Source organism: Lacerta agilis, chromosome 14 (assembly GCF_009819535.1).
Source record: "Lacerta agilis isolate rLacAgi1 chromosome 14, rLacAgi1.pri, whole genome shotgun sequence".
Classification (NCBI taxonomy): Eukaryota; Metazoa; Chordata; class Lepidosauria; order Squamata; family Lacertidae; genus Lacerta; species Lacerta agilis.
The window spans coordinates 3,520,479-3,576,567 of NC_046325.1; the positions used below are offsets into that span (position 1 = coordinate 3,520,479).

At 51.0% G+C, this 56,089-nt stretch overlaps 3 protein-coding genes across 4 annotated transcripts; all 3 read right to left on the reverse strand.

Moving 5' to 3' along the window:
- Positions 1-298: 298 nt before the first annotated feature.
- Positions 299-7,782, reverse strand: LOC117058859 (monocarboxylate transporter 13-like). The gene is made up of 4 exons (XM_033170259.1): positions 7,489-7,782; positions 5,653-5,796; positions 2,800-3,573; positions 299-501 (listed from the first exon to the last, which is right to left on the reverse strand). Exons 1-4 carry the CDS (start codon positions 7,691-7,693, stop codon positions 299-301), a joined length of 1,326 nt encoding a protein of 441 aa, XP_033026150.1. The 5' UTR covers positions 7,694-7,782.
- A 17,173-nt stretch (positions 7,783-24,955) lies between these two features.
- Positions 24,956-30,969, reverse strand: LOC117058837 (monocarboxylate transporter 13-like). The gene is made up of 4 exons (XM_033170216.1): positions 30,750-30,969; positions 28,109-28,252; positions 26,420-27,193; positions 24,956-25,188 (listed from the first exon to the last, which is right to left on the reverse strand). Exons 1-4 carry the CDS (start codon positions 30,943-30,945, stop codon positions 24,983-24,985), a joined length of 1,320 nt encoding a protein of 439 aa, XP_033026107.1. The 5' UTR covers positions 30,946-30,969; the 3' UTR covers positions 24,956-24,982.
- Positions 30,970-39,673: 8,704 nt separating this feature from the next.
- Positions 39,674-46,708, reverse strand: LOC117058836 (monocarboxylate transporter 13-like). 2 transcript variants are annotated; one of them, XM_033170213.1, is made up of 5 exons: positions 46,614-46,708; positions 44,593-44,808; positions 43,932-44,075; positions 40,994-41,770; positions 39,674-40,046 (listed from the first exon to the last, which is right to left on the reverse strand). In XM_033170213.1, exons 2-5 carry the CDS (start codon positions 44,801-44,803, stop codon positions 39,778-39,780), a joined length of 1,401 nt encoding a protein of 466 aa, XP_033026104.1. In that variant the 5' UTR covers positions 44,804-44,808; positions 46,614-46,708; the 3' UTR covers positions 39,674-39,777. The 2 variants fall into 2 exon arrangements, with proteins under 2 accessions (XP_033026104.1, XP_033026106.1); XM_033170215.1 differs by having other exon boundaries at positions 44,593-44,811.
- Between the last annotated feature and the right edge of the window lie 9,381 nt (positions 46,709-56,089).

The window sequence follows — 56,089 nt, forward strand, 5'->3', positions numbered from 1 at the left end:
AAGGGCGCCTTGGTTTTGGAACACGCTTTGGTTTTGGAACGGACTTCCAGAACGGATTAAGTTTGAGAACCAAGGGAACACTGTATCTAATTTGGACCAGACTGATGTATATTTTGCTCCTGTCCCTTCCTATCGGGGGGGGGCCTTGCAAGACAGAGCATAAAAAGCAGCCTGCTCCCCCCCCACCCTCCCGCCTTCCTGCCCCAAACATCAGGAATATGACATGTCCCAGGCCAGCAAAGGCTATTGGAGAGACTGGTCCCTTTTCCAAAACAAAACAGTCTGGGGTTGATCTCCGTCAGGCTAGACAAACTCCATTTTGCTGGCTTGGATTCCAGGGATCTTCCGGTTTCCCCCCTTCCTGGTTCTGCGTAGGGGGGCTGGGGGTATGGAGGCAGAAATAGCCGGGCAAGAGCAAAAGTCCCAGGCTTCCAGCGACGAGGAAGGAGCCCCCTGTCAGGAAGGAGGCCGTGTAGCTTCCGCTCAAGTCCCGGATCCAACCTGGAACAGAGGGAAGGTCCAAGTCGTGAGTGGAATTATTCATCTTGGGGATGTACATAGCCTGATCGATAGCCTGATCCTCCTCCTCCTCCTCTTCCTCCTCCATGAATTCATCCAAACCTCTATTAAAGCCATATCGTTTGGTGGGCATCACTGCCTCCTGTGGCAGTGAGTTCCGCTGTTTAACTCTGCGCAGCACAAAGAAGTCCTTTCTTTGATCTGTCCTGAATTTCGTGGCTAGTGCGTTAAACGGAGGGGATAAGCTGGGGGATAAGCCCTCCAGTCTCGGGCAAAAAATGGAGGCAATGGAGAGAGAGAGAGAGAGAGAGAGAGAGAGAGAGATCTAAGTTGTTAATTTAAATGACTAAAGCTGAGTTGACAGGAAGCTAAAGAACAAAAAAGCAGCTTCCTCTGTGCTTTTTACAAATCTCTACGGCACCCCTCATCTCAATTTGCTTACGTCACTCGCCTATTGGGGTGACAGCACCCGATGGACAGGTGGGTGTGGTCTCGGGGGGAACGTCGAGATCAGTTCTGAGGATCCGACCAAAGGCTTCGCAATCAGAAAAAAGTTGGAGGAAATGTTTCAGATATGAATGAAGTGGAAGTATACCTGTACAAAAATAAACATTCTTTTCCATCTTACTGTAAGTTTCGTTTCGAAAAAATAAAATTTCATTTTACAGTTTATTGTGGTTTATGTTTTGAATTAGATATATTGGGGGGGGGGAGGCACCGAAATCTTGTAAATATTTAGCAACTCTAAAGGTCTTGATCCAGCCTTGGGGATGGGAGATGGCCTGGTGAAAATAGGGATGTCCTTATTATTGTTATTATTTATTAACAATAAATAACAATATTGTTATTATATTACCGGTAATAACGTTAACAACAATATACCAGCCACTCTTGGTAGCTTCCAACATATATTCAAACATAATACAACTTTAAAAATTAAAAAACGTCCCTTTTCAGGGCTGCCTTCAGATGTCTTCTGAATATTGTAGAGTTACCTATCTCCTTGGCTCTGGGGTTGTGTAATTCCATACCCTCCTATGAAAATAGGGACGTCTTACCATACCCTCCAACAGTGCTTTTTTCTGGGGGGGGGGTGGACGCAGGGGCACGCATACCCCTAAACATTTTGTGAATCTAAGTTTGGCCTCATTGAGGGACAGTATTTCAATATACAGTGGTGCCTCGACTTACGAATTTTATCCGTTCCGAATGCACATTCGTAGGTCGAAAAATTCGTAAGTCGAAAAAAGCGATTTCCCCATAGGAATGCATTGGAAACGAAAAATTCGTAAGTCGAGTAAACCCCATCTAAAACGGCCAACGGATGTCCATTCGTAAGTCGAAAAATTCATATGTCGAGTAATTCATAAGTCAAGGTACTTTTGCGTGTATAAGACTAGGGTTGTTTTTTTTTACTAAAAAATAATGTTAAAAGGGGGGTAGTCTTATACACGGGGGCGTGTTATGCACGGAAAAATACAATATGTAGGAAAATGAGAGTACCCCTAACATTTTTTTTAAAGAAAAATAGCACTGCCTCCAACATTTCTCCGATGAAAACAGGGACGTGACGTCCTAAGGAAAAGCGAGACTTTCCAGGATCAAATCAGAAACCGGGACGGCTTCTGTAAATCTGGGACCGTCCCTGGAAAATCGGGGTGCTTGGAGACTGACCGGACAACCGCCAGGCCTGGACCCAGGGGCAGAGCGGGGGGGCGGGTCGCCCTGGGTACTGCCCGGGGGGGTGACACTCGTGGCGGGGCCCCACCCCCACGATCGGAAAGCCTGGCCAGCCGCCCGCACCTGCTTTCCCTTTTTAAAAAATATAAACGGCTTTTTTCAGCGCACAGCTGCCACAACGCCCCTCCTCGCTGGCCTGCCCCTCGGCTCCGTGCCGCAGCACCCAAACACTAAAAAAGCCCTTCTTTAAAAAAAAAAAAACAGGAAAGGAAAGCAGCCGCCAGCCGAGTAAGCAAGCGGCTGCTTTCTTTTCCTGTTTTTTATTTTTAAGGGCTTTTTAGCGCTCGGCTGCCTCGGTGCGGAGCCAAGGGGCAGACCAGCGAGGAGGGGCGTCACGCTTGTTGCTGGCCTGGCGTGACGCCCCTCCTCGCTGGCCCGCCCCTCACCTCTGCAGCTCCGGCAGCGCCAGCCGAATACACTACGCATGCCTGGAAATTCCTGGCATGCACAGTGCATCCGACGCGTCGTGGTGCCTCCGCGCTGCCGCCCCAGACAATGAAGAGACTTCCTCCGCCGCTGCCTGGACTGTGTCTTCCTTACCTGAGAGGGGGGGCCCCGAAAGCGCCCCGACACTTTCCATCAGGTTGATGAGCCCAATGGCTCCCATGATCCGGCTGGGACCCACGATTTCCACCAGGGTGGAGACCCTGAGCGGGAGAACAGCGCCCGCCAGAAACCCGTAGCAGGCGCTGATGGCAAGCACGGCCCCATAGCTGCGCCCCAGGGGCACAGCCAGGACGGAAACACCTGTCAGGAAGGTCCAAAGGGTGAGGTGGTGGCAGAGGCGGAGGGGGCCGCAGGTGACCAGCCAGGTGCAGGCGACTCGGCCCCCGATGTCGGCCACGCCCACGGCGGAGGCGAGGAAGGCTGCTTGGTACTCGTCGAAGCCCATCTCCCGGGCGTGGGGCACGAGGTGGACCAGGGGGACGAAGAACCCGGCCGCGTTCAGCACCCCGCAGCAGGTGTACGTCACGAAACCTCGGTGGCGGAGCAGAGAGAGTCCGAAGAGGGACGAGAGCCTCCGGCGCCACGTCTCCTCCTGCCCCGGGGGCGCTGCCAGGGCGTCGTTCTCGGGCAAGGTGAGGGGGCGAAGCAGGGCTCCGCACGGCAGCAGGTGGAAGACCATCCCTGACACCACCAGGAGAGCCCCGCGCCAGCCGTAGAGGTCCACCAGGAATTGGAAGAAGGGCGAGAGGGCCAGGGAGGCCACGCCGGCGCCCGAGAGGGCCAGGGAGGTGGCCAGGGGGCGGCGGCGCTCGAAGTACCGCGACAGCAAGGCCAGGGAAGGCCAGAGGGCAAAGGTTCCTCCGATTCCTGAGTGGGGAAGACAGGAAGGGGCGTCAGTGCAGCGAAGGGTGGCAGTCACAGTCGTACCTGTAACTACAGCCAGTGTGGTGTAGTGGTTAAGAGCGGTGGACTCGTAATCTGGTGAACCGGGTTCGCTTCCCCGCTCTTCCACATGCAGCTGCTGGGTGACCTTGGGCTAGTCCCACTTCTCTGAAGTCTCTCAGCCCCACTCGCCCCACAGAGTGTTTGTTGTGGGGGAGGAAGGGAAAAGGAGAATGTTAGCCGCTTTGAGACTCCTTCGGGTAGTGATAAAGCGGGATATCAAATCCAAACTCTTCTTCTACCTTGGAAGCCGAACGTCTTTCAACTTGAACGTTTCGCCTCCCGAAGGATCGGAAACCGGAAGCGACCGTCCCGGTTTCTGACCGTTTTTCGGAAGCCGAACGTCTGGCACGGCTTCCAATTGGCTGCGGGAAGCTCCGGCAACCAATCGGAAGCCGTGCCTTGGTTCTCGAACCGTTTTGGGAGTCGAACGGCCTCCCGGAACGGATTAAATTCGAGAACCAAGGTCCGACTGTACCTCCTTGCCCTTCTGCCAGGTTTCTGGGAATCCTATCCCTCCCACGGCAGCAGCCAAGAAGCAGATAAAACAAAGGAGTTCTCACCCTGGTATTTTATTCAATATTCAAAGAGAGAGAGAGGCGTATCATGCCGCCTCTCTGATAATGGCGTTGCTCCCACTAAAGTCCCACCCCCTCCGCCTCTCCTGTTGTACGTCATCCTTACGCCAGCTCATCTGAGATTTCTGCCTCTGAGTTTTCTGTTCCCCTACTCTCAATGCCCGCTGGGACCTGGGAGGCGGGGTCCTGGCAAGCTTTCCAAAGACACCGAGTCTGTCCGCTGTCTCTCCCCTGGTGCTTCTCCTTCCTCCTCCTCCTCCTGCTCCCCTCCCAATATTTCCCAGCTTCTCCCCTCCGCAGCCTCTGAACCTTCTGCAAACCACTGTTCTTAATCTATACTGTCCTCCTGTTCTCGGGAAGGTTCAGGAGAAGAGGGGGCAGCCCCCACCATTCCTCCTCAGTCCAGCTCATGACACCTTCTGAGACTGAAGTGGTCAAGAGAGCGGGTTGGGCTAGATGACCCCTGGGGGTCCCTTCCAACTCGACGGTTTTAGAATCGTACAGCTGGAAGGGACGTCAAGCGTCATCTAGTCCAACCTCCTTGCCACACAAATGTTTTATTGAGTTCTTTCACGAGCAGGGCATGCAGTTTTTAAAATAGTTTCATTTATTACATTTAGACGTGCGAAGGTTATGGGAAACGAGAATTAAAATAAAAGAATAGCATATGCTCAGATAAACGTTTCCGGATAGATTAACAAAGCTGTGTTAATGTGTGTGTGTGTGTGTGTGTGTGTGTGTGTGTGTGTGTCTGTATACGTACAGTCATAACTTGGTTCTTGAACGCCTTGTACATTTTGGCTCCTGAACGCCGCAAACCCAGAAGTGAGTGTTCCGGTTTCCGATCTTTTTTTTTGGGAAGCCAAACATCTGACATGGCTTCCACGGCTTCCGATTGAGTGCAGGAAACTCCTGCAGCCAATCGGAAGCCATGCTTTGGTTTTCGAACGGTTTCGGGAGTCGAACGGACCCCTGGAATGGATTAAGTTCGAGAACCAAAGTACGACAGTATAGCATAATGATTACAGACGTGAAATTATGTATAAATAGCTCTGTAAGCTGGGATAGCTCTGTTGGCGGAGCACCAGACTCTGAATCTCAGGGTTGTGGGTTCGAGTCCCACATTGGCAAAAGATTCCTGCATTGCTGTGGGTTGGACTAGATCCTCGGGGGTCCCTCCCAACTCTGGGATAACATGCATGCGTGTTATCCATTTGTAAAAGACATTTTATATCAATGGCAATATTGATTTATAGGGATTTGGAAGTAGCAAGGGAGAACCTAAGGGATGTAGTTCTTTCTCTCTGTGTGTGTATAATGTGGCAAGCAAATCCAATTAATGAACCTTTCCGGCATGTGTCTTTACTGCGGAGGAAGAGCCCTTCCCAGTAAGAGAGACTCTGGCTTGACTTCGGACATTCCTTACCTGTGAACACGCCAATAAATATATAGAGCTGTGCCAGGCTGGTGGCGAAGGAGGCGAGGAAATAGCCGAGGCCCGAAAGGAGCCCCCCTGCGATGGCGACGGGACGCTCTCCGTACTGAGTGGCCAGTGCGCCTGCCAGAGGGCCTGTAAATATAGAAGATAAACAGAGGGGCTGATCTGGATCCTCACGCCTGAGGCTGAGGCTACCCAAAAGATCTCATTCTCCCCTACGGATCTGCCCAGGATCTGAGATCTCTGGAGGAGGCCCTTCTCTCAGTCCTGCCACCCTCCCAGGCCTGCTCGGTGGGGACACGGGACAGGACCTTTTCGGTGTTGGCTCCTCCCAGGCAACTTTGGAACTCGCTGCTTAGAGAAGCCAGACCGGCTCCCCACTTCCTGTCCTTCTGCCAAACAGGTAAAGATGCTTTTATAGCTACCGGCCTTTGGGAACGGACTGCCATCCTTTTGTTGTTGTTGTTGTTGTTGCTATCTGTACACACCTGTCTTTATATTGCTTGGGCTCTGCTAATGACTTTGAGACTTTGCAGCCTTCTGCAATTAATCCCTTTTGCTTTAATCTGAGTAAACTGCTTTAAGTCCCAGTCTGGGTTAAAGGTGCGGATAGGAATGAAAATAACAATTAAAAAATATTTCCCTATTCAAGGGTGCCCACTTGAATAAAATATTATCGGGGCCTGCCTCGCACAATTGTTCACAAGACACGACTCAGGAACACTCATTTGAAAGGCAATGCCCATCAACTGGGGGGGGGGGTTGCAAACCCCCTCAAATACAGTGGTACCTCGGTTTTCGAATGTAATCTGTTCCGGAAGAACGTTCGAGTTCCGAAACGTTCGAAAACCGAGGCGCAAAGGGCGGCCTGCCAATTCAATAGAGAGAACTGAGAAAAATAACATATACGCTCAGCGTTTGACTTCCAAGGCACGTTCGGAGATTGAAGCAGTTACTTCCGGTTTTGCGGCATTCGAGTTCCGAAACGTTCGTCAACGGAGACGTTTGAAAACCGAGGTACCGCTGTATTTTACTGGGGGGGCGGCGAAGGGATCACGGCTTCTAGAAGTTGGGTCCTGGGCTGCCCAGACGACAAGACCCGCCCCCCTCAGCCTTGCCATTGTGGTAAGAAGAAGAAGAAGAAGAAGAAGAAGAAGAAGAATAGTTTGTATTTGATATCCCGCTTTATCACTACCCGAAGGAGTCTCAAAGCGGCTAACATTCTCCTTTCCCTTCCTCCCTGCCAACAAACACTCTGTGAGGTGAGTGGGGCTGAGAGACTTCAGAGAAGTGTGACTAGCCCAAGGTCACCCAGCAGCTGCATGTGGAGGAGCGGGGAAGCGAACCCGGTTCCCCAGATTACGAGTCCACCGCTCTTAACCACTACACCACACTGGCTCTCCAAGCAGAGCAAGATTGCTTTGGCAGCACCTTGGCTGCAGGAGTTGACGGAAGGAGGCATACAAGGCTTCATCCAATGGCTATAGGGACAACACTCCAGATTTGTGTAGGGTGTCCTAAAGATACCCCACAAGGCAGCGGAGGCTGAGGACCAGAGTTTTCCTTCTCCTAGATAGGCTCCCTTCCCAGTTGGATGAGCCCCACCTGCCCCTCGGTTTTTATATTGTGATTTTATGTTGCGAAGCACCCTGAGACCTGCGGGTATACAAATTTAATAAATGACAACCATCGTTACCACCATTTCCCCTCTACAGCACGTGCAGAAACCGCCTTCTCGACATGACTAAGCTTACAATCGCGTCCGGAAACCAGTCGCTCGCTCGGTCGCCGGATCCCGGAAACGGGTCGGAATCGGGTACTCACTGGTGAATTTCGACGTGGCCACGGTGATGGACGAGATCCAGGACGTGGCACTCGACGGCTCCTGGAAGTAGGCCATGAACTCCACAAAGAAGATGCCGAAAGGCCGCGTGACCCCAAAGACCAGGGCGGACTGCATGAAGCACGCCAGGGCGATCGCCCAGCCCCAGCCCCCATCTGGGGGCTCGGAATATACCCGGGGGCTCATGCCGTTTCAGTACAGGAGCCGCATGAATTCACCTCCAGCACAGAGCAGCGTCCCTATGCGGCTGTTTTGCTCTTTGTGGACTCTGCCCCAGAAGTGGCTGCATTCTGAGTAATGGAGCATTATATAGGCGACTTCTCCCCCCCCCCCGCCCTCTGAAGTGTCGACTTTCCTATAGGATCAGCAGAAAGCTTTCTTCTTCTTTTTAAAAAGAGAACTAAACCACCAGGTCCCCTCTCCTCCTCTTCCAAACCACGTCAGCGTCGAGAAAGTGCTCTCTTTGCCACCGCTGAACCCCCTTAAGATCGCCTGCTCTCGATGTGACCCGCGTTCGAAAGGTTGCCCGTCGTAAACCCCGGGGCCAAAGTCTGCGCAGAGGTGTGTCACTGCGCACCTGCGGTCCGGATACCAGTTGCTGGAAAGCGCAGGAGGAGAACAGATCATGGAATTGGAGAGTTGGAAGAGAGCATAGCTGTCAACTTTTTCCTTTTTTTAAAGGAAATTCCCTTATTCCAAATAGGATTCCTCGTAAGAAAGGGGGAAAGTTGACAGCTAGGCCTAAGGTGTCATCTGTCCCAACCCGCAGCCGTGCGAAGAATTTGCAATTCACCACAAGAACAGCCTGCTGGATCAGGCCGGTGGGTCAATGGAGTGAGTATCCCGATGGTCCCATGGAGAACACACGCAAACAGCGTCCGGGCGCGAGAGTCCTGCTGTCTCCGTCCTGCGGCTTCCAGCAAACTTTTCGTCAGAAGCACTGCTGCCTCCCAGCCATTGCGTCCAGTAGCAATTCAACCCAAGAAAATAAGTGAAAGGGGTGGAGGGGGGGCATAGAGGAGTGCAGTTGGACTGTGGCAGAGGCGTAGGAAGGTCAGGTGGTACCCGGTGCGAAAAAATTTCTTGTGCCCCCCCCATTGATCCCCCCCCCCCGCAAAAATGGTTTTACGTCATTTCGTATTTTCTTACAAAGGAATAATAACAAGTAATAATAATAAAAATAAAAACTTTTATTTATATCCCGCCCTCCCCGGCCGAAGTCGGGCTCAGGGTGGCTAACATCAGATACATAACATTGGTATAAAAATCAAACAATAATCAAATTACCTCCCAAAAACATCTCAAAATCAAATTAAAGTCTAATGAGATGGCTTTCCACAGGGTTAGGGTTGGGAACAGTAAGTGCTCCACTGAACTGAAATTTCAGCCTTCACGACATAGGGAAACAGCCAAGTGAGCAGCTATTTTGGTGGAGGAGGGTCAAGATATTAACCGATATGCATGAAATTTCATATATGGCTATATAATGCCTAGTACAGTAAGATAAGACCTTCGGAGCAGGCATTTAAAAAAAAGTTTTTTTATGAACCGCCCTAGTAGGGCAGTAATTGTTCCTTGATAATTTGTCACCCCCTCCATTATGGAACTTGGGGAGGACCGCCCCCTTCGGCTCCCCTTGCCTGGACTGTGGGCAAACAAGCAAATTCTGGCTGCAATTAACAGAAGTGTAAAAAGGGTTATTTTACTGGCAGTTGCCTAGACTCACTAAGTCCCTGATTTTCCCTGCCCCCTATTGCTTTTGCAGAAACAGAATCAAGTTGCACACAAAGCAAATGAACATTTATCCGAAGCTCTCTGCTTCAACCCATTTTATTAAAAATCGTGTGTTTTGGTTTTTCAAAAATGATGTTCTCAGAGGAAGAAATAAAACCACAGCAGCGAATGAGTAATTTGAAGAATAAGAGTGAATTGCATAAAACGTATTTGCCTTTCCACTGTTGTTTAAAAACAAATAGTGCCTTTTTTGCACTTATTCCTTGCCCAGCTGCACCTTCGATTCCAGAAAAAGGATGCTGTGATGACTTTGTCCCCGAGCAGCGACTGGTTTGCAATCAGACTTTGGGAGCGTTTGACAACGTCTACTAGCTAGTAGCCGCTAAAAGACAGGTGGCAAATTAAACAGGCTATCGGATCAGGATTTGACCCGCTCAAAGGAGCGAGCAAGGCTAGGTTTGCAACCGCATTTGGAAATCAAGCTCTCGGATCCCGGAAACGGATCGGAATCGGTGTACTCACTGGTGAACATCATCGTGGCCAAGGAGACAGACGAGATCCAGGACGTGGCGCCGGACGGCTCCTGGAAATAGGCCATGAACTCCACAAAGAAGATGCCCAAAAGGCGTGTGACCCCAAAAACCAGGACAGATTGCATGAAACACGCCAGTGCGATCACCCAGCCCCAGCCCCCATCTGGGGGCTCGGAATATACCTGGGGGCTCATGTCGTTTCAGTACAGGAGACCCGTGAAGTCAAAGCCACCAGCGCAGAGCAGTGCCCCAGTTTTGCTCCTTGTGGGCTCTGCCCCAGAAGCGGCTGCATTCTGATCAGCAGAGGATAAATACAAGTGTCAGACTTTTCCTGCAGAAATGGCTCTACAGTATTTTCCTATGGGATTAGCAGAAATATTTTAAGATGCAATCAAATCACCTGACCCCCACCCCACCCCACCCGCCCCCTTGCCGCCTCTTTCAAGGCATGCCAACGTTGCAGAAGTTCCCTCTTTGTCACAGGCGACCACCCGAAGATTGCCTGCGTTTGATGGCCTGTCGTAAAATCCGGGGCCGAAGTCTGAGCGGAGGTGTGTCCCTGTCAGCCTGCTCCTGAATGCCAGAATTGGCAGGAAGGCAACGCAAAGGGAATCGCGGGGCAGAATCATACGATTGCAGAGATGGGAGGGACCCTCAAGGGCCGTCTAGTCCAACCCCCGGCAATGCAAGAAGAGCCCTGCCGGATTATCTAGCCCAGCACCCTGTTCTCGCAGTGGCTGGCCAGTTGCCTGCAGGGAAACCCGCAAGCAGGATTCGAACGCAGGAGCACTCCACCTGCCTGCCATAGAGACAGGGGCGGAGCGAGGGGGGATGTAGGGGGCGGTCCACCCCGGGTTCCAGGGGAGGGGGGTGACACTTGGGCCCGCCTTGCCCTGCCCTGCCAGCGGGCCCCGGACGGGGCGTGGGCCGGAGCGGGCTCGCCCCGCAGCCTGCTCGCAAACCTGCTCGGTGGCCCTGGGCCTTAGGCTCCACTGACTGAGCTGTGTATATTGAAAGACTTGGGACAGATAAAAGCAAGTCTGCCTTCGCACAGCACAGAGTTAAACTGCGGAACTCCCTCCCACTGGAGGGAATTATGAGCACCAACCTCAATGGCGTGAAAAGAGGATTAGACCAATTTATGGAGGAAGAGGGGGCAATCGGTTGCTACTAGCCAGAATGGCTGTGCTCTGCTTCCATGGTAGAAGACAGCAATGCTTCTGAATGCTGGAAATCACAAGAGGGGAGAGGCTGATAGCAGCTCCCAGTTAAATGACTGCCTGGGCTGCAATCAATGATAGGGTTGCATAATGTTTTACCTGAGGGTGGTACCAGCACCTATTGGCTAGCGCCTGTGACGTATAACAGGTGACTCCCCCTCTTCCCCCACCAATGCCTTGGAGCAGTTTTTGAAGGATGCTCAAACGTTTTTAATTTCTCTGAAATTCGGTTCAAGAGTCAGTACACATATGTAGATTTAGGCCCCGGAAAGAAACATACACGCTACTTCTCCCCCTCCAATTCAATAACACATAGTTTTCCTTAGAAATTTTTGTGCTGGATCTTCATTGCTCAAATCCATAAGGTCACCCCGGTTATCTTCCTTTGAAGTGAAACTGATTAGACCTCAGAGGTCCAGTCAATTTCAACGAGTAAATTTCAAAGGTCTAGACAGGTCTGCCCACCTCTGTTCCAGAACACCTTATTTGCCTTAGAAAATAAGAAATCTTTACTGCTCAAAGCAATAGGATTGTTTTCCTTAGAAGTGAAACTGACTAGACCTCAGCAGTCCAGGCAATTTGTCGGACGGAGTAAATTTCAACGGCTTAGGCCAGGGGTAAGCAACTGATAGGGAAATTTACCAGCCATCACCTTCCCCCACCGCTATGCCTTCCCGGTAGCGAGTGCGGGACTCGTAAAAATCGCTAAAAGCCCGACGATGAGCGGGCATTCTTTCTCCCCCCTTTTCCGGCCATTCCCCTCCACTTTCCAAGTCACACAAGCACCACATAAAACCCTCGCGATGAAGGGTTCCCCAAAATCCCAATCTGCGTTCCGAAAAGCCCCTGGAAAAGCGCTTCTGTCAAACAGCGCTCCGCTGGTCTCCATTTTCTCAATGAACGGGAAACCCACCAATCAGGAGCATGCATCCAGCTCAGCCTGCAAAATGGAACGTTCAGGTCAGCTACTATGATTCAATCATCACCTTCACGCTTGACTGAACACTAAGTGGGTTTTGACAGGCTCCCTGCTGGGAGAACAATGGAATCGAAACCAAAATGTAACCAGTTGAGGAAACTATTAATTATAACTTGCAACAATGTATCAAATGGACAATTTAGACGCTGGGTGGCCCAATTTTGACAGCTCGAAATATTTATTATTGTAAAAATCCACAACTCCTGAACGCAGTGTCCGATTTGCCTGGTTCGGGTGTCTATTTGCTCCTTGTAAAATAACCTTTCCAACCCCTCGGTCCCCGCCATCCTCCGATCATCAGAAGTATATTATTTCGAGACTGCATAATTTTTGGACTCTCCACTCAGTGGCTTTCATAATCCCCTAAGCAGAGAGTCACGTCCGCAGGAGGAGATGCCCCCTCCCGATAATCCAGTCAAGCACCCATCCATCAGCTACCATGGCAGCAGACATCCTCCTAGGAGCTTTCTATTGTCCTGACGCAGAAGAAACCTTCAATGTGTATTGCACCCACCCTGGATCCATTCACCGGTTCCTGCCATCCTTCCTGATATGCAAAACTTGTTTTTCCCCTATGTAAATTTTACTGTAACCTCCTCTCTCCCCTCCCATCTCTGACGTTTCTGTGATGTATTTCGCTATGTATTCTGGGCTATCGCGGGAACTTTTAAAAGTCCAGGACACCCTTTGTTCGGGGTTCGGATCCTCCTGAACCTTGTTGCGCAATAAACTCCTTTGCTTTTGCTCCAATCTCCGGCTGGTCTCCATTGCCTCCGCAGCGAACCACGGGCTTCCTCCGTAGGACCGGGAGCTGAGCCTTCTCGACCCGGTAATTTCCGTAACAGTCTTGGTGCCGAAACCCGGGATCTGCGTTCTCCCGTGGTGGCCGGGGACCCCATCGAGTCTTCAGCCGGCATCGGGACCCTCTTCTCCCGTGGAGACCCCATCGGACCTCCGGCCATCCTCCGGGCGGTAATTGCAGGTCCCAAGGGGAGCCAACCGGGGAGCAAAGGCAAAGCTCAGCCGGCTTCGTCTTCAACGATCCAGCGGATCGCAGTGGAAGACGCGTAAGTATAAATCCAGTGCACTGGTGCATGTGGGAAGGGGGGAGGAAAACCTGGCAACCGCAACTCTGCTTTCTTACCTATCACTTCTTGACTGTTTCTTGGTCTGTCCAGTGGACCACTGCTCGACTCGAAAAGGGGAGTTCTGAGCTCTATCTCTTTTCCTACAATACCCAGTCAGCCGCCCCGTTAGCTGGTCTAACGAACGCAAGGGACTGGGCTCTTTTTCTACTTTGCCAGCTGCCAAGGGGCAAAGGACTTCTCTGCACTATCCCAGACCTCAGCCGCCCCGGTCGGGCCATGTAAAACACGCTGGTCGTGCGTGAGCCCGCTTCCGAACGCAAGGGAGGTTTTTCCGGACCGTTTAAACTCTATCCAAAGGGCTGCCCGATCTGGCACTGCAGTGGCAGGCGTCCAGTAGGGCTCCCTTCCTTAGCTGTTGATGATAGGTAGGAGGTTGCCAGGCGTGGGGTTATTTTGCACGGGTGGAAATGGGAAATGAGAAATAGGAATAGTGAGAAGAAATAGTGAAAAGAAGAATACGGAAGAGAAAGGAAGAGGAAGGGAGCTCCAGAAAAAGAGAGGAAAGGAAAGAGGTAGTTTAGTGTAGATCCCCCTGGTCAGCCGCCCCGCTAGCCGATCTAGTGAACGCAAGGGACCAGGCTAGATTATTGCAACGTTGTGTATTATTTGCTGTTAGAAAACCCCTCTGTCCCACTCCCCTTTGTGAAATTCCCGTTTTACTGAGATATCTCTCCCCTCCCTCTTTCCAAAACCCCAGGTTCCTCTTAAAAAACCAAGGAACAATGGGCGCCAAGGCTTCGAAGCCCGGTCGTACTTCCGCTGGGAAGAAGGCTTCTTGTAAGCCTTCTTTTGCCCAGCCGGAACCCGACTCCCCCCTCGAGTTTGTACTAGATCACTGGAAAGAGATTCCGGGCTCAGAGTTATTATCCAGGCAGAAGTTGCAAGAACTCTGCGAAAACACCTGGCCATCTTTTACTGATAAAATGACATCTGAACTCCGCTGGCCACCGGAGGGATCCTTCAACCAGGATCGTTTGAATGCTCTAAAGAAGCACTTACTAGAGGAAAGACCCCGCCAATTGGACTACCTAAAAGCTTTTGAGGTCGTATATCAAATCCTCACTACTCTGAAGGATTCCCCGGCTCTCCAGATGCCTATGATAAAACCTCCTAAGAAAGCCTCTAGGAAACCCAAGGGAGGTCCTGCACCGCCCCCTTATGAGGATCCATCGGACGATGATTCTATGGATCAGGCCATGGCGCTATACTATAATAGACCCAGACAAGCACCCACAGCTCCCCCTGCACAGAATGATGTCCCTGGGCAAAATAATCTCCCGGGACCTGAAAATGATGCAGACCCGAACAATCAGGCAGGAGCTCAAGGCGGGCAGCTAATAGTCCAACCCATGGACCAGGAAGAGATAGCCACAGTATCCAACGACCAAATGGAACCTGACCCGGTCTTAACGCCAGTCAGTGACCACGCTGCTTATACTCTGTCGCCCCACTCCAATCTTCTTGAGAACGTGGAGGGCATGACCACCCGCTCTATGGTGCAGACTGCTAAGGACCTTGCCATCCGCATCCAGGGTGCCTTTTCGCCATCTGCTTCCCGGCAGCCAGTAAAGGGAAAGGCTAAAGGGAGTGGGGGAATCAATCACCAGGCGACCTCCTACCAGATGCCCCTGCGTGCCTTCCCCATCCCTCCTGCAACTCCGGATGGGGCCCCGCGGATGATTTACACTCACCAGCCCTTCCGGACTGCAGACTTAGTAAACTGGGCAAACGTGATGCCCTCTTTGAGGGATGACCCTGACAAGTGCCACCGGCAAATCGCTACAATCTTCTCCTCCCATCACCCTTCTTGGACGGATGTCCACGTACTCTTAAATGCCCTATTCAATGAGGCTGAGAAGGCTGACATTCTCAGTAAGGCTGAAGAAGCCCTAAACCAGGAAAACTATCAAGAAGGAAGACCTCAAGGGGTGGAGGCCCTGACACCTAGGGATCTCCGTATTGAACCCAACCCTGCTTGGGACTTCAATACCCCTAATGGCGTCTGGTGCCTGAACCTGTTTAAAAAGGCCATCTTAGACGGTATTAAAGCTTCAGGGCAGCGCTCCATAAACTGGACTAAAGTTCAGACTGTGATCCAGGGTCCCAATGAACACCCGTCGGACTATTATTCGAGGTTGGTGGCGGCTATTAAAACCTGGGGCGGAATAGACCCCGAGAATCCGCACCATGATATAATAGTAAAAGGCTTTTTTAAAGACCAAGCGACGCCAGATATACGGAAAGCCTTAAATCTCCTGGTTGGCTACGACGGAAAAACTTTTAGCGAAATATTGTCCATCGCCAAGTCCGTCTTTAATAACCGGGACGAAAAGAAAAAGAAAGACACCAAGGCTGAGGATGAGGCAGTGCTTGCTCTCAGCATGGAACCCCCTTACTTCCCAACCCCAGGATTCCCGGCAAGAGGGCGAGTAAGAGGAAGAGGAAGAGGAGGGGGACCAACCGCAAATCCAGCAATGCCACGACCTTGGGGCCCCTCTACTGGCCTTTGCTATCTATGCTCCCAGCCAGGGCACATAAAACGAAATTGCCCATATTTGTACCCGGGGAGCCCTTGGGTTGAAGCCACCACTCGCCCAGCCCCTGAAGGAAATCCGCCCTATGCAGCCTTTCCTCAGCACCCACCTAGGCACCAAGGGTACATCAACCAACAGATGGTGCAACCCCCTCCACCAGGAAACTGGCCTCCGCAAAGTGCCCAGGGCCCAACCATCCAGCCAACTACTGGATCACAACCATCAGCACCCTTCAGTGCTCCTCTGCCAGTCCAACCAACACCCCAACCTGCCCAAACCCTTGCTTCCGAAGCTAGAAGGAACCCAGCTAACCCATATTGACAATCAACAGGGGATCTCACCCAAGCCCAAGCCATCTGTCCCGTGTTAGCTCTATCTCCTGAAGATCCCGTCTGTACTATTGAGATAGACGGACACCCCTACACCTGTCTCTTGGACACCGGGGCTACTTATTCAACTTTAACCAGTAGCCACCTAAGACCCGGAGAAGAGACGAGGAAAGTAATGGGTTTGGATGGGATACCCCGCACCTGCCCTCTGTCACAACCAGCAAAGGTTACTTTGGGACCCTTATTGGCCGAACATACTTTCCTCCTTACCTCTAGCCCAGTTAACCTGTTGGGGCGAGACCTCCTGTGCAAACTAAATGCCACCATCACCTGTTCCCCTGATGGCATCTACTTACATATGCCAGATGAGTCAGTGGCATCTTTCCAGGGGATCTTGCAAGAGGCTAGAGAGGAGCGCCAATTCCCCGACCTTCCTTTGGAATTGGAGCAGGAAATGCCACCCTGGTTGTGGGGGACCGAGTCTACCTCCGTGGGGCTTTTAAAATCAGCAACCCCAGTGCGAATCTCCTTCAAGGCTGACCAACCATACCCGTGCGCAAAACAATACCCCATACCCCCAGAAGCCATTGAAGGACTGACACCTATGATACAGGACTTTTTGGAACAAGGAATATTGGTTCCCTGTGCCTCCCCTTGCAATTCTCCGATACTCCCCATTAAAAAATCGGGAGGTGAAGGAGCCCCTGTGCGCTACCGCTTTGTACAGGACCTTCGGTTAATAAACCAATTTGTAATACCCCGGCATCCGGTGGTGGGAAATCCAAACTCCCTCCTAAATGCAGTTCCACCAGATACCACATGGTACAGTGTAGCTGACTTGTGTTCTGCATTCTTCAGCATACCTGTTGCCCCGGAGAGCCAATTCCTTTTCGCATTTACTTGGGGACCTGGCCAATTAACCTGGACCAGATTACCCCAAGGATATGTGGAATCACCGGCCATCTTTTCAGCAACCTTGCACCGTGACCTCCAGGATGTCAATCTCCCTGCAGGCTCCTCCTACTTGTTATATGTAGATGATATACTCATTTGTTCTAATAGTGAGGAGGCGTGTAGGAGAGACACTAAATACCTCCTTATACAGCTAGCCTTTAAAGGGCATAAGGTGTCCCCCAAGAAACTTCAATTCTGCAAACAGGAAGTCAAGTACCTTGGGCACATCCTTGGGATTGGAACCAGAAGCCTGGCTACCGATCGCGTGGAAGCTGTCGCCAAGATACCCTTACCCCAGACTAAGAGACAGTTGAGGGGGTTTCTAGGAATGTGTGGGTTCTGCAGAGATTTCATCGTAGGATACAGCCAAATTACCAAGCCCCTCTCTGCAATGACACGCCAAGACCACCCAGATAAACTGCAATGGTCAGAGGAAGCCTTTGCCCAATTTGAACGGCTGAAAAGAGAGCTCCGCTCCGCCCCTGCTCTAGGGCTACCAGACTATCGGTTGCCCTTTAATCTATTCGTCCATGAGCAAGAGGGAGTAGCTTCTGGGGTCCTAACCCAATCGTTCCGGGACCGACAGAGACCTATAGCGTATTACAGTCTCCAATTGGACACCACTGCAAAGGGATCCATTAGCTGTCTAAGGGCAATTGCTGCTGCTGCCATTCTCCTCCAGAAGGCGCAAGATACTGTACTAGGACATGAAATCATTGTACACGTCCCACATGCAGTAGCCACCCTGCTGACCCTCAAAGGAACACATCATTTCTCAAATCCCCGCCAAAACCGGTACGAAGCTCTCCTTTTAGCCCCGTCGAATGTAACCATAAAAAGGGTTAACTCTTTAAACCCAGCTACCCTTCTCCCACTACCCGAGGACGGCACCCCACATCACGATTGTACCCAAATAGTCCGGCAGGCAGAGAAACCCCGTGAGGACTTGGACCATCTACCCCTGCAAAACCCAGACCTCATCCTATATACCGATGGGAGCTCAAAGATCGTAGAAGGGGAACGGAAGACAGGGTACTCTGTGGTGTCTGATTTCGAAGTGGTGGAGGCAGAGCCAGTAAACCCCCAGTATAGTGCTCAAGCTGCCGAGTTAATTGCACTCATCAGGGCTTGCGAGCTAGCAGAGGGACAGCGAGTGACAATCTACACCGACAGCAAGTACTGCTTTGGTCTAGTCCATACCACCGGACAAATTTGGCTTCAGCGAGGCTTTCTCACCGCCTCAGGCTCCCAAATCTCCCATGCTGCCTTAGTGGAGAGACTCCTAAATGCTATCCACTTACCAAAAGCTATAGCCGTGGTCCATTGCAAGGCACACACTAAAGGAAGGGATCCCGTCTCAAAAGGAAACAGACGGGCTGATCAGGCCGCCCAGACAGCTGCCCTTCAGCCCATAAGCGGAAGCACCCAGTTCCAATGTATTCAACTGCCTGCCGAAATTGATTTCAGCCTAATGTACGATGGTGCAGGGGAACAGGAACGGGACATGTGGGCATCCATCGGGGCAAAGCTAACCAATGGGGTATGGTCCCTGCCTGATGGAAGAATCGTTATTCCTAAGGCTTGGACCCCTAAATTTGTCAGGATCCTACATCAACAAACCCATTGGGGAAAGACCAGGCTCATAGACTACGTCCAAAGGTGCTGGTATGCCCCAGGAACTGCCATGGCCGCTACTGCAGCAACCAAAAATTGCCTCACATGTCAGTCCTTCAACCCCAAGAGGGAACCAAAACGTCCACCAGGGGCTAGACCATGGGCTTTTGTCCCTTTTGAGAGTCTGCAGCTCGATTTTATCGAACTACCCCCATGCCAGGGGTACAAGTATGCCCTCATCGTAGTAGATCAATTTTCCTCTTGGGTAGAAGGGTATCCGGCTAAAAGAGCCACCGCTACAGTCGTGGCAAGGGCCCTTTTGCAGGAGATCATCCCGAGGTTTGGGGTCCCACGCAGGCTGGACAGCGACAGGGGGACCCACTTCACTGCAGAAGTAGTCCAACAGATTGCCAAGGCTTTGGGAATCAAGTGGGAGCTACATACTCCTTACCATCCAGCGTCATCAGGACAGGTGGAGCGCATGAACCAGGAGGTAAAGGTACAGCTTGGAAAGGTATGCAACAGTACTGGACTCAAATGGGTGAATGCGCTGCCCTTGGTGCTCCACAACATAAGGAGTGCCCCTACAGGACCCCTAAAGCTCTCTCCTTTCGAACTATTGTTTGGTAGGCCCCCTCCTGTGTACAACACTCAGTTTCCCCTCTCCGAACTTGACCTAGGAGAAGCTGAACTTACCACTTATGTGATTCAATTCCAACAACAATTACACCGCCTCCACCAGTATGCGGCTATAGAGGGCCAAAACTTACCAGCTGATATGGCAGTACACTCTTTCCAACCTGGGGATTGGATCCTCACCAAGGTATACCCAAAAGTGCCCCTGAAGCCCACCTGGGAGGGCCCCTTTCAAGTGCTCCTCATCTCACCCACGGCTGTTAAAATTGGGGAGAAGAACTCCTGGCTACATCATACTCGATGCAAGCTAACCCAACCCCCCCCGGACAATTTTGAGAGTGGGGGGGAGGACTATACATTTGATAAACCCCCTTCTGCTCCAGACTCCTACATCGACGACCAAGATCCCGAAGAACTACAGACCGGACCTGATTCGGAGCCACAGGATCGGGCTCTACAGACCGGACCTGATTCGGAGCCACAGGATCGGGCTCTACAGACCGGACCTGATTCGGAGCCACAGGATCGGGCTCTACAGACCGGACCTGATTCGGAGCCACAGGATCGGGCTCTACAGACCGGACCTGCTTCGGAGCCACTGGATCGGGCTCTACAGCCTGGACCGGACCCCGACGCCACCGAGTGGACATCAGAGCTCGTACCAGACGGCATCCGACTGCGCTTGAAACGCAATTGATAGCTCAACGCACCCCAGTTCCTGTTCACCGCACCCCAGCATCGCACCCCAGTTCCTGTTCGTCGTACCCCAGTTCCTGTTCGTCGTACCCCAGTTCCCGTTCGTTGTACCCCAGATCCTGTCTACCGCGCCCCAGTCCCTGTGTCACCGTTCCCAGGTCTTCAGGCATCGTTCCTGCTTGTGTTTTCGGACTTGCCGCTATTGACAGCTTTTGACAGCTGTTTGACAGCCCTCCGGGTTTTCGGACTTGCCGCTATTGACAGCTTTTGACAGCTGTTTGACAGCCCTCCGGGTTTTCGGACTTGCCGCTATTGACAGCTTTTGACAGCTGTTTGACAGCCCTCCGGGTTTTCGGACTTGCCGCTATTGCCAGCTTTTGACAGCTGTTTGACAGCCCTCCGGGTTTTCGGACTTGCCGCTATTGACAGCTTTTGACAGCTGTTTGACAGCCCTCCGGGTTTTCGGACTTGCCGCTATTGACAGCTTTTGACAACTGTTTGACAGCTCTCCGTGTTTTCAGGACTTGCCTCTATTGACAGCTATTGACAGCTTTTGACAGCTATTTGACAGTTCCCTGTGTTTGTTTCCAAACTTGCTGCCTTTTTGACAGCTCGCCTTCGAAAGCTTACTTTGACAGCTTCTCCTTAAAGATGAACTCCATCACGGTACTCTTCCTTTTCCCTTTCCTGGGCAGTCCCCTCGCTTGGACCTCTGAACACTGCCCTGGAATAATGACTGACCACCAATACCTGGACTTTCACCTTTTGGAACAGGGCGGCAAGCAAAATCCGGACCGGATTGGGGATTTTGATTTCTGTCTCCCTGAAAGCAGGACCCTGTTACGCCACTCACTGGTCCCCAAGATGAATGGGACACAGCAGTGGGAACTGTTTGTACGCTCCAAGGACTATAGGAGGCTGGGCTCAGCCTCCGTCATTCTAGATCAAGGGAGGTATCGCCTTACCTGTGCCAATGGCTCATACCTCCTCTTTAGCCATGGAGAGGTATCCAAGAGCCCTAATTGGACTGAAGTGCAGCAAGGTGGGGGCTCCCACACTTTTACTGACACTTCCTCTCCCCCCACGCAAAACCTCATTTTTGGGTTTCAATGTACCCGCCTGGTGCCACCGCCTTCCAGACCCCTGATCCAAGGTATCTGCCTGAGACGTTTCTGTTGCTTATGGGACCTGGGTCCCACCGAAGACTGGAGGGGCTCTGACTACCTGGAGGGCTGGTATCATCCCATCCTACCCTCAGACCCACCAGTTTGGGATCACACCGGACCCCTGCGATGTGGAGGAATTGCCAAGACAACCTCCCTTTTAAACACCACTGATCCCCTTCACCCGGTTGGAACTGCTCCACGTCGCCTGGCTGCCGACCCTTCTATCCCTGAGCCAGACTTCCTCTCATCATGGGATCAAAACTCCTTCATCCAACTCCTTGGCAAGGTGGCCAAGGAGACAGAATACCCGAACTGCTGGATTTGTGCCCATGCCCCAAGCCACCTCCGGCAAGGACTTCCCCTGGTTCCTTTTGCAGTCACCCTGGAACAGCTCCGCCTAGGAAACGTGGCTTCGTGGAACCTCACTGCCTTAAACCTCACCCACCAGTATCTGTATCTCACTGGTCCTACCCACGGACCCCTCTGCCGTGTTTTCTCTGGAGGTGGTGCCTCAGTGGGGACTAGTTCCTGCGACACCTCTCTGGAAATCCACGAGAATGGACAAGTGACTGTTAGTACCCAATCAAAATCACATTTGGCTACTGACCTTCCATCAGCCTGGGCGCTGGCAGTAGGTGCCAATCCAGTGGACCAGACCTCGCGCCCCAACATCGCCTTCCTCCACAGCTTTGCCTCTGGCAGACTCGGGACTGACCTAGCCGGACTGTGGTGGATCTGTGCCCACCGTGCCTACCGATGGGTAAGCCCCCACATGTCTGGCTCCTGCTACCTAGGGTACATAGTCCCAGGGGTACGCGTCACCCAAGATCTACCTACTGGGAGACTGCGAAATAAGCGGGAGGAGCAGGCCCTCTCCGACCTGTCTGATGTGGCTGCAAATGGGGAGACCTGGGGAAGAGCCCTATTCCCAGCATACGGCGCCGGTTCAAACCACGTTGATATCCTGAGGCTCACCGATGTCCTCCTCAAATTCATGCGGGAGGCCGAGCAAATCACGGATTCACTGACCACCGAACTCTCACAGGTGAGACAACTTGGAATTCAAAACCGAATTGCTACGGACTTTTTATTATCAGCGGAGGGCGGGACTTGTGCTCTGATTGGCTCCGAGTGTTGCACATATGTGACAGATCAAACCCTGAACATTACAGGACATTTGAACAACATCCACCGCCTGACCTCCACTTTGCACGACATTCAACATGAAGGAATGTCAGACTTTGATCTTTGGAGCTGGTTGCCCAACCTGGGGTGGGCAAAACAACTTTTAAAGGGTATTTTTCTGGTCATCATAGTGATAGTGTTGTGCATGTTAGTGCTTTGTTGTATCTCTCGTTGCTGGACCCCATGCTGTTCTTTGACCCGCTGTCCTTTAAACCCACCTTCCTCCTCCATGTTTCCCCTCCGGGCTTACTATCATGGCCAGCCCACCTTCCCTGAATACGTCCAATTAAGACACCTGGGGGAAGGTGAGTACCAAGTTACGGAGGTGTAGGTGTGGAGAAAAGGATTTGTGGTTCTGCGAACCAGATTACAAATCTTATCTCCAAGTGCGGGACTGATAGGGAAATTTACCAGCCATCACCTTCCCCCACCGCTATGCCTTCCCGGTAGCGAGTGCGGGACTCGTAAAAATCGCTAAAAGCCCGACGATGAGCGGGCATTCTTTCTCCCCCCTTTTCCGGCCATTCCCCTCCACTTTCCAAGTCACACAAGCACCACATAAAACCCTCGCGATGAAGGGTTCCCCAAAATCCCAATCTGCGTTCCGAAAAGCCCCTGGAAAAGCGCTTCTGTCAAACAGCGCTCCGCTGGTCTCCATTTTCTCAATGAACGGGAAACCCACCAATCAGGAGCATGCATCCAGCTCAGCCTGCAAAATGGAACGTTCAGGTCAGCTACTATGATTCAATCATCACCTTCACGCTTGACTGAACACTAAGTGGGTTTTGACAGGCTCCCTGCTGGGAGAACAATGGAATCGAAACCAAAATGTAACCAGTTGAGGAAACTATTAATTATAACTTGCAACAATGTATCAAATGGACAATTTAGACGCTGGGTGGCCCAATTTTGACAGCTCGAAATATTTATTATTGTAAAAATCCACAACTCCTGAACGCAGTGTCCGATTTGCCTGGTTCGGGTGTCTATTTGCTCCTTGTAAAATAACCTTTCCAACCCCTCGGTCCCCGCCATCCTCCGATCATCAGAAGTATATTATTTCGAGACTGCATAATTTTTGGACTCTCCACTCAGTGGCTTTCATAATCCCCTAAGCAGAGAGTCACGTCCGCAGGAGGAGATGCCCCCTCCCGATAATCCAGTCAAGCACCCATCCATCAGCTACCATGGCAGCAGACATCCTCCTAGGAGCTTTCTATTGTCCTGACGCAGAAGAAACCTTCAATGTGTATTGCACCCACCCTGGATCCATTCACCGGTTCCTGCCATCCTTCCTGATATGCAAAACTTGTTTTTCCCCTATGTAAATTTTACTGTAACCTCCTCTCTCCCCTCCCATCTCTGACGTTTCTGTGATGTATTTCGCTATGTATTCTGGGCTATCGCGGGAACTTTTAAAAGTCCAGGACACCCTTTGTTCGGGGTTCGGATCCTCCTGAACCTTGTTGCGCAATAAACTCCTTTGCTTTTGCTCCAATCTCCGGCTGGTCTCCATTGCCTCCGCAGCGAACCACGGGCTTCCTCCGTAGGACCGGGAGCTGAGCCTTCTCGACCCGGTAATTTCCGTAACACAACCTAAGGCCCGGGGGCAGGATGCGGTCCAATCGCCTTCTAAATCTGGCCCACGGATGGTCCGGGAATCAGCGTGTTTTCACATGAGTAGAATGTGTCCTTTTATTTAAAATGCATCTCTGGGTTATTTGTGGGGCATAGGAATTCATAGAATCATAGAATCCTAGAGTTGGAAGATACCACAAGGGCCATCCAGTCCAACCCCCTGCCAAGCAGGAAACACCATCAAAGCATTCCTGATAGATGGCTGTCAAGCCTCCGCTTCAAGACCTCCAAAGAAGGAGACTCCACCACACTCCTTGGCAGCAAATCCCACTGTCCAACAGCTCTCACTGTCAGGAAGTTCTTCCTAATGTTTAGGTGGAATCTTCTTTCTTGTAGCTTGAATCCATTGCCCCGTGTCCACTTCTCTGGAGCAGCAGAAAACAACCTTTCTCCCTCCTCTATATGACATCCTTTGATATATTTGAACATGGCTATCATATCCCCCCTTAACCTTCTCTTCTCCAGGCTAAACATACCCAGCTCCCTAAGCCGTTCCTCATAAGGCATCGTTTCCAGGCCTTGGACCATTTTGGTTGCCGTCTTCTGGACACGTTCCAGCTTGTCAGTATCCTTCTTGAACTGTGGTGCCCACAACTGGACACAGTATTCCAGGTGAGGTCTGACCAGAGCGGAATATAGTGGTACTATTACCTCCCTTGATTCGTTTATTTTATTTTATTTTTTCAAAATACAGTCCAGCCCCCGACAAGGTCTGAGGGACAGTGGACCGGCCCCCTGCTGAAAAAGTTTGCTGACCCCTTTCCAAGGCAGTTTCTCTGCGCCATCGATTTTTATGAGATTAGAGGCAATGGCTGCAGTTTGGCATGCGATGTTCAGGGCCCTGTCCTCCTCAAATCTCACCAAGGCAAGCCCCCTTTCCCCACATTTCCATTTACAGCATATACCTGTGGGGATCTTTGCAACCACTTATCCAGAAGGGGCGGAAAGCTATGCCAGATTTTGAGCAAATTTCTCACTTCCTGCCTTTTGCCACTCCCAAGCCAAAGCGGCAGTCTTGCACCCAAGATGGTAGGCTTTTTCCTTGTCTTGAGGTGCTGCTGAAGACTCCCTGCGGGGAGAGGGTCTTGATCGGCTAACCTGTCACCGCCTCACGCTCTGTCTGGTTGGGGCAGACCCCTTAATTCAAAGGCCTGGTGGTCGGGAGGTCCTGCTGGGGTCTCCGCCTTGGTCCGCGATGGCCGGGAGCGGGAGAAGTAGTCCGGCAAGGTGAGAAGGGTCACGCTCCCCGCCAGGAGGAACGCTCCAGCCGTGAGGAAGGAGGCCGTGTAATTCCCCGTGATATCTCTCAGCCAGCCTGGAAGGTAAAAGGGTTGTCTTAGCTTTTAAGCTTATTGCCATCCAGCCTCCGGTAAAAGATCACAGGAAGAGCCCCGCTGCTGCTGGCTCAGGCCAAATGGCCCGTGTAGTGGGAAAACCCAGCAAGCAGAATTCGAACACAAGACCCGCTCTCCTGTCCTGGGGTTTCCGGCAAGTGGCATTTGGAAGCATCGCTGCCTCTGACTGTGCTTGGAGCCACCGATAGCCCTCTCCACCACAAATCTCACCTCTTTTAATGTCACCTAGATTGGTGCCTCCTTGCCGACAAAGGTCCGTATAGTTAAAGCTATGGTTTCCCCAGTAGTGATGTGTGGAAGTGAGAGCTGGACCATAAAACTGGCCAGGTAAAGCAACCAGTGACCATTATCAGGTATCCTGGCAGGCAGGATTTCTGCTGTAGATGCCTCCTTCTCTGATGCATGTATGATGTTTTGGGGGTGGTCTTACAGGGTGGGCAATTTCAAAAGTCTATATAAGGGATTGCACACCCAGCCCCATCTTATCCATAGGGGCTACCCCCGCGAGCCCGCCGGCATACCGTGCACCTCCTCCCCAACCTGTCCCCACCCCCACGGGCGGGCGGACAGGCGCTCGCGTGCCACCGGAGCAGCCGCTGCCGCCCATGCCGCTCCCGGGCGGGCTGTGACCCGGCCGCCCTCGCCTCCCAACCCGCACGGGGAGCCCCAGCTGGAGCGCTGGAAGGGCCCGCAGATCCAGCGCCACGCCCGAGGGGCGGCCAGCGCAGGAGGGAGGTGGCCCCAGAGGCGGAGAGGCGGCACACAGGGGCGCCGTAGGGATCGCCGCACCACAGCGGCCGATCTACCTAAGACGGCCCTGTGCACACCATTCTTCTGGGTTTTCCTCCCTCCTGCGTGTGGGGAGTGGGGGACCCTGTTGCAACAGTTCCTTGAATAAAGATCAGGCTTACTAGCCGCTTTGCTTCTCAATATTCTCTGGTTGGACTCTGTTATTTTCTCCTGCCGATAGGGAACCCACTAAAGGACTCTCTACGAGCTCTTGGAGACAAAAGGAGCAGATTTTTTAAACAACGCAGTTGACCCACTCCACCCCCTGAATTGTTCCGATTGCCCTTCTCCGAACCTTCTCCAGCTCTTTTCAGTAACCTTTTTGAGGCGAGGCGACCAGAACCGTCCACAAAAGAGCCCTCGGAAGCCTGTGAACAAGGGGAATAAACAGGAGCCCTTTACCTGAGAGAGGGGTCCCCACCAGAGCCCCCACGCTCTCCAACATGTGCATGAGGCCGATCCCCCCCAGCACCGAGTCGGCACCCACGATCTCCGCCAGGCTGGTGAACTGGAGAGGGACGAGGGCGCCGGCGAAGAACCCGTAGCAGAGGCCGAGGGACACCAGGGCGGCAAAGCCATGGCCCAGGGGCACCAGAGCGAGCGAGACCCCCGTCAGCACTGTCCAGAGGGTTAGGTGGTGGACGAGGCGGCAGAAGACGGCGGTATCTGCCAGCCAGCCAGCCCAAATCCGGCCAAACATGTCTGCCACGGCGGCGGCGGCCATGATAAAGGCCGCTTGGTATTCGTCGCAGCCCTCTTCCCTCGCGTGGGCCACCAGGTGGGCATAGGGGACGAAGTAGCCGGCGTCGACTAGGACGAAGGCCGAGACGTAGCGCAGAAAGGGTCCGCGGCGGAGTAGCTCCAGGGCGAAGAGGGAAGCCAATGTCCTCCGCCATTTTGAATCCTGGGGCTGGTGGTCCGGGTCGCCATCTCCCACCCCGGTCAAGGGCCTCAGAAGCGCGGCGGACACCACCAGGTTGAGGGACATCGCCGAGACCACAAACAGCGCCCCTCGCCACCCGTACGAGTCCGCCAGGTGCTGGAAGAGCGGGGAGAAGACCAGCGAGGAGACGCCGGCGCCAGAGACCGCTAGGCCCATGGCCAGAGCCCGACGCTTCTCGAAGTAATCGGAGACGGCGGCCATGGAAGGGGTGAACACCAAGGCCCAGCCAAGCCCTGAGGTTGAAGGGGGGGGGAGAGAAAAGCAGGCGTTGAGATCAGGTGGTGGATCGCAGAATTGCAGGGTTGGAAAGGGGACCCCCGTGGGTCTTCTAGTCTGACCCCATCGGCCAGAGTGTGTCTTCGCATGCAGAGGAAGTCCCTAACTCACCGAGTGTTTGAGACCCATCGGCTCCCCATACCTGGTTTAAACAGCCTTGGCCCAGTATCCCTGAAGGGGCATCTCCACCCCCAGCGTTCAGCCCGGACACTGAGGTCCAGCTCCGAGGGCCTTCTGGCGGTTCCCTCCCTGTGAGAAGTGAGGTTACAGGGAACCAGGCAGAGGGCCTTCTCGGTGGTGGTGCCTGTCCTTTGGAACTCCCTCCCACCAGATGTCAAGGAAATAAACAACTCTCTGACTTTTAGAAGACATCTGAAGGCAGCCCTGTTTAGGGACGTTTTTAATGTTTGATGTTTGATTGTGCTTTGAATATTTTGTTGGAAGCTGCCCAGAGCGGCTGGGGAATCCAACCAGATGGGCGGGGTATAAATGACAAATTATTATTATTATTATTATTATTATTATTATTATTATTATTAGCCAGCCAGTCGAAGCCGTTCCCAGGACTGTGGCTGTTGTCACACGGTGACAGCTTCTAGGAGCCACAGGGAGAGCTGAGTGCGGGTGGCGACGAAAGGTGGCCAAACTATCCCAGAAGGAACAGAACATCCCCCCCCCAGAGGTCCTACCCCTCCCCTAACACCCCTTATACCTACTGTACAAAGGTGAGCATTTACATCCATTGCCCTGCCCACTTTTCACCCTGGCCCTGCCCATGCGGCCCTCGAAAGGCTGCCCATTTGAGAATGCGGCCCTCAAGCAGGAAAAGGGTCCTGCACCCTGCACCCCAGCCGGCTTAGAAGAAGGCGCACCTGAGATGAGGCCGATGCTCAGGTAAAGGTGAGAGATCTTGACGGAGAACGAAGCCAGCAGCAAACCTAGGCTAGCGAGGAGGCCTCCGGCCATCACCACTGGGCGTGCCCCGTACCGGGCGCTGAGGGCGCTCCCCATCGGGCCTGTAGGGGGCAGCACACGCATAAGTGGGAAGGTCCTCTTAAAGTCGGCAGGAGCTGAGCTTGCTAGATCAATGCAAAGGAGCTGAGCTGCTGGATCAATGCAAACATTCAGCTCCCTCGGCTGCAGGTTATGCAATCCCATGTGATTAATGTCTGCTAATTAACGTGAGGTGTGCTTTGCAGGAGCTGAGCTGCCGCAGTTCCTAAAAAGCGATCGGTGCCCCAGATACATTAATTAACATACTTTATTTGACAGTAAGAACTGTTGGACAGTGGAACAGATTCCCACAAGAGGTGGGGGGCTCTCCCTCCCAAGGGTCATCTAGTCCAACCCCCTGCGATGCAGGAATCTCAACTAGATCATACATGACAGATGGCCGTCCAACCTCTGCTTAAAAACCTCCAAGGAAAGAGAGTCCACCACCTCCTGAGGGCGTCCGTTCCACTGTCAAGCAGCTCTTACCCTCCAAAAGCTCTTCCTAATGTTTAATCGGAATCTCCTTGCAATTTGAAGCCATGGGTTCGAGTCCTACCCTCCGGAGAAGGAGAAAACAAGCTTTCCCCCTCTTCCATGTGATACACCTTCAGAGACTTGAAGATGGTATCATATCTCCTCTCTTCTCCTCTTTTCCAGGCTAAACATACCCAGCTCCTTCAACCATTCCTCATAAGGCGTGGTTTCCTGGCTCCTGTCCACCTTGGTCACCTTCCTCTGCATACATTCCAGCTTGTCGATATCCTTCATAAATTGTGGCACCCAGAACTGGACACCATCTTCCAGGTGTGGTCAGACCAAGGCTGTATAGAGCAGGACTCTGAGTTTCCTTGTTCTGGATACTAGACTTCTGTTGATGTAGCCTAGAATAGCGCTAGCTGTTTTTTTTTTTGCTGCTGCTGCATCACACGACGGACTCATGTTCAGATTGCGGTGGCGCTGTGGTCTAAACCACGGAGCCTAGGGCTTGCCGATCAGAAGGTTGGTGGTTCGAATCCCCGCGATGGGGCGAGCTCCTGTTGCTTGGTCCCGGCTCCTGCCCACCTAGCAGTTCGAAAGCACGTCAAAAGTGTAAGTAAATAAATAGGTACCGCTCCAGCGGGAAGGTAAACGGCATTTCCGGACACTGCTCTGGTTCGCCAGAAGCGGCTTAGTCATGCTGGCCACATGACCAGGAAGCTGTACGCCGGCTCCCTCGGCCTATAGAGCAAGATGAGCGCCGCAGCCCTAGAGTTGTCCGCGACTGGACCTAATGGTCAGGGGTCCCTTTACCTTTAAGAGCCTTCAATCTTTTTTCACAAGCAGTTTGGTGCTCTGGCACTGAGCCATGACCACTTCCCGATGCACACTGGAGTCCATCAACAGGTTCCCCATCCCTGGTACGCAAAGAGCCGTTTCCTCCCCGCACAGCATAGGCAGGTAAAGGTAAAGGTAAAGGGACACCTGACCGTTAGGTCCAGTCACGGACGACTCTGGGGTTGTGGTGCTCATCTTGCTTTACTGGCCAAGGGAGCCGGCATACAGTTTCCGGGTCATGTGGCCAGCATGACTAAGCCGCTTCTGGCGAACCAGAGCAGCGCACAGAAATGCCGTTTATCTTCCCGCTGGAGCGGTACCTATTTATTGTGGGATGTAAACACAGAGCAGCCAAACCCAACACTGCTAGAGTGGACATGAAGGTAACTCAGTCCTCCAGGCTTAACTTCCTGTTTACCTGGACTGAGTTACAGGAACCAGACGTAGGTGTGGTCTTACCTGGGAACAAGAACCCAAAGAAGACTCCCCATCATTTTGCCTCGGCGTTTGAACTAGCAGGATGCTCTCTCTCAGCTTGCAGCTGAGAGAAGCAGAGGTGAAGCCTGTTCCCCTATGGAAGCAGCTTCACCACATGTAAATAGATTTATCTAAGCTTATCTGCCTCTTTGAGCCTCTACTATGACTCACAGATGACTGTAAGTAAACTCTGTTATATCTAATAATCAGTACTGTATAGTGTCTTTGATTTTAAGAGGGAAGAAGGAGAATATACCAGGAATATATATTTCTTATAGAGGCTTTAGCAAGCCTATGCAACCGTTTTCTGCTGTGTTTTAAAAGGGAATGTGACTCTGCTAAGTTTGGAGCTTGCTCACACAAGCTGGGATGATATATATAAAATAATATATACTCATCCACACTCCTACTAAACATTCCCACATTTATCTCCTTGCACTTTGACGTGCTTTCAAACTGCTAGGTGGGCAGGAGCAGGGACCGAGCAACGGGAGCTCACCCCGTTGCGGGGATTCGAACCGCCGACCTTCTGATCGGCAAGCATAGGCAGATGTATCCAAATTACTGTTTAACTTTTATGGCACTGGCTGTGCATCGAAAGAAACGTGGGAAATAACCTGGCCGCTTTCCAATTCCCCCCTGCCTCTGTGCCTGGGGTTAGAAGAGTGGAGAGGACTCGGCCGTCCCAGAGCCGGCACTCAAATCTCCACGCTGGAAAATGCCCCTTACTTGCAAACTGCAGGACGGCAACCCCAAGAGACAGGGCCCAGGATACGGTGCTGGAGGATTCCTTGAAGTGAGCCACAAATTCGACAAAGAATACCCCGAAGGAGCGGATCACCCCAAAGACCAGGGCTGTTTGTACGAAACCTGCCAGTACTACCATCCATCCCCAGCTGCTGTCAGGATGCGAGCGAGGGGCCATGGAGTCCTCTTCCTTTGCAGAGGTGAGGGTTCTTTAAAAAGAAAAGAAGTGAGAGAACAGAGAGAGAATTATATTGGTGGTGAGTTACTGTGCATAAGAACAGTGCCGGATTTATGTATAAGCTAAATGGGACGCGGGTGGCGCTGTGGGTTAAACCACAGAGCCTAGGGCTTGCCGATCAGAAGGTCGGCAGTTCGAATCCCCGTGACGGGGTGAGCTCCCGTTGCTCGGTCCCTGCTCCTGCCAACCTAGCAATTCAAAAGCACGTCAAAAGTGCAAGTAGATATTTAGGTACCGGTCTGGCGGAAAGGTAAACGGCATTTCCGTGTGCTGCTCTGGTTCACCAGAAGCGGCTTAGTCATGCTGGCCACATGACCCGGAAGCTGTACGCCGGCTCCCTCGGCCAGTAAAGCGAGATGAGTGCCGCAACCCCAGAGTCGTCCGCGACTGGACCTAATGGCCAGGGGTCCCTTTACCTTTACCTTTACCATGCATAAGAACAGTGCCGGATTTACATATAAGCTAAACAAGCTATAGTTTAGGGCCCCACTCTCTTGGGGCTCCCCCAAAAAATTAAAGGAAAAATAACCTCGACGTACATTTCCAAAATATAAGATAAAAAACAAATAAAATAAAACCTACATACAGCAACAGTGTTTTGTGTTGTGTAGGCTCCTATTCTGTTCTGTGAAAATGGCTTTGGATACCTATGAGGTCCAGAAATTACCATATGGCATATATTCAACAGAAAAAAGTGACAATTTGTTGTTGACAGAGGACAGCTGGACATATTAAAGGGCCCCATTACCTTCAGTATCTTAGGGCCTCATCAAACCTAAATCCGGCTCTGCATAAGAATAGCAGAACTTGGCCGCTGGATCTGGCATCCTGTCCACCCAGATGCTCTTCGTGGGACGCTGACAAGCAGGATTCGAACACAAGAGCGATTCTCCAGCAACTGGGATTCAAAAGCTTTACTTCCTCCAACCATGGAGGCAGAGCGTAGCCATTCTGGGTAATACCCATCAATGGCTCCCTGGGTAGCTCAGTTGATTAGAGTGTGGGGCTGATGATGCCGAGGTTGTGGGTTCAATCCAGACTGCATATTCCTGTATTGCAGAGGGTTGGACTCTTCTAATTCTACAGTTCTACGATTCTCCTACATGAATTTTTCAAATCTTCTTTTAAAGCCTTCTAGAGTGGTGACCATCGCTACCTCCCGTGGCAAGGAGTTCCACAGATTAACTATGCACTGCGTGAAGGACTTTCTTTTATCTTTCCTGAATCTGCCGACAGGGAGCTACGTGGGACGTCCATGAGTTCTAGCATTAGGAGAGAGGGATAATTCCCACCACCCCTCTATCCACTTTCACAATGCCATGCATTGTTTTATAAACTTCAGTAGTGTCACTTCTTACTCACCTTTTCTCTAGGGGAAATTATTTTAATTTATTGCAATTATTCATTGCATTTATGTGCCACCTTTTTCCCCTCCAAGGAGGGGCTCAAATGCCTGGCTCTCCCCTCCTCGCTTAATCCCTGTGAGTTAGATTAGGCAGAGAAGCAGCACTTGACCTGAAATGTCAGTCAGTTTCATGGGCAAAGTGGGGATTTGAACCCAGGTCTCCGAGGCCCTAGTCCCACGGGGGTCATTTAACCAGCCCACGAACCGCCTCCGAACTGAGCCACCCACTCAGCATGTCCCCATGTGCTGCACTAAAGTGGCGCAGCGCGGCGCAGGGACTCACTTCCGCAGTGCCGGAAATTGCTCTGTGCAAACGCCGGAAATCATGGGTGCGATCCGGCCCACGGAGGGATCTCTGCTGGAGTGAACTGGCCCAGGCGAGGTAAACCTTGCCGACCCCAGCCCTAGTCTGATGCTCTAACCACTGTGCCACACTGCCTCTCATTGCAGAACAGCTAATAAAGTAGAATGACATGTCCAGCATAGATCTGTTGATAATGCACTTCTATTGCTGTAGTACCCTTGCAGAAAAGAACCAGAAAGTCCACTAATACATGCTCCCCACCACCAAAAAAGCACAGAAATCGAACTATGCACCTGATAAAATTAACCACGCAGCTGATCCCTCCAGGGCTCCAGCTGTACTTCTTCCCTCCTGCTCCTCCAGGAGTGGAAATATAGCTTTGATGCATCAATTCTCCCCCTGCCCCACACGCCGCCGTCAGAGAGCCCACCCCTCTCTTCTTCACACCCATTTGAGAGATGGGACTCACCCTTCCACCAGGAGGCGTTGTCCCGGCCAGCACAGCCGCAGGGGATGAAATTGTGGACTGGAGTTTTTTCTGTCTTCACGCTTCCAAGAAATCTGGGGCTTTCGAGTGTCTGGCGGAGACTCTGGGCTTCACCCCAGAGGCACCGTCTCGGCCAGGACAAAGTCTCCTCCGCCTGTGTCCTTAAATCATCTTCACTCCTCACCCAATAGACTTTTTCCATTTGTGCAACTCTGCTTTTCCAGACGCCACAATTGATGAGGTTGCCTGCGTCTGTGCGCTGGAATCTGAGCGGTTTGGGTGGACGGACTTGGGCTGCGTCCAAATCCGAGACTCGGACCTGCTTGGGATTTGTCCAGTCCTCTTTTAAAGCATTCTAGAGTGGTGGCCATCACTGCCTCCTGTGGCAGGGAGTTCCACAGATTAACTATGCACTTTGATGCTTGGGAGCCCAAGGATTATTTACCTGTATTGTTGTTGTTGTTGTTGTTGTTGTTGTTATTATTATTATTATTATTATTATTATTATTATTATTATTATTGTCAATCTTTATTGAGTTAAAATGAATCCATCCACACAGTATTTGGCATTAGAAGCTTACAATGTAAGAAAGAAAGAATAGAAAAACGCAAGATAAGGACAAGTGTCTAAAAATCAAGGGAAAAGGGAGAGAAAAAACATACGTGGTTTTGGAATTCCTCAACATTAAGTATTTTGTTAATGCAATGATTACTCACACAATTAGAAATAAAAAGTGCTGCAAGCATTTAAAATTCTTGGAACCTCTTTGGTGGAAAATAAATGCTTTTGTGTTTTTTTAAATAAAAAACCAGCTTTAAATAATATTATTTGATGTACACATTAGATAGGTTTAGAAGACCAGGGGTCAGCAACCCTTTTCAGCTGTGGGCCAGTCCACCGTCCCCCAGACCTTGTTGGGGGCCGGACTATATTTTGAAGGGGGAAAAAATATGAACGAATTCCTATGCCCCACAAATAACCCAGAGATGCATTTTAAATAAAAGCACACCTTCTACTCATGTAAAAACACCAGGCAGGCCCCACAAATAACCCAGAGATGCATTTTAAATAAAAGGACACCTTCTACTCATGTAAAAACGCACTGATTCCCGGACCGTCCGCGGGCCGGATTGAGAAGGCGATTGGGCTGCATCTGGCCCCCGGGCCTTAGGTTGCCTACCCATGGTTTAGACAGTGGCTTAAAGATTCCCTGGCAGATGGTCATCTAACCTCTGTTTAAAATCCTCCAGAAAAGGAGAGACCATCATCTTCCAGGGTCATAGAATCATAGAAATTGTAGTTTCAAGGGACCCCCAAGGGCCATCTAGCTCAACCCCCTTCAATGCAGGGATCACAGCTAAAGCATCCCTGACAGATGGCCATCCAACCTCTGCTTAAAAACCTCCAGGGAAGGAGAGGGTCCACTACCTCTTGTAGGGAGTCTTTTCCACTGTCAAACATCTCCTACTGTCAGAAAACTCTTCCTGATGTTAAGTCGGATGGGCCTTTCTTACAATTTTGAAAACAACCTTGCTCCATCTTCCTCGCGACAGCCCATTGGGTATTTTTTTAGATGGCTGTCTTCACAAATAGATGTCAGCTGCAGGAATTTTTCCCAGGAGAGGGGGAAGTGAATAAGACACTGAAAGGAGGGAGCAGCCCAATTTCTCAGCAGAATTTCTTTTTTAAATAGTACCTGCAGATTTTGCCTTCTAGCTCAGGTTCTACAGAAGCTAAAAACTTGCTTTTATTTAAAAAATAATAATATGAAAATGTTGAGAATCTGGGTCTTATTGTGCAGGGCGGGGGTGGGGGCAAATGATGTGAATTGCAGTCCAAAATGTCCGTAGGCTGACAGGTTGGCAAAGGCTTTTCCAACCCTTAGCCTATGTTTTCCTCTACACACAGTTGTGTGTGTAGATTATGCGCATCTCTGCAGCTGCTTTTTGAGAAAGAAAACACCAATCACAGTATTCCTGCGTCATCTTTCATTTGGCTTTCAAATAACTCAGGAAGCAGCATCGAGGAAATGTTCACCTAGGAGGCCATAGTCTCAATCGCCTGAATCTGTCGTCTAAGTTTTGTGTGCTAATCTCAGGACTTGCCCAGGTCCTGCCCCCTTGAGGTCTAGAAACCTGGAAAGTTGACAGCAGGGCACCAAATTTCACCACCAACAGCTGTTTTATCTGAAGGCTTTATAGAATACATGCTACACATTCCTCTTCAGCCAGGCCTTTGGCAGATTAATTCTATCATAGAGTCATAGAATTTTAAGAAGGGACCCTGAGAGTCATCTAGTCCAACCTCCTGCAATGTAGGGATGTCCTTTTAAATGTGGTTTTGACTGCAGGGGGGCAGGTTATTGGTTGGTTAGCTTGTTCTTTGCCTTTTTATTTTGTCTTTTCACGCTGCAAACCGCCCGGAGCTCTACGGATGGAAGGTGGTATACCAATTTAATAAAAACAAATAACATAGTTAGCTAGAGGCAGCGAATTGTGAGCCGTGGTGCTGAAATAACCAGTACCGTCCTTCGCCAGAGAGCGGTGTGGCTGTCTTTCTGTTCAGAGGAACGGAGGAGAGTGAGTCAGTCGAGGACACGGGTTATTATACTCTGCCGCTGGAGATTGGACTAAAGATATCTTTTGTCCAAAGTGTGTGCGTCAGCCATTTTAGGCTTCAAAAAGCACAATGACCTTAGCTTCCCAGAATCCAGACTTTTAACACCCTCTCTCCCACTTCAGGATGGCATTTGCCCCCCAGCCTTGGCCTGCAGATTTTGCCAAGAAACCAGAGAGTCTGTTCATTTCCCCATAAGTGATGTCTTCAGCAAGCCAGCTATGCAAGGTAAGCTTTGCAAGAGGTCAGCTGCCACCCCTTGGAAAGTTACCCATGGAGAATTTGCAAAAAGAGCCACAGGCCGGTTGAGTCTTGCAAGAGAGCGAATAAAACTGGTGCCGTGAACTTCAGTCCCAGGGAGTGTGTGTGGCCCTCCAGCTCTTTCTGGCCCTCGAAATCCTCCCCCCAGGTGACACCCCTTGCTTCACACACACCTCAAATGTTTTCAGCTGGCTTGGATGTGACCCTTTTCTTCTGATCACGCCTCCTGCCTATACGGAGGACAGAGAGCAGTGTCTATGCATAAAAATCAAAACTACCAGAATGCCTATGTTACGCAAATCCAGTTGACAAAACACGTAAACGTAATAGGCCCGGATAGTAACAGTAACAGTTACTGTTTAACAGTTACTGTTTAATCCTATTTAACAAAATAGGATTTGTATTTTGTACACACTGGACTTGGTGGTCAACTGAAAAAGCTACATTTTAATATATTATGTCACCATGTTGATTTTGACATTATGAGAAGCTGTATCTATATAGTAAGTAATAGTAAGCAGTGAGTAGTAAGGAATGAGACAGGCTTTTAGGTTATGCTATGCTTTTAATAGGTTATGTTATACTTTGGATTATGTTATGTTTTAATAGATTATGTTTTAATAAGGATGAGAGTGTTGGAGATATGTGCAAATGTGTATGGTAAATCCGGTCTTTGGGTGTTTGATTTTCGTTGTTGTGTATACTGTGTATATACGGACAATGACAATAAATAAATCTAATCTAATCTAAATTTTGAGAAGTAATCTCTAGTAAATAACATTGCGATTGTTACTATACAGTCAATCATGTTTATACGCATAAAACTAGCCTCATGCACAAAGGTAAATTTGCACCAGTTGCTCCACCCACTTTCGCCTCTGGCCACGCCCACCGCTGGCACCCGGCCCTCAGAAGGCTCCCCATAATGGATAACGGCCCTCGGGCTGAAATACACTTTCCTTCCCACCCTTGGTATTAAAAGACTTACAGCATCCATATTTAGTGACAAGTCCCACTTACCAGTGGTTCCTGCCTTGCCGGGGTGGGCTGGATGACCCTTGGGGGTCCCTTCCATCTGCACCATTCTGAGTCCCATTGGGCTCATTCCATGCCTACATGTAGTCAGTGTGGTGCAGTGGTTAGAGTGGAACCTGGGAGAGACCAGGGTTTAAATTCCCCACGAAGCTCCCTGGGTGCCTTTAGGCTCTCAGCCTGGCCTGCCTCGCAGGGTCGTTGTGGGGAATAAATGAGGGCGGTGGGGAGAACCATGTACCTGACACTTTTGAGTTCCTTATAGACAAAAGGTGGGATAGAAAAGCAATAAATAAGTAAATAAATGCCTTTTTTTGTTTTCTTTTGTTTCCTTTCACTTTTTCCTCTCAAGATTTTCCATGCAAATTTAGGACCGGGAAATTTATGGGTGAAAGTGTTGAGCCAGCCCAATTCCTCTCCCCACACCGGCTGCAAACTTTCTGGCTTAAAGGATAATGATTTTATTGCAGAGGGGGGGAAACAAGTTCCAAAGGGTGAGATTCTGGCCCGTGGCGAGGGGCCCAACACACGCGAAGGCCTCAAAGTCCACTCGGTGGCTTCGAGGTCGGCTGCCTGCCGAACTTGCCTGAGATCATCCCTGCCTTCCCTCTTCCAGCTCTCTAGAGCAGAGGTTGGGAACCTGCCACCCTCCCAGAATCGACGGACTACATATCCCATGTTCCCCAGGGAGCCTGGCCAATGGGCAGAGATGGCGGCAGCATCAACAACTGGAAGGCCAAGGGCTCCCCTGCCTGAGAGCCAGACTCCCTTAGCCGCTTTGAGACTCCTTCGGGTAGTGATAAAGCGGGATATCAAATCCAAACTCTTCCAAACTCTTCCATTGCTGGGATTGGGCTGGGGGACCCTTTGAGACTCTTCCAACTCTACATATTCAGAAACAAGAGTTGGCGACGCTCCTTTGAGAACTGAATGGAGACTTTGGGTCCTGTGGAACTCTCTGCCACTAGATTCAAGCAGCGCTGATTCAGCTTTTAAATGCCTGCTGAAAACTTGACCAGGCCTATGCAGGCAATGAAGAATACTTTCCAAAAGGGTTAACAGACTGGTGCCTGTTTTTTTACTTTATACATAATGTGTGTCTTTACTGTATGGTTTTCCTAGAATTGTATTGTTGGGAGGGGACCCAACCCCTTGCAATACATTTCTGTTGTAAACCACTTTGTTATTTTTAAATGAAATAGTGGCCTATATTTATTTATTTTTTAAATAAATAAATACAATAAAATAATGTATTTCGGGCACTCTGCCAACCTGATGTTTTGTACAGCTGCAACGGGTGAGGGCTAATGGGATCTGTGGTTTGCAACCATCGGAAGGTGCCAGGTTCTGTACCAAATGCTACATTTCCTGAACTATGTTTCCCAAACAAAGTGAAATGGTTCAAGGGTGATTCACTAACCACACTCCCCACAAACACTTGTAAAAACGGGTGGCTAATTTGCAGAACCTCCAGATGTTGGACCCTGAACCCCCCCCCAGACCCAGCCAGCATGTGGCCACAGATGAGAGTTTGAGAACATCTGGAAAAAAGATTAGCCACCCACTCCGCGCAAGAGGTGATCAGATGAACAGCTCAAGCCATTTTCGCCGTGGATCTTTTGCAATTTTATTTTCACAAACGGCCGGAATTATCAAATTAATAAATTAAGAATAAATACGGCCGCAGACTGCAGAAAACAGTTCCATCAAAACGTCACATTTTTAATCCTAAATTTAACGGGGTGGGGGAAGGAGCCACATTTAAGAGTTTACAGTGGACGCTCTCTGACCCTTCCTCCCTTGCGGAAAGTTGCAAAATTGGTCCCACGATTGCGTGAAGGGAGAGGGGCGGACGCTACGAGAGAGAGACGGCGGTTGTGCTAGCCAAACAGAAGGTGTTAAGGGGTCGGCGTTGACTATTTCAGAGGTCTGCGGATTGAGCGGGTTATGGGATGCTGAAGTCGTTCCACTACGAGCGTCCTGTAATGTCCAAATGCTACAAGGGTCTTTTCCGGGGGGGGGGGGTACTGAGTCACTTTCATGGGCATCAGTGAGGAGCCTCGTAAAAATTTACAGCAGGCTTTCCTCTGGGGAAATCGGCGGTCCAAAGTTCGCCTCCATGTTGCCGGAGTGAGTCTGTTTTCATGCACCTGGTCGAACCTTTGCGGGTGGCTCAGAGGTGCATTAGTTAAGGCACAGGCAAGGGAAATACCAGCTTCCACAACAAGAAAACCCGCTCCTCTTCAAGGGCGCACCTGCACACCGCACAAAACTACAGTTCCCAGCACCCTTAACAAACTACAGCTCCCAGGATTATTATTTTGGTGGGGGAGGCCGTGTGCTTTAAATTCACGGTGTGTGGATGCCACCCAAACATTCCCACCCCACGCCGGTCCCAACAAGATTATTCTCTCTAGTACTGGAGTAGCCAATGTTTGTTGGACTACAACTCCCATCATCCACGGTTAACAGCCAGGGATGATGGGAGCTGTAGTCTAGCAATGTATGGAGGGCCTCAGGTTCCCCATTCCTGTTCTTTAACCTTTGCCCCCCACCCAGATGTTGGACGACAACTCCCACCACCCACAGCCAGCTTAGCCAACAGCCAAGGATGATGGGCGTTGTAGTCTAGCAACATCTGGTTGGGAAAGGCTGGCCTTGGGTGATCAGCTCTTGGTCAGCGGCTCCTCTGTCTCAGGCATGACCTTGTAAGGGTGGCAGTCGTGGGGAGAGAGGACCCCCACAGGAGCAGTTGCAGATGCCAAGAGAGTGCCTTCGCCAGCCTCCATTTTGGCACTGGGTTCTGGCACAGACGGAGGGGCAAGGCAGCTGGAGAAGTTGGGCAGGGTCATCAGGACGAGGCTTCCGGCGAACATGAACGACCCGGCCGCTAAGAAAGAAGCAACGTAGTCACCCGTTGCGTCCCTCAGCCAACCTGGAAGAGAAAAGAAGAGCGACCTGGAACAACCTAGAACAGTCTGTGCCAACCTAGTGCCCTCCAGATGTTTTGCACTATAGTTCCTGTCAACCCCAGCCAGTGGTCACAGATGGGAAGAGATGAGGTCCCAAACACCTGAAAGGTATGAGATTGGGGAAGGGTGGTCTAGAACATAAGCCTCAAGACACACCTAGAACATAATAACTGGCAGTGCTGTCACTTCTGATGCAGCTATGCTGTCTAGAAGGTGTGGACCTAGCTGTGGTAGGGAGATTATGTGCTTGGTTTCCTTGTCCAGAAAGGGCTGTTTAGAGGTAGTTTAGAGGCAGATATTCCCAGGTTCAGTCCCCAATGGCATATCAAGGTAGGCTTTGGAGAGACTCCTGGTGAACCGCTGCTAGTCATGGAGCCCTCCAGATTTGGTTGGACTACAACTCTCATCAGCCCCTGCCAGAAGGGTCAGTGGTCAAGGAAGATGGGAGTTGTAGTCCAATGACGTCTGGGGACTCAAGTTTGGGAAAGGCGGCTCTATTGCAAAGTCCTTCAGTCCCGATGCCCCCCCACCTAGACGTTGTTGGACTACAACTCCCATCATCCTGAGTCAGCTCAGCTGATTTCTCGTGGATGATGGGAGTTGCAGTACGACGGCCCCTGGAGGGAACCGTGTTGGCTACCCGCTGGCGCATGCCGCACTGAGGTAAACGGACCCCCTGACAGAGGGCCATTCCTGTGTTCCTAATCTCGCTCCTTGAGCTGGGAACCAAACGCAACTGCGTAGGAAACCCGTTTCGCCCCCCTAAGGAGACAGAAATTTATCTGGAACATGTTCAGCCACACCCCTTAACCCAGTTCCAATTCCGGAAGCTGCAAACCTGCTTTTCTCAAGAGAGAAGCTGGGAAATAAACGCCACAGGTAAATAAATGTGACAAATGGCACCACCTACCAGAAAGAGGCGCCCCCAGCAGCCCCCCGATGCTCTCGATCATCTGCAGCAGCCCCATGGAGCTGAAGATGTTGGCGATGCCCACGATCTCGGGGATGATGGAGAAGACGACGGGCGTCAGGGCCCCCGAGCAGAACCCGTAGCAGAGGCTAATGGCCACCAGCAGCGGGTAGTCGCGGCCCCACGGGATGGCCACCAAGGCCCCGCCGGTCAGGAAGGTCCAGGCCACCAGGATGCGGGCGAGGCGGCATCCGCGGCAGTTGGCCAGCCAGCCGGAGAAGAGGCGGCCGCACAGGTCGGCCGCGGCCGCCAGCGACATGAGGAAGGCCGCCTGGTACTCGTCGAAGCCCAGCTCCCTGGCGCGGGCCACGAGGTGGACGTAGGGGACGAAGTAGCCCGTGTTGACCAGCGTGACGGCCAGGACGAACCTCATGAAGGCGAAGTGGCCCAGGAGGTGGAGGCCGAAGAGGGAGGAGAAGCGCGCCCAGCACGACGTCCCCCTCGCGCCACGGCCCACCGGACCTGGGAGATCCTCCTTGAGGGTGATGGGGCGGATGAGGGCCCCGCAGACCACCAGGTTGAAGGACATGCCCGCCACGATGAGGAGGGCTCCTCGCCAGGCGTAGGTGTCCACCAGGAGCTGGAAGAGCGGCGAGAAGGCGAAGGACGAGAGGCCCACGCCCGTCAAGGCCAGGCTCGTGGCCAGCGTCCGGCGGCGCTTGAAGTACCGGGCGACCGACGCCAGAGAGGGCGTGAAGACCAGGGCCCAGCCGAAACCTGCCGAGAGAACGAGAACGTCCCAAAGTGCTGGTTTTGGCCTACGGAGCCTTAAACGAAATCGTGGAGTTGGAAGGGACCCCCGAGGGTCATCTAGCGCAACACCCTGCAACGCGGGAATCGTTTCGCCCAGCATGGGATTCGAACCCGCGGCCCTGAGATGAAGAGCCTCATGCTCCCCCCCAAAGGGAACTACCCCAATACCTCAAGGACCGCCTCAAGGACCTATGAACCGGCCCGGACCCTGCGATCCGCACCCAAGGGCCATCTTTGTGTGCCTCTTTCACAGGAGGGTGGCAACACGAGAACAGGCCTTTTCGGTGGTGGCTCCCCGTTTGTGCGATGCTCCTCCCAGGGAGGCTCGCCTGGCGCCTTCATTATAGACCTTTGGCACCATGCAAAAACATTTCCTCTTCAACGAGGCCTTGGGCTGGTTAACATCTTATATCCTTTTTAAAACGTGTTTGTGGGAGGTTTATTGGCTTGTGTTTCCTGTTCTTTTTTTTATCATGCATTTTGGGTTTTTATGTTTTATTGAACTGCCCTGAGATCTACAGATGAAGGGCAGTATACAAATCAAATCAAATAAATCAATAAAGAGCCTGCTGGGGGAAAAGCTTTTCTCTAGCTGCAATCTCCATCCTTTTTATAAACTTTTCTTGCGTTGCCTCTCGCTTTCCTTTTGCCCTTGCTGAAAAGGTGCAAACACCGCAGCCTTTTTTCCGTAGGGGGGGGACGTCCCCTTGATCCATTTCGGCGGCCCATTTCTGGAACCTTCCTTTCCCCAACTCGACTCGATACCCTTTTTGAGGCGAGGCGACCAGAACAAAACACAGAAGGGGAGGCACTGGCATCCCCCAAAGAACGCAAGGATCAGGCCAAAAATGGCTGCCGGGATCAAGCCCAAATGGCGCCTGTCTAGCTCAGCATCCTGTTGTCATGGTGCCCCACCGGATTCCCCGGTGAGGCGGCCATAAGCTGGGAGCTCCTTCTCCATCCTCGCACCCAGCCGTCGCCATAGGCTTTTTCAAGATGGCGGCCATAGGCAGATGGCTTTTTCAAGATGGCGGCCTTCCATGAGGGGAGAAATGAGGCCTAGCCCTTCCCTCAGTTAGGCGCCCACAGGAATTTCAACTCAAACAATGTCCACGTTTGCTGAAGTTTGCAAAACCAACACATAAATCTAAAATGAACAAACAACCCATTGTGTATCATGGCTATCTTCTCAGGGAGAGTTCCTCGGGGGGACGGCAGCCATCTTGAACTAGAGCCTGACTTTGCTTCTTCCTCAGATATCCAAGCGTCCCCTTGGATATATGGCTTCTCCTTCTCTGTGCTGGTGCCCTCCAGATGTTTCGGGCAGAAACATTTTGGACCAATAACATCTGGAGGGGATCTGTTGTAGTCCGAAACCACTGGCTTGGAGGAGGCAGCCTTTAAAAAATGGCTGCCATTTTCTTCAAAGACTGGCTCTCTCTCACCAACGCTCTCCTCCCCTCATCTCTCTGCCGCCTCAGCCTTTGCTAAAAAAAAAAGACCGCTAAATAAATATATTGAGATCTTAGAAGCAAATAATAATTATGCCCATCAAGCAAAAAGATGGAAAACTAACACATCAGGGTAAAACCCCATAAGAGTGGGTAGTTTGGGGGGCAAGCAGATTTGTACAGTGGTTATTTGTTATTTCATAATATTTATATGCTGTTTTATCTGGGGTTTTTTTAAAAAAAGACCCCAAGGTGGTTTACAAAAATGATAAAACAATAAATTTACCAATAGGAAAAATTCGTGACTTTTGAAAAAAGTTATAAAAAGGCTAAAAACAGATTAAAAATTGCATCAGCTTTGTAAGTATCGGGGACGGGCCTTGCCTAAGCAAGACTCATAGAAATGTAGAGTTGGAAGGGAACCCTGAGGGTCATCTAGTCCAACCCCCTGCAATGCAGGAATCCTGCCCCCCAGCCATCCTTGGGTGGGCTCAAGGTTAACAGCCAGAGACAATGACCCATTGCTCCACTGGAGGTGTTTTTAGCAGGTGCCAAATAGAGGACTTTGAAGGGACCTTGCCTGATGTCAATAGGCAGGGAGTTCCAAAGTTCACACACTGAAAGATTGGTTTCTTGCAAACGACAGCAACGCAGGTCACACAGTTTCAACCCACCTGAGAGGAGTCCGATGCAGAGGTACAGGTGAGCCAGGCAGGTGGCAAACGAGGCCAGCAGGAACCCCAGGCCTGAGAAAAACCCGCCGGCCATAACAACAGGGCGGGCGCCATAGCGAGAGCTCAAAGCACTGCCCACTGGACCTGCCAAGGAGGAGAAAGGGATGCCGGTCACAGAATTGCTGCTGCAAGGAACAGAATCACCCTTCCTAAGTTCTGAACAGGAATTCGCACCAGGCGCTGCTATGGGCTATTAGAATCATACAATTGCAGGGTTGGAAGGGGTGGGACCCAAAGGGTCATCTGGTCCAACCCCATTGCAATACGGAAATTTGGAGCAGGCCCCCCCATAGCACCGTGTATTAATTATTACAATATTTATTTATAATAAATATATTAAGACCAGTTTCTGATCTTTCAGTTCTTCCAGAGAAGGTCACCCCATCCTTGGACAACGTTTTGTCTCCATGCCCATCCTCCCTGAGCTGCAGAATGTTTGCGAGCGCTTCCATGACATCACAGCACCACGGCCAATGGCGAGGAAGGACGAGGAAGGCAGTTTCCCAGGGCATGTGGGGCAATGATTTCGCACCACCGAGCATAGGCAGGCAGCACATAGTGTGTGTCCCACACACACACACACACACGCCACTCCACTCACTCGCAAACTGTTGCACCGCGATCCCAATCGAGGTGATCCAGGAGATCCGTCCGGACAGCTCGTCAAAGTACGTCACAAACTCCACAAAGAAGACCCCGAAGGAACGGATCACGCCAAAGACCAGTGCGGATTGGAGGAAGGCCGAGAGGACGATAATCCACCCCCAGCCTCCGTCCGGGGCTTCGGGGTGAACCACGACCGGGCCCAGCATGGATCCTGCTTGGGGAGCGAGGGAGAAGGTCTGGGGGAAAGAAAACCCTAGATATGACTGAAGCTTAGATTTCCTAATTTTTGCTCAAACAGCTTCTTCTAATAACATCCATCCAACTTTCTCCTGGCACGAAATTAAATTATTTTCTGCCCCCCCAAGCATCAATAGAAGGATTGGGAAGCACCTGGTCTCTAGATTCCCACATGCAAGAGAGGCAATGTGGTGCGGTGGTTAGAGCAGTGGTTTCCAAACTTTTGGGGGCCACCGCCCCCTTGGTTCCATAAATTCATCCCCAGTGCCCCCTACCCTACAAAAAAGCATTATTCAGAACAGTGGCTTGCTTGACCCACTAAGGAAGATAACAGCACAATAAAATACAATAAACTCCAAAACAACACACAATTAATTGCATATCTATTCCAGTCCTGTTGGAGCTATTTAGTTTAACTGAACAAAGCTGATTAACTTGATCCACTGAGACCATCCCGCCATGCCTCTTAGCACCCAGTAGGTAATCCCATCTGGGTTTGGTGTGTCAGACTAGGGCAGTGGTGGCGAACCTATGGCACGGGTGCCAGAGTGGGCACGCAGAGCCCTCTCTGTTGGCACGCGCCATCACGCCAGCAGTGCCGTTGTTTGGGGTTTTCAAATTGGCCAGCAGCTTCCCCCCACCTCCTTATCAGTAAACTGCTCCCACCCGGCGGCAGCATCTTAGAGGCAGTTTATCTCCCCAAAGCAGCTATATTCCTGCCTCCGCGCCCCCCCGCCCCCGCCATTGGTGGGATTTTTTTTACAGCCAGCAGGCTGTAGTTCATGTGATTGGTGGCTTTGTCAAGGGTTTTCGTTGATTGGTTGCTGCCTGCGATCCTTGAGACTATGTGTTGTATCTGCTCCTTGTGCCATAGGAAGTGTTTATAATTTGTGTGAGTGTTCTTCTCCCCCCCAAAAAACAATTGTGATCCAAGCCCCCCCCCCTAAAAGCTCTGCTAGTCTTGCCAACCCGCTCCCCCCAAAAAACTCTGGGCAATGCCCCCCTCCAAGCTCTATGTGTTGTTTCTGCTCCGCGTTTATAATGCGTGTGAGTGTTTTTCTCCCCACCAAAAAAACTACTGTGATCCAAGCCCCTCAATAAAGTCTTGGCTACCCCCCCCCAAAAAAAACCTCTGGAAATGTCCCCCAAAACTCTATGTGTTATTTCTGCTCCGCGTGCCGTAGGAAACGTTTATAAGGCGTGTGAGTGTTTTTCTCCCCACCCAAAAAAACAACAACTGTGTTCCAAGCCCCCACCTCAACAACTCAGGGCAGTCCTCCCACTCATTTTATTACAGTATATTAATTATTATCCCATATTAAATTGCCGTGTTGGCACTTTGCGATAAATTAGTAGATTTTGGGCACTCGGTCTCCAAAAGGTTCGCCACCACTGGACTAGGGCCAGGAAGACCAGAATTCAAATCCTCCCCAAGGATGATCTTGGGCCAACCGCTGTCTCTCGGCCCAGCCTACCTCACAGGGTTGTTGTGAGGATCAAACGGAGAGCAGCGAAAACCATGCCTGCCACTAAATAAATAAATATGCCAAAACAAGGGTACCTCTGAGCACGTGCAGAGTCTGCTGCCACCCACCAACAGAATTCCAGACGGCACTGAGGCCCTAACACTGCTGGGTTTCTCTCCTCCTCCTCATTCCCCCTGCAAACCCCGTGGGGTTCTGCAGATCCACCTGCCAATGGAAGGAGAAAGTGGAAATGCCCCCAAACCGATTTCCTCCATGCCATCGCTTTCCTGCATCCCCCCTGGGAGCTACTCACCCCTCAGTCAGCTCCCAGAAAACCTCTTTTCGGCCTTCTTCAAACAGGTGGGCCATGGAGGGGCACCCTGGATCATAGAGGGAGGTGCCAGGGATCTGGAGAGGGGGGGGGCTTTTAGAAAGAGCTTTCAAGGTGAAGAGAGAGGAGAGGAAGTGATGGGGGAAGAGAGATGGGGAAACCACAGAAACATATTTGCAAAAAGACACACAGAGAGTGTGAGAGAGAGCTGATAAATTAGTGCAAGATTAATAATAATAAGGATAATAATAGGGGTCTTAATTCCCAACAGTGTCTCCGCTAACGGGGGGGGGGGGGGACTTGGAGAGCCATGCGCCTTGCAGAAAAGCATGACCTCTAAATAAACGTTTTCCCGGGGGGGGGGGGCATATGGAAACAAAATTACGTGAAATCGCATAAGAACACCCAGGGTTTTTTAGTAGGGGGGGCTTACAGGCCTCCTGGAACTTCCCTTCCCCCCTGAAGAATTCCTGATCACACCCCCCCCCCGCAAGCAACTGCTGGAATCCCCCCCCCCCAATCCCGATTCATATATGGCCACCTGGGGGTGTCCCCCCTCCCCCTCCGCCCAATTTAAATTAAATAAATGAAACATTGGATGATATTCTTTTGGGGGCTCCCCCCCCTCCTAGGGAACACCCCCATTTCCCCCCCCCACCGCCGTTTCTTTCCTACCGGGGTAGGGGGGAGCCGGGAGAGCCGCGCACGCAGGAGCCTCCGCGTGAGCGGCTACAATGTTGCAGGATTCGAAAGGGGCGGGGCCCGGGGCGGGAAGCCACGCCCCCGCCTCTCTCCTCCCGCTCCGAAAGGGCTTCGCTATGGAGGTGTTGGTTGAGGGGGTGGGGGTGAGGGCGCGCAGGCGCAGTGGCGACGGCGGAGGGCAGGTTGATCCCGCCGCCGGCTGACTGAGCATCTGCGCGGGGCGCGCATCGGTTCGGGTGCAACCCCGCGCGGAGCAAGGCGCAGAGCGATCCTCGGCTTGAGACGGGATCTAAACCTGTGGTGGCGGCCGGGAGGGCGAGCCTCCAAGGCCAGGCGCAGTCTACCCCGGAAGGCCAGTTTCCGAGGGAGTGCTGCTGCGGGATGCCCATTCCGGATGCCCACGTCGGAAAGGGGATGCTGCGCTAGAAAGCAGCCCTGCCTGGATCAGGCCTCTTGGGTAGATTCCTGCATTGCAGAGGGTTGGACTAGATGATCCTCGTGGTCCTTTCCAACTCATACAATTCTGTGATTCTGCATTCTTGTGCTGCTTAGGAGAGTGATGCAGCTATTATTATTATTATTATTATTATTAACCCACCTTTCACCCTAAGGTCCCAAGGCAGGTTTGGAGTTAAAAGACAAAATTAATAACAGAGTCTGTTGGGCCAGGGCTATGCCTGTGGGGAAACCCCGCAATCAGGATTCGAACTCAAGAGCCACTTTCCCCTCCTGTGCTTTCCAGCAACTGACATTCAGAAAACATCACTGCCCCGTGGAAGCCGAGCATAGCCGCCACCGATAGCCCTCTCCCCCTCCGTGAATTTGTCTAATCCTCTTTTATTTTTGTTTTTTTAAATATTCTTTTTTATTAAAGATTTTCTTGGTTTACAAGAGTACCTGCTTTGTCTCTCTCTCTTTTCAGGTTGTACAGTCTTCCTTACAAATCAGTTGCATTTGTTGTGAGACCTTAGTGTTGGGGAAGCAGAGGAGGGCTTGAGGTGGTGAGGCTTAAACATTATATTCCTTTTTGGGGTCACTTTCTATTCGTTTATTACATTTCCTTGGTTGTGAGAAGGGATCGTGGTGTGCTTGGCTGCAGTGGAGCTTGTTTGCATTTGTGAGGTGGGTCAGGAAAGCTGGATTGAGTCATATGGTGGATTCTTATTGCCTTCTTGGGCTGTGTATGTGATACTGGGTATGAAGGTGTCCTCTTCTATTTGTCCCCATGTCAGTTTTCAGTTTATTGGTTCGCTTTTCTAGCAAGCCCGTTGCTTTAGTTCTTTAGTTGGGGTGGTTGCTGTGTTTATGGGGTCTGGTGTTGTGACCATCACGGCCTACTGTGGCAGGGAGTTCCATAGTTCACATTCTGCATCGCGCGAAAAATAACTTTTCTTTCGTCTTTCCTGAATCTTCCTACATAAGACAGCTTCTTATGTTTCTGCTAATGGCGATACAGCGGTACCTTGGTTCTCAAACTTCATCCATTCTGGAAGTCTGTTCCAAAACCAAAGCGTTCCAAAACCAAGGTGCTCTTTCCCATAGAAAGTAATGCAAAGCAGATTAATCCGTTCCAGTTTTTCCACACCTATCAGCTGATCACCCATTCCCACCACCCTCTGAGTAATACCCCTCCCCACTCCCTCACTATATTTAAGGATCTGGTGACTTCTGTTTCAGTGTATCTGAAGAAGTGTGCATGCACACGAAAGCTCATACCAAGAACAAACTTAGTTGGTCTCTAAGGTGCTACTGGAAAGAATTTTTTATTTTGTTTTAATCCGTTCCAGACTTTGAAAAACAACCCCTTAAAAAAACCCACAGCAATTTAACATGAATTTTACTGTCTGGTGAGACCATTGATCCATAAACTGAAAGCATCGAACAATGTACTGCGGTCACACAATCAATCAATCAATCAATCAATCAGTAGCTGAACTGGGTTCCACACAGTCACACACACAAACACAAAAAGAAACACAAAATAAATTGCAAAAACAGACAGGCCTCAGCATAATTCAAAACGGAAGTGTGGCACTCAAAACGGAACACATTCGGCTTCCGAAAAAAGTTCGCAAACCGAAACACTTATTTACGGGTTTCCAGTGTTTGGGTTCCAAGTGGTTTGAGTACCATGGCACTTCAGAACCAAGGTACCTCTGTATTTTGATCCAGTTTGTCTCCTCTCTGGTGCCCCCAATTCTCCCTCTTTTCATCCAGGGCCCGTTTATTTAGCTTGTAAGCCTGCAGGCAGAACGCTGCTGATGTTGTTCTCTCCCCTCCTCCCGACTACAGCAATTTAGCATTCTTCTGAATTTGATGTTTTGATAATCTGCGCTGTCTTGTTTTTTCAGGCATGCAAGAAGCCATCAGTGTTATTTATGGCTCACCCCTGACTTGCCGCGCCATGCCGGTGACCCTGGCTCTGTAAGCCTTCCTGCATTGGAGGGGGTTGGACTAGATGACCCCTGGGGTCCCTTCCCAACTCTTGCACCAAATACAGACCCAGGACACCAGGCTCCCTGTGGCTTAAACAGCCGCTGCCCAGGAGAGATCATTCGCCGCTCCAGCCGGGTCTCCTAACTCCAAAGCCAAGCGGCTGAAGTCACCGCAGAATTGGAGAATGTCCGATTTGCTGCTGGTTTGGGGGATATTATTATTATCATTTTTAAAACTTCAGGGGGGCAACACCACCGGGAGATCGTATTGCAATACAACAAGACGCTGAAGAAAAGGATAAACAAAATCAAGTTGCTGGAATGGCTTTGTAGAAAACAAAGATAAGTACTGTACAAAGCGGGGGGGGGGGGGGGGCCCTAAGGCAATAAATGAAAAGGAATGGAATTGAAAAGGGGTCTCCAAGGCAGGGGCGCAGCAAAGGGGGGCGGGGGCAGGCCGCCCCGGGTTCCATAATGGAGGGGGTGACAAACTATCAAGGAACAATTTTAGGGGGGATTTTGAATTTTTTTTTTTTTGGAATATTTTGGATTTTTTTTTAATGCCTGCTCCGAAGGTCTTATCTTACTATACTGGGGATTATATAGCTATATATGAAATTTCATGCATATTGGTTAATATCTTGACCCTCCTCCCCCAAAATAGCTGTTCCCTTGGCTGTTTTCCTATGTCGTGAAGGCTGAAATTTCAGTTCAGTGGAGCACTTACTGTTCCCAACCCTAACCCTGTGGAAAGCCATCTAATTAGACTTTAATTTGATTTTGAGATGTTTTTGGGAGGTAATTTAATTATTGTTTGATTTTATGCCAATGTTACGTATTTGTTATTATTGCTTTGTAAGAAAATATGAAATAACGTAAAACCATTTTTGTGGCGGGGGGTGTCAATGTGGGGGGGTTGACAAGAAATTTTCTGCACCGGGTACCACCTGACCTTCCTATGCCTCTTGGGGGGGTTGACAAAAAATTTTTTGCCCCTGGGTACCAATTTACCTTGCTACGCCCCTGCTCCAAGGCCCATCTAGTCCAACCCCCTGCTACCTCCAAGTCTCATGTAGTCAACCATCCAACTGTTTAGAAATATCAAACAAAAGAGAGCCAGCCACTTTCCAAGGGAGTCCACGGTTCCACTGGTGAACAGCTCTCACCGTTTCCGCATATATTTAGCCGGAATCTCTTTTCTTGAAACTTGAAGCCATTGGTTCGAGTCCTACTCTCCACAACAGGAGAAAAGAGGCATGCTCCGTCTTCTATGAGTCAGCCCTTCAGATATTTGAAGACGGTTGTCAGATCTCTCAGTCTCCTCTTTTCCAGGCCTAAGGCTTGGTTTCCAGATCTTCTTCTTCTTCTTCTTCTTCTTCTTCTTCTTCTTCTTCTTCTTATTATTATTATTATTATTATTATTATTAAATTTCTAGGCTGCCCTAGAGCACAGATCCAAGGATCACAGGGCGGTTTACAATATAAAAACACAATAATACGTTAAATAACGACAAACAAAAACAACGTACCTCGATAATAACAATGATAATGATGATAATAATAATAATAATAATTTATTATTTATACCCCGCCCATCTGGTTGGGTTTCCCCAGCCACTCTGGGCGGCTTCCAACAAAATGTTAAAACACAATAATCCATCAAACATTAAAAGCTTCCCTAAACAGGGCTGCCTTCAGACGTCTTCTAAAAGTCAGATAGTTGTTTATTTCCTTGACATCTGGTGGGAGGGCGTTCCACAGGGCGGGCACCACCACCGAGAAGGCCGTCTGCTATCTCACTTTGGCAGAAAGCAGGGTTTGAAACATCCCACCCGCTCAAGGAGACTGTGGATAATTCAATTTTCTGAGAGTAAGAGCTGTTCGACAGTGGAGCGGTGTCCCTCAGGAGGTTGTGGACTCTCCATCTTTTGAGGTTTTTAAGCAGAGGTTCTATGGCTGTTTATCAGGGTTTATTTAGCTGAAATTCCTGCATTGCAGGCGGTTGGACTAGATGACTTTCAGGGGTCCTGGGGTGTTTCTAGCCCCTTGGCTGCCCAGGGCAGGAAGCCAAGAGGCACCCCTGGGGGGGGGCATCGTGGTTCGTGCGTGCGTCATGACGTCAGGACGCATGCGACGCGACGCCCCACCCCCAGGGGTGCCGGGCGGCAGATTCAGGAGTCTCTGCAGCCCGCAAAGACACCCTAAGCCGTCGCCCGGGCTCCCTTGGCGGAGCGCAAGTCGGGGCAGGGAGAGGGACGGGCCAGACGGGTGGCACCCCTCCTCGCTGGCTTCCAAGCTGCGGCAAAAAAAAGCCGCAGGAAGGGGGGACTATTTTTCGTGCTGCCGGGGCAGAACCGCAGGGGCGGCCAGCGAGGGGGAGTGACACCCCTCCTGGCTGGCCGCCCCTGCGGCTCCACCCCGGTAGTGCCGAAAATAGCCTTTAAAAAAGGCCAGGGGGCGGGGGCACCACCTGAAGTGTCACCCCCAGCAAGGCGCTGCCCCGGGGCCACCGCCCCCCTTGCTACGCCCCTGCAGGTGTCCCTTCCAACTCTACCATTCTATGATTCCATGATTCTTCCTGCAGCTAAAGGGAAGATGCCCAAAGGTTTTAAAAGGGAGGTTTGGACCATTTTAAAAAAATCTTCTTTGCCACTGCCCCCCACCCCAATCCCTCCCCTTTTGCATTAAAGCCTGCTCTCCGTTTCTTCTGCCTAAAGTCCTGGCTGCAAACTGGAGCCAGGAGGATAATGTGGGTACAATGTTAGTCCTGGGCAGAGGCAGCAGCACCCTGGTGTTGCAAAGTTGAGATAAACCCTAACGCCTAACCTCGTGCAGAACAAGGCGTTCTTTATCTAATTTGCAAGAGCGGAAGGAGAAGAACACAGAAAACAAGAGCTCCACCCAGAGGCATGGGAAGGTCAGGTGGTACCCAGTGCAGAAAATTTATTGTCAACCCCCCCCATTGATCCCCCCCCCCCGCAAAAATGGTTTTACGTTATTTCATATTTTCTTACAAAGGAATAATTAAAAAAAATACTTTTCTTTATATCCTGCCCTCCCCGGCCAAAGTCAGGCTCAGGGTGGCTAACATCAGATACATAACATTGGTATAAAGTCAAACAATAATTAAATTACCTCCCAGAAACATCTCAAAATCTAATCAAAGTCTAATTAGATGGCTTTCCACAGGGTTAGGATTGGGAACAGTAAGTGCTCCACTGAACTGAAATTTCAGCCTTTGCGACATAAGAAAACAGCCAAGGAAACAGCTTTTTTGGTGGAGTAGGGTCAAGATATTAACCGATACGCATGAAATTTCATATATAGCTATATCATCCCTAGTATAGTAAGATAAGACCTTTGGAGCAGGCATTTTTTTAAAAAAAAAAAAGTTTTTTTTATACACCGCCCTAGTAGGGCAGTAATTGTTCCTTGATCATTTGTCACCCCCTCCATTATGGAACGTGGGGCGGTCCACCCCCTAGGCCCCCCCTTGCTACGCCCCTGGCTCCATCCCTTTCGATCGTTTTGGCTTCCCCTTTTCTGAACCTTTTTTTTTCCAACTCTAAAATATCCTTTTCGGGGAGAGGCGACCAGAACCCTACGCAGGTAGAGGAAGCCAGAGGAAAAGCAAGTGGAAGCTCAACACAGACTTAGAGGAATGGTGGGCAGAGTCTTTTCTCCCACAACTCTTGACCCAAAGAGCAGCTGCCAGTGGGGCGTGTGGGTCTTGTCTCATAGCCCTATTTGCAAATCCTGGCAACGTCATTTCTGACCAACAGAGGGAGGCATAACACTACGAGATGCTGGAAGGAAACTTGTTTCAATTTAACAGGATGGATGGAGGGTTTACATATTTCAAAGGCTGCAACTTTGGTTGAGGTGCAAGTAGGCGCCTGTAACTTTAGGACGCCTTCGTTGCGTGTCAGCCAGAAATTCAACAGGTGCGGTTTTTCCCCAGCCCAACTTTTCCTTGCCATGAAACCTTTCATCTAAATAAAATAAAATAAAATAAAAATTTCTTCCAGTAGCACCTTAGAGACCAACTAAGTTTGTTCTTGGTATGAGCTTTCGTGTGCATGCACACTTCTTCAGATACACTGAAACAGAAGTCACCAGACCCTTATATATAGTGAGAGGGTGGGGAGGGGTATTACTCAGAAGGGCGGTGGGAACGGGGGATTGGCTGATGGGTGTGGAAAACCTGTTTCAGCACTTACTGTTCCCAACCCTAACCCTGTGGAAAGCCATCTAATTAGACTTTAATTTGATTCTGAAATGTTTTTAGGAGGTAATTTGATTATTGTTTGATTTCATACCAATGTTACGTATCTGATGTTAAGCACCCTGAGCCTGACTTCGGCCGGGGAGGGCGGGATATAAATAAAAGTTTATTATTATTATTACTTGTTATTATTCAATCTGATATATATAAATGTGTGTGTGTGTGTGTGTGTGTGTGTGTGTGTGTGTGTGTGAATGAAACCAGGAGAGCAAAGAGCACAAAGACAGAGGGCACATAGCCGCACCCATAGAACTGATGAATGAAGGAGTGGGTGGTCATGGCAGAGATTCACTCAGGACAACACCATTATCCAAGAAGCTGGGTCCTATAGCCTCTTTCTGTAAATATTGAATAAAAAAGGACCATAAGAACAGGGGCGGAGCAAAGGGGTGCGTTGGGGGCGGTCTGCCCCATGTTCCACCCGGGGGGGGACACTCGGTGCACCCCCCCCCCGACTCCCAAGCCTACAGCGAGTGACGGCCATGACATCCCGTCTGGGCCACCGGCAAAACAGCAAAGTTCTCCCCCTTTCCCCAGGCTCGCTATAGGCTTGGGAGGTGGGGGGGGGGGTGCCGTTGATCCGTCACCCGGTAAAAAGCCTCGCTCCGCAGTTTGCCTGCTCACCTGCTTGGCGCTTTTCTTCCTTCTTGCTGCCCGGGTTGCGGGTGGAGGCGAGGGGCCCCGCCGGCTCCCAAGCCGCCCAGTAAAAAGCCTCGTTCCACGGCTTGCTCGCGGTTTGCCGCTGCTGCCAGCAGCCCTCTACGTAGCGACGCTGTGCATGCGCACTATGTAGCGACTCCCCGCCCCCGGGTGCATGATGTGTTTGCTGCTCCGGCTGCCTGAGCGCCTTCCTATGCCTCAGCGTAAGAAACCTTCGGAGAGCCAGTGTGGTGTAGTGGTTAAGAGCGGTGGACTCATAATCTGGTGAACCGGGTTCACTTCCCCTCTCCTCCACATGCAGCTGCTGGGTGACCTTGGGCTAGTCACACTTCTCTGAAGTCTCTCGGCCCCACTCACCTCACAGAGTGTTTGTTGTGGGGGGTGGAAGGGAAAGGAGAATGTTAGCCGCTTTGAGACTCCTTCGGGTAATGATAAAGTGGAATATCAAATCCAAACTCTTCTTCTCCTTCTTCTTCTTCTTCTTCTTCTTCTTCTTCTTCTTCTTCTTCTTCGCTTGTCTTTATACTTTCCTGGGCAACCAGCCGGGAGCCGCTGAGAGCATCCTGGCAGCCCCCAGGTCTCGGCACTGGGCCCCTGAAACCTCAGGGTCTGGGATGCTCATGACCCGGCAACCCTATCCATGCGTCACGTTCTGTACAGCACCTAGCACACTGGCACATTTTTAGCGGCCGCTGTACCAGGAGGTCAGTTGGCTTCCTTCCTAGATCAGCCTGGCTGGAGCCCAGTTCCTCTGGACGTTTGAGGCAAGTCGGGCGGGGGGGGGACGACGAGACCTTGCCCAAACACACACAAGCACACACGCCTCGAGCTCCTTCCTTGAGGCCCGCAGCCACAGGAAACAGGTGCCCAGGCCTCTCTCCAAGCCAGCAGAACCGCCTCCTCCGCCGGTGAGTCATCCCAGGGCAGAACGGCCCGTCGTCACCCTGGCACCAGGCCCTTTCCCTTCCTGTTCATCTCGCTCGCTCTGTGTAAGGACGGAGGGCCGTTGCGGTTTCGTCAAGGCGGACGAAAACCACCTTTTGCAGAAAAGGTTTCCAGACACAGAAGTCACGTCAAGGTGCGAATCATTTCAAAGCAGTGGAACAAGCTATAGCTTAGAGCCCCCAAAATATGCTTCTTCTTAATTGTATTTCACTATTAATATACTTATGGGACGCGGGTGGCGCTGTGGTCTAAACCACAGAGCTTAGGGCTTGCCGATCGGAAGGTCGGCGGTTTGAATCCCCGCGACGGGGTGAGCTCCCGTTGCTCGGTCCCTGCTCCTGCCCACCTAGCAGTTCGAAAGCACATCAAAGTGCAAGCAGATAAATAGGTACCGCTCCGGCGGGAAGGTAAATGGCGTTTCCGTGCGCTGC

Excerpts from the sequence above, each read along its gene's own strand:
- LOC117058859 (XM_033170259.1), bottom strand. The coding sequence starts at position 7,693 with ATGAGCCCCCGGGTATATTCCGAGCCCCCAGATGGGGGCTGGGGCTGG. Across the intron at positions 5,797-7,488 it reads GGCCACGTCGAAATTCACCA|GCCCTCTGGCAGGCGCACTG; the intron begins GTGAGTACCCGA and ends CTATATTTACAG. Across the intron at positions 3,574-5,652 it reads ATTTATTGGCGTGTTCACAG|GAATCGGAGGAACCTTTGCC; the intron begins GTAAGGAATGTC and ends TTCCCCACTCAG.
- LOC117058837 (XM_033170216.1), bottom strand. The coding sequence starts at position 30,945 with ATGGCCCCTCGCTCGCATCCTGACAGCAGCTGGGGATGGATGGTAGTA. Across the intron at positions 28,253-30,749 it reads TGCCGTCCTGCAGTTTGCAA|GCCCGATGGGGAGCGCCCTC; the intron begins GTAAGGGGCATT and ends TGCCCCCTACAG. Across the intron at positions 25,189-26,419 it reads GGTGGGGACCCCTCTCTCAG|GCTGGCTGAGAGATATCACG; the intron begins GTAAAGGGCTCC and ends TTTACCTTCCAG.
- LOC117058836 (XM_033170213.1), bottom strand. The coding sequence starts at position 44,803 with ATGCTGGGCCCGGTCGTGGTTCACCCCGAAGCCCCGGACGGAGGCTGG. Across the intron at positions 44,076-44,592 it reads CGCGGTGCAACAGTTTGCGA|GTCCAGTGGGCAGTGCTTTG; the intron begins GTGAGTGGAGTG and ends CCTCCTTGGCAG. Across the intron at positions 41,771-43,931 it reads CTGCATCGGACTCCTCTCAG|GTTTCGGCTGGGCCCTGGTC; the intron begins GTGGGTTGAAAC and ends TTCTCTCGGCAG.